This window comes from Vulpes vulpes, chromosome 13 (assembly GCF_048418805.1).
Source record: "Vulpes vulpes isolate BD-2025 chromosome 13, VulVul3, whole genome shotgun sequence".
NCBI classification, from domain to species: domain Eukaryota; kingdom Metazoa; phylum Chordata; class Mammalia; order Carnivora; family Canidae; genus Vulpes; species Vulpes vulpes.
The window spans coordinates 130,138,570-130,193,636 of NC_132792.1; the positions used below are offsets into that span (position 1 = coordinate 130,138,570).

A 55,067-nucleotide genomic window follows, 5' to 3' on the forward strand; every position below is an offset into this window, starting at 1 on the left:
AAAAAGGGAGACAGAGTTTAATGCAATGAGAAACAGGGGAAGTTAAGCATAAATTGATTTGACTTACATCTTATATTCACTTTAGCTGCAGCATGAGGATGGATGGCAGGTGTTAGGAGGAGAAGCAGAGCATCAATCGAGGAGGCGAACAGCCAGCCAGGTGATGCCTTTTTGAACCAGGGTTGCAGCAGTGCCTACAAAGAGAACTGGACTCAGAATATATTTTGAAGGCTGGATTTAATGGATTTCCTGATAAATTCAACATGAGGAATGAAAAAAATGGAGGGATTAGGGGGATGTTTAGATTTTTGTTTCCCCAAGTGGGGAGATGTCAGTGGAAACAGGCAGGAAAGACAAGTTGGGGGGATGAAGGTTCTGTGTGAACATGTTGGGTCTGAAGTGGCTATGGGCCATCCACATGGCAATGTGTATGTGGCTCACATGTGCTTTCATGGGTAGTGAAGTGTGCAGTTCAGGAGATGTCTGAGCTGAAGAAAGAAGCTGGGAGTTATTCACCAACACGGGTCACGTTGAAAGTCACAGCAGTAGGGCAGCCCGGGTGGCTCAGCGGTTTAGCGCCGCCTTGGGCCCAGGGCGTGATCCTGGGGACCCGGAATCAAGTCCCACATCAGGCTCCCTGTATGGAGCCTGCTTCTCCCTCTGCCTGTGTCTCTGACTCGTGTCTCTGACTCTCTCTCTGTCTCTCATGAATAAATAAATAAAATCTTAAAAAAAAAAAAAGTCATAGCAGTGAGTTGGAACACTGAGAATTTTTTTTTTTTTTTTTTTTTTTGAGGAAATGAAGATGGCATTGGCAAGACCCCTGAGCAGAGAGGAAAGAAAGATCTGCCAGTGGGAAGGTAGAAACCAGAGGAGTGTGGTGTCATGGAAGCCAAGCAAAAAGCACAATGTTTTTAGAAAGGAGTTGGTAGAGTGTCTGACTCTTGGTTTCAGCTCAGGTCATGATCTCAGGGTTGTGGGTTTGAGCCCTGTGATAGGCTCCACAGGGAGTCTGCTTGAGACTTTCTCTCCCTCTCCCTCCCCATCGCTTGCTCACTCTCTCTCTCTCAAATAAGTAAATAAATCTTAAAAAATTTTAAAAAGGAGTTGTCACCTGTGTTGAATGCTCTAAGGTAATATGACAGAGTTTCTATCAGCAGCATGGAGGTATCACCGACTTTGACACAGTTTTGAGGGAGTGTGGGGAGCAGAAGCCAGACTGGGCCATGAAAACCAAACATGGAGATAACTATTTCAACAAATCTGCTCTCACAGAATTGGGCTGGTGGCTGGGGAGCTGTGGGGACAGTCATGTCTGTGGTGGTAACAGTCTAGGGATTAGTTGGGTGGTTCAAAAAGGGATAACCAGCAGAGCAAACAGTGCCACTGCAACGAGGGTGATTTAAAACCTCATGATTGTTTCTTAGCCATTTCTCACAGTAACTTTGTGAAGAATTGTTAATAAGTCTATCAAAACAAGGTTCCAGAAACCAGAAACAATCTAGTTTCTTTCCTTCCAGGCTTAACTACCTCGCTTCCCTCAGTGATTCACAAAATAATAAATTCTTTATTATTATTTTTTCAGATTTTATTTAATCATGAGAGACACACAAAGAGAGAGGCAGAAACATAGGCAGAGGGAGAAGCTGACTCCCTGCAAGGAGCCTGATGTAGGACTGGATCCCAGGATCCCAGGATCCTAGGATCACACCCTGAGCCAAAGGCAGATGTTCAACCGCTAAGTCACCCAGGCATCCCAAAATACCAAATTCTTTCTTCAATCTTTCCCTTGAGTGCACACTTAGCTGTCACTGGGATGTGATACTCATGTAAATGTGAGGCCTGTTCTTGTTTTAGAGCTTTAGTGAGTTGCATTATAACTGCAGTGTCAGGCGGTGCTTGTGGAAAATCTGCCTGTCCTGGTATCATCTCCAGTAAACATCTTTAGGTGTGTGGGTTTCCCTATTTATGATGTATTTAGGGCACTAGCAGAGGAAACACCTAATTGGATTTGAAGGCTGGACCCAGTGTTGCGGTGACAGGCCTTGCAAGGTATGGGTGTGAGACCTGAATCTGTCACAAGTAGAAATAAAAGCCCATTATGGCAAATATTACCCTGTCTCGATGTGGATGTCCTCCAAAGCATAGCTTGTCCTGAGACAAGCACCAGGGGCAGGTAGTTTGGAAGGTAATCTCAGGAGGAACAAGTTAGAAAGTAGGGAAAGAGATAAAGGAGAAAAGGCAAAAAGGTAGAGTGCCAGATGCAGAGGTCCTGCTGTGATCACCTGGGCTTAATATTGCTGGAGACTTCTGAGATACTGTGTGGACCATGTCTCAGATTCGCCCACAAGAGGAGGGGTGGCTGGGCCATTTATATCTCCATCCTGTTAACTCCCCCATCCCAGCTCCAGGGTGGTAACACCCCACCCCCAAAATACACACGTGCACACATGCACACATGAGAAGGCACTTGAGGATGTCTACCCCAGGTATAGGTGGATTTAGGTAGGTAAGGGAATATGTGGTGGGGCGTTATGACACAGCCCATGTTACAACCTCCAAATTTATGTATTGCAAAAGATGTCCCCTGCAGTAGTGACCAGAAGAGTCTTGTTGGTATTAACCCCAATTCTGGGTACTCCTGAACACTTCATGGATTCCTTGGTTTCTGTCCACATAACTCTTCCTTTATCAGTAAGCTGGATTGCAATTGATAAAGGGCCTACAAGGTGGGGAGAAGCCCTGAAGACTAATAATGAGACATCAAGCCATTGCTCTTCAGTAGCCTTTCCCACCTTTCAGTGATCATGCCTCTCCCGGGAGGGCTTTTGGAAAAATTATCCAACCTCTCACCACCACCAAAATCAAGTGAACACAAGGCAATCTAGTGCTTAGAGAAAAAGACAGCTGGTAGGTGTCTGTTTTCTCTTATGCCTGGAGTTCTCAATCAGGGATCCACAGCCAATGGCTGAGCTTCTGGTTTTCGTAACCGCCCTAGAACTTTTGGTAACTTTTCTGCATATGGGCATATGAAGAGAGGCTCTGTGGCAATCATATTCTTGAGAAGGTCTGTGACACCAAAGTATAATAAGAACCACTATCCTGGTTGGTTAAGTAAGGGTCTTTTTTCTATTGTACTTATTAACTTCATGTGGAAGGTTCGAGAAAAGGCAAGAATGCTCACTGGAAATAGAGGGGAAGCCTGGCTGCCAAAACAAATCCCCACAGGGTAGCCACCCCCCCCCCCTGCCCCCAGAGTCCTCCATACTTGCCACAGGTCCAAGGTCTAACTTGAGATCATGTAGAGGACATCTTCCTAGATGTAGGCTATAATGAGGGAGGCTTCCAGGGAAGCAAGAGATCAGAACAAAGGAATAAAGCTCTGGATTTGCACCGTCCACAACGCCAGGCTCTCACAGTTGTGATGGGGATGTTCCTGCCTCAGGTGGAACCCGGGCCTCAGAACCACGTCTTACCTGCTCTGTGTGTAACTGGGGTTTGCCAACCGTGCCTTTGAGTCTCCTGTTTCTCACCTCTAGGATTAGCCAGTCTGAGGATTTGCCTTTCTTTCCCTCTTTCCCTCTTAGGACATTCAATCTTGATATCTTTAGGTCTTTTTCTTGAAAAATCACCAAGAATGCATATCTCAGCTCCAGTTATTTCTATGTTAATTTCATACATTAATGCTCACAGTGCCGCCCTTTTTCCTGCTCCCTGAGTACAGACTCCTTAGAGACTCTGAGAACCCTTTTTTGTTCTTGTTGAGGGGAGGATGCAATTTGACAAGGCACGGGTAAAATTTCATCAAAAGCCACCTGCTTGTCCACCCTGGCAAGGCAGATGTACAGAAGAGCTGTGCAGGGGCGCGCCCTCGGCCAGGAGGACTTGTTGGCTTCTGTGCCGCTCACAGCACAGTGAGGAGCCGGGACGATGGCTAACCCACGCCATCTGGGCAGGGACCGCGGTAGGTTATTTAGCACCTGCTATGTGTCCCAGGCACCGTGCTTGGTGCTGGCAACGCAAAGACAAATAAGACAGGGTCTGTGACCTGCTGGGACCTCTGTGTGAATGAGAGAAACGGCAGATGAACAAACCAGAGTATACTGTCCTGTTAGGATAGAGGTAAGAGTAAGGTGACTGGGGAGCACTGTGTGGGGGGGGGAAGTGCGGGGGCCCAGGATGGGAAGAGAATAGGTATTTTCCAGGACAAGGGGGGGAATGGCGTCAGGAACACAGGCAGAGGGAGAAGCAGGCCCCATGCAGGGAGCCCGATGTGGGCCTTGATCCCGGGACTCCAGGACCATGCACCCAGCTGAAGGCAGGCGCTAAACTGCTAAGCCACCCAGGGATCCCCATCTTTTTCTTTTTTAAGAAGAAAAAAATTTATTTATTTATTCATGAGAGACACACAGAGAGAGAGAGGCAGAGACACAGGTAGGGGGAGAAGTAGGCTCCATGCAGGGAGCCCAATGTGGGACTTGATCTCAGGACCCTGGGATCAGGCCCTGAGCCCAAGGCAGACACTCAACCACTGAGCCACCCAGGCATCCCAGGAATTCTGTTTTCTTATGCTTGGAGGCTAGGGTGCGTGAGCAAAAGGAGAGAGGAGTCCCAAAAAGAAGGTACGAGTCATTGAGAAGTCGCTCACAATTCAACTGTAGGTGGTGTGGACCCACATCCATTAGCTTCCTGGGGCCGTTGTAAGAAATTATGACAAACTTGGTGTCTTGAAACCCCAGAAACTCATTCTCTCATGATTCTGGAGAAAGCCTGAAATTGAGGAGGTATTGGCGGGGCTGCGCTCCTGAAGGGGCTTGAGGGGATTCTTTCTCTGCTTCTTCCGGCATCTAGCAGCTCCCAGACTCAAATTCCTTTGCTTGTGGCCCTTTGGTGTCTTCCCCAGGGTCATCACCTCACCTTCCCTCCCGCTGTGTGAGTATCCCTCCACCTCCTGCTTACAGGATACACATGGATTGTGTGGGGGCCGCCTGGATACACCAGGATGATCTACCCAACTCTTGATTTTTTTAAAAAAAAATTATTTATTTATTCATGAGAGAGAGAGAGACAGAGACATTGGCAGAGGGATAAGCAGGCTCCCCGAGGGGAGCCCGATGCGGGACTAGATCCCAGGACCTCAGGATCATGACCTGAGTCAAAGGCAGATGCTCAACCACTGAGCCACCACAGCAGCCGGCCAACTTGAGATTCTTAATCACATGGGCTGAGGCCCTTTTCTTTCCCTGCCATATAAGATAACATTTTTGGATTCCAGACGTTAGACACAGATATCTAGGGGGGTTAGTTTTCAGTTTTCTGCATTGTGGGAGATTTTAGCAAGGCAACAGCTCAACTGACTTCAGTTCACAAAGATCCCTCAGGCGATGGTGTGGCGCATCCGAAAGGACATCATTTACTAAGAGCTGCGGAACAGCGTGGCGAGTGGAGGGGAGCCACGGCAAGGTCAGTGTGTCTAGCCAGGGTGGCAGCCTTGGGGTTGCTCAGGGAGGGGCTCAGGAATCCCAGTGCACGATGCCAAGCCTCAGGGTCCTCATCTGTGAAAGCTGGATTATCACAACTGTACCCACCTCTAGGGCCTGCTGGAGGGAGAGAGCTAAATGTGACACATGCCAGGTGACGGGCACATGAGCAGGACTCCCCAAAGCACACTGATTCTGACTTGCATTCTGGAATCAGGCTCCTGAGCACAGATGGCTCGAAAGCGGTGAGATGGGGCACATTCCATCCCCTGGCCTCTGACCGACTGGTCGGCAGAATTCTGGTACTTGGTGGGATGCTTTTGCTGCATTCACAGGCAGAAATCACCTACAAGTCATGCTTTCTTAGACCTCCAGAGCCTGCCAATTACTTTGAACTCTAAATTTCATACACATTTAGCAGGAATAATGCATTTTTCATTTTAAAGTGTATTGTTGGGCAGCCCTGGTGGCTCAGTGGTTTAGCACCACCTTCAGCCCAGGGGTGTGATCCTGGAGACCCGGGATCGAGTCCCACATCAGACTCCCTGCATGGAGCCTGCTTCTCCCTCTGCCTGTGTCTCGGCCTCTCTCTCCCTGTCTCTCTCTCATGAATAAATAAATAAAATCTTTAAAAAAACAAAACTAAAGTGTAGTGTTTACAGGAGCACCTGGGTGGCTCACTCGGTGAAGTGTCTGCCTTTGGCTCAGGTTGTGATTCCGGGGTCCTGGGATTGAGACCCAGTCCAGCCCCATGCTCAGTGGGGAGTCTGCTTCTCTGTCTGCCCCTCCCCTCTGCTCCTGCACTCTCTCTCTTTCAAATAAATAAAATCTTTTTTTTTTTTTTTAAAAGTATAGTGTTTACAGTCAATCAGTATGTATTAGTTAAGGAGTATGTGCAGTTGACTATGCTTGAGTGATTGTGTCAGGAGGCCCGGCTGGAAAGTCCTTTGGCCCCATTTAAAGGGTCCTTGAGTGTCAGTTGAGGCCTTCAGACTTGACGATGAGGCAGTGAGAGGCCAGTGGGCACCCCTGAGTAGAGGGTGTGACCCAATGGACAGGGCGCAGGAAGGTGATCACAGCTGTGGTAGTGGCTGGTTGGGTTTGAGGGAGAAGTAAGGCCGAGGCAGGGAGGTCCTTCTGGAAGCTGGTGCAACTCTTGTATGTGAGGTGACTGGGATGGAAGTACAGGAATGGAGGGGAGAGAAAGACTTGCCGGCAATCGGCTTTCAGAGGACTAGTGTGTGACAGGGCAGGTTCACATGGCAGGCAACAGAATTGTAACAACACAACTTGGGAGGGATTGGCAGGCAGAGTTGCTGCAGGTTTTTCTTGCCCTGGTGGTAGGAGTGTCTTAGAAGGAGTGAGTTACCAGATGTTTGTGGGGACTGGAAGTTCTGGGGGTCCCTGAAGAAGACCAGGCTCTACCCCTACTGTCCTGGGAGAATAATCAGCCTTCTGTGCTGACTGTTAAAAGAAGAGGCTGCCTGGCCATGAGGGGGCTACAGAGCCTTGTAGGCAACTGGATGGGAGTGGCTGCAGATGCAGGAGGGGCTGGGGGCGGGTGAGTGTTCAAGTCCTTGAAGGGGGGGCTCTGAGGAGGGGTGGGTGGGGGAAGGATCCTTCCATGGCCATGGCATGGGGATGGCGGTGGTGGGTGAAGGAGCCCCTAGTTGAAATACAGGCCCTGGACATCAGAGGGGAGCACCCACCTATCTGCTCTGGTGCCCATCCCAGTGCCTGGTCTTCTCACTCCTAATCTCCATCACTATGACAACTGTCTCTTCCCTCAGTTCCTTACTCAGCACGGGCCTCTGCATAGAACCTGTTTGTTCAACCACCCCCAGGCTAGCTGCTGCTCTGGGATAGAACTTCTACACCCTCTCTGCCACTCCCTCCCTCCCTTTCCTGTCTTTTTCTCCCTCTTTTCCTTTTCCTCACCCTCTTTTAAAAATAATCTTTTGAGGCGAAATGTACATAACACAAAATTAACCTTTTCAAAGTGAACAATTCAGTTGCACTTAGTGCATTCACAATACTGTGCAATAACCACCTCTATCTTGTTCCAAAATATTTTCATCTCCTTGACCAGTGACTCCCCAGTCCTCCTCTCCCTATAGCCCCTAGCAACCACCAATCTGCTTTCTGTTTCCATAGATTCATCTGTTATGGATATTTCATATAAATAGCATCACGTAATATGTAACTTTTTGTGTCTATATTTATTTTGAATAGCAGGTAGATTCACAAGGTACATAATTGAAAAGTCAGTAGATACACAGTGAAAAGTTCTCTGCTCCATGGTCACCTTATCTTTCTCCTGGAGGTAAAGAATGACCTCAGTAGTTTTTGTTTGTTTATTCTTTTTGTTTTTCTATCCTTCCAGATACAGTTTATGCAAATATAAGTAAATGTAGATATGTCTACACACATTCTCTTTGTCGTCTACTTATCTCTTTAGGTCTGATTTTTTTTCTCCTAACAATATATCTTGGACATAACTCCACATCAACATATAAAGAGCTTCCTCCTTCTTCTTTAATGAAGTTTTATATTCTTGTGAATGGATATACCATAATTTATGTAGCCATTTCTCCCTGATGGACTTTTAGGTTGTTTCCAATCTTTGGGTTTTATAAACAATGTCACAATGAGTCACTTGCACATGGGCCAATATATAGATAAATCAGGAGTCTGATATTCTGGTTTCAAACTTTGATACATTTAGGGCAAAATAAGAGTGGAGTCCTGTTATATTATATAATAAAGAACATTCATGGATTGGGAAATATGCATTAGACACTGTGCAAAGCATTTTTAAGCAGCTTTTATTGTGTGATACAATTTATATACCATAAAATTCACTCATTTAAAGCGTACAATTTAATGTTTTTTAGTATTTTTCAGAGTTGTGCAACCCTCATCATAATCAATTTTAGAACATTTTACCACCCCAAAAGAAACCCTTTACCCACTAGCTATCACTTCCCATGCTCCTCTGCCCCCAAACGGTGGAAACCACATTTACTTCTTGTCTCTGGATTTGCCCATTATGGGCATCTCATACAGATGAAATCATACGATATGTGGTCTTTTATGTGTGGCTTCTTTCCTTTAGCACAATGTTTTCAAGGTTCATTCATGTTGTAACAATTGTCATTATTCCATTCCTTTTTATTTTTATTTTTATTTTTTTAATTTTATTTTATTTATGATAGTCATACAGAGAGAAAGAGAGAGAGGCAGAGACACAGGCAGAGGGAGAAGCAGGCTCCATGCACCGGGAGCCCGACGTGGGATTCGATCCCGGGTCTCCAGGATCGCGCCCTGGGCCAAAGGCCGGCGCCAAACCGCTGCGCCACCCAGGGATCCCCTCCATTCCTTTTTATTGAAGAATAATATTTTATTGTATGGAATTACCACACTTTGTTTATCCATTCATCATGTATATTTGCTTATGGTGTAGGAAAGCGGTTCAGTGTCATTCTGTCTTACATGAATCTCCAGCTATCCCAGCATCATTTGTTGAAAAGATATGCTATGCATTTTATACTCATTATCTCATTCACTTCCGATAAGACTCTATGAGCAGGTATTACTAATTTTCTCCTTTTACAAATGAAAAAAACAAGTGTTAGAAAGATTAAATAACTTTTCCATGGTCACTAATAAATGGAGAAGTCTAGAATTTAAACCCATGTCCTCTGATGCCTGAGGATAAAGGTCTAAAGGATTTTGTAAGTTGTAAAGGCCTGGAGAAATGTGTTGTTGTTGAAACCCTGGAAGGAATAAGCTTTCCAAAGGTGAGTGTGTAAAGAGAGAAAATAGAGGGTAGACAACTCAGCCTTGAGAAATACCCATTCTAGGTTTGGGAAAAAGAAAGGAAGCTAAAGAACTGGTTGTTGAGACGGGCTCAGGGGACCACTGCTTCTCAGACTTATGGACTTCACAGATGTAGTTTTCACAACGTAACAACTAATATTTTTACATTTTACCATACTATGTATGCAGCTCACAGAAGTATCAGGGCAAGGCACATGAACAGAGTTATGGAAGACCAAAATATTTATTATGCTAAGAATATGAAAAGAAAACCCTACATTTTCCTATCATTATAATTCCAGAAAATCAACAGATTTTACAGAAAAAAGAACAATTCTTCCCACATGTGCATATTATATCAACACGCATGCATTACAGCTTGCCATATACCTCATATTAAATATTTCCTAAGCATTCATCTATCTGTGCCATGTAGGTACTGTGGCATTATTTTAGTCTTTTTTCATTTCCCTGATAAAATGGTAAACCTCACCACAGACTGGCATTTGTGACTTTATCCACCTTGACAGCAGAAACTGAATATTTCTTCATTGGCACATAACATTCAATAAATGTTTTCCAAGCGAATTACAGACAGACTAAAAGAATGAATTTGCAACCTTGAGAACAAGAGAAAGAGAAAGTTTTAAATGGTCACGTGTAATGTTCCTCAGACATTATATAACTACTAGCATAGCTGCAGAACTAGTAAAATTGGCTCCAGTGCAAATCCTAATATTTTGTTTCCTTTCCTCTTCTAGTCCCGAGAACAACTCAAAGTGCTTCCCTCCTCTTTCCAGCAGGAAAGGAGGTTGGTCTCTAACGTTCCTTGAAGGCAGGGATAATGTCCGTTTAGTTCTACATCTGCATGTCAAACATCTGGTATTGTGCCAGGTATTCAGTAGGTGCTCAATCAATGTGGAAGGAATGAATGACTATGTGAGGCTAAGTCAATGGGGAGACAGGGAGGCTGCCCTGGAGAGGGGACCTGGAGAGATCTCCCAGGGAAAAGGGACCAGAACCAGGCTTTCCCTGCAGTAAGGTCCACACATGCTCGCATCCTGCCTCATGCAGAGCTGCCTCTCCCTTCCACATCAGGCTGAGAGAGCCTGCATTAAGAGCTCTGCTATAGACACAGCTGCCTGGGCTACAGGGTCTGTAAATCTCCTGCTCTGGTAATTTCATCACTACTAAACAGAAAATCTGTTCACTGATGCTTTGGTGGCAGGCTTGATTTTCTCCTATTTGGAAACAGAAAATCTCTGTCTTTTTACATCTAGAACTAAACTAACATTTTCACCTAGGGAACCCAATTCTTTGACCAGGCCTGGGAAACAGAAAAAATGGGAGCCCCTATGTCAGATGCCTAAATCCTTAAAAGCTGTAACTCAAGCTAAACAGTTGTTCAATAAATTATGTTTGATCCTCCTACATTGACAAATAGGCGTAAAGTTATGGCTTTTATATGACTAAAAATTGGAAAAATATCAAAGATGACAAATATCAATTGTTATTACCAAATTAGACTTTATTATAGTAATATAAATTCAATTTCAAAATAAAAGCTATGATTTATTTTTATTTTTTAAAAATATTTTATATTTATTTTTAAAAAGATTTATTTATTTATTTATTTATTCATTCAGAGAGACAGGCAGAGAGAGAAGCAGGCTCCATGCTGGAAGCCCGACGTGGGACTCTATCCCGGGACTCCAGGATCACACCCCAGGCTGCAGGCGGTGCTAAACCGCTGTGCCACCAGGGCTCCCCTATTTATTTTTTAATGAGAGACACACAGAGAGAGGCAGAGATATTGGCAGAGGGTGAAGCAGGGTTCCTGCAGAGAGCCTGATGCTGGTCCTGATGCTGGACCTCTGGATCATGCCCTGAGCAGAAGGCAGACGCTCAACTACTGAGCCACCCAGGTGCCCCAAAAGCTATTTTTTAAAAAAGATTTTATTTATTTGAGAGAGAGAGAATGAGCAGGGGAGAGAGAGAAGCAGGCTGCCCATTGAGCAGGGAGTCTGACTCAGGGCTGCATCCCAGGACCCAGGATCATGACCTGAGCTGAAGGCAGAGGCTTAACCGACTGAGCCACTCAGGTGCCCCCAAAGCTATTTTTTAAGTTTTCAAGAGCTGTTTTTCTAAAATATTAAAAATCATCCACAAAAGTTAAAGGAAAGAAATATAATTTATAATTAACATGTTAAAAATCAAATTTCAAGTATTTACAGTTAAAATTTTTGACTTTGAAAATGTAATGAAATCTTTTTAAATGTTATTATGAAAAAGCTATTTGTTTCCATGTCTTTGAATTAGTACCATATTCCATGTATGTTATACCTCCTAGACGTACATATATACACATTAGAGAGTAATATGAAGTGTTTAATAGTGAAAAATATTTCTTAGCCTCTGTGAACCGTTGCAATTTCTGCACTAAATTTTGGGAGTACCTCTGGAATTTTATATTAGAGAAACAGAAAAATGGAGACTTGGTCCTGCCAGGAAACGGCATGTTGTTATATAAGCATCTATTGCATTCAAGGTGCCTCAGTGGAAGGATATGACAGGTGGATTTGTTTTCTAAGTGTTGCCCTTCCTGCCAATCTGTTACAATTCACACAACTGCAAAAGCATTCAGGAAGTTTCTCCTTCCCTCCTTCCTTCTTTCACTTAATGGTATTTACTGAGCACTATTTTCTAGGTGCTTTTCTGGGTTGTCAGGATAAAGAATGCATGGAACTGTGAGGACCTCACAAGGAGACACTTGAACATGAATAATGGTAATAGTGTGAGATTTAAAATGTGGTGGGAGGGGATCCCTGGGTGGCGCAGCGGTTTGGCGTCTGCCTTTGGCCCAGGGCGCGATCCGGAAGACCCGGGATCGAATCCCACATCGGGTTCCCAGTGCATGGAGCCTGCTTCTCCCTCTGCATCTGTCTCTGCCTCTCTCTCTCTCTCTCTCTGTGTGACTATCATAAATAAATAAAAATTGAAAAAAAATTTAAAAATAAAATAAAATGTGGTGGGAGCACAGAGGATGGAGCAACTGCCGTGTCAGTGTGGGCTGAGCTGGAGAAGGCTTCAGAGGAGATAGTAGAGGAGTACTGGCTTCCATTAGACGCCACAGAATGTCTACCGTGTTCCAGGCTCTCCTTGCATGCTGCCACGTGTACTTCGCACAAAAACTTTCAGAGGAAAAAAAAAAACAACAAAACAAAAAACCCAAAAACTTTCAGAGGTACTCATTCATGTCCATTTTACAGAGGAGAATATTGAGGACCAGAAAGGTTAAGGAACTTGTTCAATGCCACATTGCTGGTAAGTGATGGTTATATCGTTCCAGCTCCCAGATCTTCCTAACTTCACGATGGATGAACTTCCCACTCTGCCTGGGTATTTGAGGAGTCTCGAAGGATGTGTCGGAATTTACCTGAGTGGAACAAGGGGGGAAGGATCAACAGGGAAAACACAAAAGCATTTGTTATTGGAGATCTGAGATGTAAACTAGAATTATGCCTAAGCAGGTTTGAGTCTCCATACAGATGAAATCAGTAAGGGGTGTAACTACAGCCATCTGAATGGGTCCCGAGCAAATCCCTTTGCCTGATTTATAATTCCTAACAGGACCAAGTGCTTGGTAACATCTCAATTCTCTCCACCCAGACACACATTCCTACTCTTTCACAAGTGTGTGTGTGTGTGTTGGGGGGGGGGGTTGTTGGGGGCCAGCAGCGGGGGAGATTCTCCAGCGTGTGCTCCAGGCGACCTCACTGTGGATTTGCTTTTCTGAGCCGAGCTAATCTTGAAGTTAGCTTCCCAGGCATTCCCGGGCAGCGGCCCGAGATGCGAGCCTGCGTGCTGCCTCCGGCCTGTCCTGGGGGCTACGCGGGCCACCCGGATTCTCCAGCGGGGGACCATCGGCGCAGGAGCCGGTTCCAGCGCAGCTCCGCAGGCTACTAGGCCTTTCCCCACGCCCTCACCCAAGTTCTTCCAAGTTTTTGCCCAGATCACACCTCTAGCAGCTTTTTCAGTTGGGATCACAGTAGCTCGGTCTAGACTGTCACAAGTGATTTAAAAAAAAAATCGTTTCACTGGAAGCCACCTGGAGTAAGTTCAATCTAGAACAGGCTGTGCGGCAACGTTAGGAGAAAAACACCCCGACGCCTGGAAGGGACGCAGCGTGGGTTGACCGAGCCCCGAAGGGCCGGGAAGGGGGCGTGTCCGGCTTGGACCTCCGCGCGGGAGCAGCTCCAGGCGGGGCCGCCCCCGCCCCCCCCGCAGTCCGCCCGGGAGCCGCGGGGCGCCTGCGCGGGCGGCCGCCAGGTGGGCAGGTACCTGGGCGGGGCGCGCCGTGGTTGGCGGCGGCGGCGGCGGGGGCGGTCCGGGCACCCGGAAGAGCCGCCGACTCCGCGGGCGCAACAGGCGCAACAGGCGGCCGAGCGGGGCTGCGCCGTGCGGACCGGCCCGGGATGGACAAGCTGAAGAAGGTGCTGAGCGGCCAGGACACCGAGGACCGGGGCGGCCTGGCCGAGGTGAGCGCGCTGGCTGCGGGCCCGCGGGGACCGGGCGGGGCTTCCAGGCTTTTCCTGGAAAGCGGCGCGGTCCCCGTGCGCCACCCCCCACCCCGTGCGCCCCCCCGCGGGTCCTCCCCGTGCGCCCCCCCCGCGGGTCCTCCCCGTGCGCCCTCCCCGTGCCCCCCCCCCGCGGGTCCTCCCCGTGCGCCCCCCCCGTGCGCCCCCCCTGTGCGCCCTCCCCGTGCCCCCCCCCGTGGGTCCTCCCCGTGCGCCCCCCCCCCCCGCGGGTCCTCCCCGTGCGCCCCCCCCGCGGGTCCTCCCCGTGCCCCCGCGCCTCTCGCAGGTGCCGCGCTCCCGGCCCCGCGCCCCTCTGCCGTCCCCGCCCGAGCGGCCCACTCGGGAGGGCGGTGCCGCCCCCGGGGTTGTGCTCCGGCGCCGCCCCGGGAACGGGAGCCTGGCGGAGGGGGCCCGCGGTAGGTAGGTAGCCTGGGCCGGGCGGGGGGCCGCAGCTTCCCCTGCCCGCTGCCCGCTCCGGCGGCGCTTAGCTGTGGCCGTGACACTCCCGCCCGACCTTGGGCACCTGTTGTCGTGTGACGCGTCTCCGCCGCCGAACCGGGAACTCCTGGAGGGCAGGGCCCGCTCTGGCTCTGGCTCCCCTGAGCCCGCCGTCTGCCCGGGACCTGGAGAGACTGCGCGCGCGTTCGTGGGCCTGCTGTGAGAGGGCCGGGGCCCACCTGGAACCTGGGCACTCGGGCCCTGTGTTCTAGAGCCACGCAGAGTGTTCACTTCCTATTTCCAGTGCTTTTTTTCGCCTTTGTGTTTGTCTTCCTTTCTGGATGACAAAATGACATTTTACTTTGGGGTGTGCGTTCCATGGGCCTCAGGTTCCCCAGATATAAACTGGAGGTGTTGAACGTTTGAAACGTTAAGGCTTCTTTCAGCTCGAAGCCCATGTTTTCCTTCCAACCTGATTCGGTGTCTCTCGTGGTTTGTTCTCAGCAAGCTGCTTTCACCCGCTTTTGCGGTTGCTGATTTCTTCTGCATTTTGTGTGACGCTGATGCCTTCACCTCCTCGGCGAAATCTCAGAACTCTGAAGCTTACTCTCTGAATCTTCACCTTGAAGAAGTAACGCTATAGGAACTGAATTGAGTATTACAGGAATTGGAGTTTATCTTTTTTTTTTTTTTTTTTTAACATTTCAAAACAGCTCTGTGGGTTCTTTGTGATTGGTTGCCTTTATTAATTGGTCAAGGCTCAGGAGTAATTTCATGAATTGTTTTGGTTTTGGTTTCTGGCTTCTGTTATGAACTGTGAAGTCAAACCCCAGGCCCAGCCTAAGAGAACTCCGGTAGTTGACAGTCATTTGTATCTGAAAGCATTATGCCCTGTAGACTGTCATTCATCACGCTTTTATGAGCAGCTAGGGTTCAAGGAGGGGACACTTTATCATCCTGAAGACGCTTGGGGGAGGAGTGTTGACAGATGATGCAGATATTATATATTTAGAAAATAATCATGAAGCAGACCCTTAAGAATGAGTGATTAGTACAGACTGAAAATATAAATGCTGAGTTTTTTTTTTTTTTAACCTAAAATGGTGCATGCCTGTGTTGGACATAGTGAAGGGCTTTAAAGTGTTGTAAGCTCAGCCACCTCTTAAATCTATTTAAAAAAAGACTGGGTGCTGCTCTCTTGTTCTGAGTAGTATTGTCTATTTCCTCTTTCTGGGTGTGATTTCCAGTTTACATACATCATTGTAGCCATTTCCTGAGTCCCAGACTCCTGGGAAACATTTTGTAGCTGGCTGAATTCATTTTCAGGATTGTTTTTGGCTTGATTTTTACTAATTTGGGCTTCCTTTAAATTGTTGGTATTGATTCGATTGTCTCCCATTTCCCATGGCTTGAAGTTGGCAAAGCTGGAGAACTGTGTGCTGAAATTTCTGTTCTGTTAGCTGGGCTACGTGGCCATACAGGCTCTTCAAATAAAATTATTGAAGTTGTCAGAAGGCACCATAAATGAGTGCTTTTCAAATTTTTATTCTTTTAATGTGAACAATAAAAGCATGACTAGTTCGGTTTCTCCTACACTGGAAACTAGGTATAAAAACTGCTTGGCAGTGCTTCATCACGAAGAGCCTTATGACGAGGTTTTTAATTGATACCTCACCATCATAAATACGCCTTCAACCTTTAGTTTTAGTGGGCTTATTTTTAAAAGTATAGGTTTTATTTTTGCCATAAAGAATTCCAGAGATGAGGAAGGAATGAGTGGGACCTGGTTTGAAAGCCCGGGAATGAAGCAGATTCCTTTCTCACCTTTTTCTGGTTATCAGCCCTCTTTCCTCAAACAGTTCTTAGCTTTCCTTCATTTTGGCAAGAACCTTTCTTCTCTCTACATCCCAGAGTCAAAGGGACCTTTGTTCCTAACCTCCAATCAGACAGCTTGTGTGCAGATTGCCTGTAAATCCTATCCAGGTACTATTTTAGCCTCTCTAATTTCCAGAAAGTGCCCCAGCATAGTTTCCAGCAGCCATGAATTTAGAGAGGCATTTTCTATCAACTGAGTTCATTTTTGTAAATCGGCGAAAAGGAGTGCTTAGCTCTCACTGAGACCAGTTGGAAGAAGTGGAACAGCACTTTCCTCTTGCTGTGACCAAGCGTGTAAAAGACTTGCAGTGACGCTGGGTGGGAAAGCACACGGATGAATAGTTATCTGTCCCTCTCCCCCCATTTTGCCAAGTAGGATGACGTGTGGATGGAAATTCAGCTTGAGGGACTTGTAGAATCAACATGTCACTTTCCTTTCTGAAGGAAGAAACCAGAACTGCTTTTTCCTTGTGTCAGCTTGATCTTTACGAGGACTGGAATCTCACTGTCCTGTTGAGACCTTTTAGTACTCTAAATGCCAAGGCCACCTCAAACTTGACACTTAACCTTATGGTTTATCCTCTTAAAATATCCCTCCTGATGCCAAATAGTGCTCGAGCCATGAATCTAATCCAGTTCTGTTGCCACACTTGTCTCCCTGTGCGCAGGTCAGTTCTTACTTTCTACCTTGGCAAAGTAAACTCTTTGTTTCTTGCATGAGTAGGAAGAGTGGTGTCTTCTGATTTTATTTTCTTCTTGGTGGCAGCTTGAATATGTTAGAAGTCTGACCTGATTGTCCAGGTGCCTGTCCAGCCTGGTGACAGGGCATCATGTACCTCATTTTGGAGGAGAGGTTTTCCTCAGCGTGGAAGCAGGTGGCCCATCTGTGAGGTCCCGATATCCTGTTCCTACTGGGTGTTACCATCCCCAGTGGTGCCTTTCTGTGCAGTGTCCATTGGTGCCACATGCTTCTGCAAGTGCTGTGTGTGTGATGGGGAATTGCAGTGTCATGAACCCCCTTTAAGTATGTGTCAATAGGGATCCCTGGGTGGCGCAGCGGTTTGGCGCCTGTCTTTGGCCCGGGGCGCGATCCTGGAGACCCGGGATCGAATCCCACGTCGGGCTCCCGGTGCATGGAGCCTGCTTCTCCCTCTGCCTGTGTCTCTGCTTCTCTCTCTCTCACTGTGTGCCTATCGTAAATAAATAAAAATTAAAAAAAAAAAAAAAAAGTATGTGTCAATAGAGGCGCGCCTGGGTAGCTTAGTCGGTGAGACATCCGACTTGTGATTTTGGCTCATATTATGATCTCAGGGTGGTGAGAGCGAGCCCTGTGTCAGGCTCTTTGCTAGGCGTGGAGCCTGCTGAAGGTCCTCTATTGCTCCTTCTGTCTGTCCCCCTCTCCCTTTCTTAAAACGAAACAAAAATATATGACTATATATAGTTGGAGGAAAAGCTGTTTTGATAACCTGCCCTGAATACTACCTTTCTCCCGAAGAAATGAAGCCATTCTGTAGCAATGCTGGCCACCCCTGGGAGAGCCACTGGTCCTTCTCTTCAAGCTTCTAGTCTGGTAGGAAGTTTGGAGACACGATTGAGAACAGTCCCTGAGCTGGGAACAGTCAAGGCTGAAGGAGTTGCCGGTCCAGCGGCCCTTGCAGCTTCTGCTACCACTTTCCTTCTTGAGCCGGTGGGAGTGTTTCTGGCAGCTTTCTCTCATTGTGGAATGGAGACTGGGGGGCCAGACAAGGTGAGCCTTGTGTGAATACACTGGCTGGCTAGGCAGGACCTGCAGTCTCAGTGGCAGCTGCCTGTCCCCAGCTTGAAGCAGCCATGGCCCCTTTCATGAGGTGGACAGACTAGGAAGGTCTCTTGCCTAAGTTCTCTACACATGGGGGAAAAACTCGTGGGGGCTACTTGCAGGCTGCCCTGTTTTTTTTTTTTTTATTATTATTTATTTATGATAGTTACAGAGAGAGAGAGAGAGAGAGAGAGAGAGGCAGATACACAGGCAGAGGGAGAAGCAGGCTCCATGCACCGGGAGCCCGATGTGGGATTCGATCCCGGGTCTCCAGGATCGCGCCCTGGGCCAAAGGCAGGCGCCGAACCGCTGCACCACCCAGGGATCCCAGGCTGCCCTGTTTTAGCGGAGCTGTTTTGGGAAATCTTGGCATCCTCTGAACTTTGCTCTGGGGAGGGATTAATTACAGTCAGATGAGTGGGGCAGTAGTGAATTAACTAGGATTTGTCTCCCACTTGGGTGACTTGGGTGGTGCCAGAAGTGAATAGATTCAGCTGAAAGCCCTGGCACAGATGACAGCTGTTAATCCTTTGAGCTCTCAGAGATGCTGCTGTCTGCTGTCTTGCCCCCGCTTGCTGGGCCCCTGCCTGGTGGGGGTCGTGCCTGTGCAGTTGTCCTTGTCCTGCCTCGGCTGTGGCAAGGGTTCTGGCTTCTCTAGGGCCTACTGTCTTGCCTTACTGTGTGTGAAGTGGTTGTGCTTCAGGTGGAGAGTTTCCACCTCTGGGGATGTTCATCTAGAGGCTCAGTAACCTCTTAGCCGCTGCTGGAGAAGATTCATGGATGGATAAGGAGCTGGATTCCATGACTCAAGGGCTCCTGTAGCTCTGAGTGAGTGAGTCGGATTCTTTGCTCCTGCCTCCCTCAGCACAGACTCACACACTACATCTCATTACTAAATCTCATTGTTTTTGGTGCTCAAATATGCATTTACATGTATGTAATCAGTTTTTTAAAAATTTCAGGTTGTTGAGGCATCTTCATTAAGCTGGAGTACCAGAATAAAAGGCTTCATTGCGTGTTTTGCCACAGGAATTGTCTGCTCACTACTGGTAAGATGTACCTCCTCCGCCACCCCCCCCCCCCCAGCTTTTCCCCACCCTGTCCCTCCTTCTCTCCATCTCTGTTGTCCACTTCCTTCTCTCTTTTGCTCTTTGTGAGAAGCATGGCTGGGAGAGAGAGATAAGGGAGGTGCTGAGGGGGGAGTGGGTGTCTCTGTCCACCCTTGATTGTATGGCTGTGGCAGGAGGGCTTTCTCCCCGTGCAAACGCCCTGTGCTTTACCTTCCAGGGAACTCTTCTGCTCTGGGTGCCCAGGAAGGGACTGTACCTCTTCGCAGTGTTTTATACCTTTGGTAACATCGCATCAATTGGGAGGTAACTGTTTATTTATTTTTAATCTAACCATAGCCAATCACTAGATGGGACAATGGGTGTGGATTGTGCTCAAGGAAGATGAAGGAGGATGCTTTATTTTTTTTAATTTTTATTTTTTAAAGATTTATTTATTTATGATAGACTTAACAGAGAGAGGCAGAGACATAGGTAGAGGGAGAAGCAGGCTCCTCACAGGGAGCCCGATACAGGACTCGATCCCAAATCCTGGGATCATGTCCTGAGCCACCCAGGTATCCCAGGAGGATGCTTTAATAGTTCGAAGGATGAGGTGAGAAAAGAAGTAGTTAAAATACATCACATCTTATATCCTATCACTTCAAAATATTTTAGCATATATATGTATTTTTTACAGATTTTATTTTGAGATGGTTGGGTGGCTCAGTTGTTTAAGCATCTGACTTTGGCTTGGGTCATGATTTTGGGGTCCTGAGATCTAACACTGCATTGGGACTTCCCACTGAGCCTGCTTCTCCTGTCTCTCCCCCTGCTTGTGCTCTCTCTCTTTCAAATAAATACATAAATAAAATCTTGTTTTTGAGAGGGAGAGAGAGGGATTGTGCATGAGCGCATGAGGGGCTATAGGGGAGGAGCAGAAGAGAGGGACAAGCAGACTCTGGGGTTAGTGTGGATCCTGACACAGGGCTCGATCCCACAACCCTGAGATCATGACCAAAATCAAGTTTTCCGACATTTAACTGACTGAGCCACCCAGGTGCCCCACCCCGATATTTTTGTATCTTAGTTTATTTTTGAAATCCCCTGGGATAAATTTATTGTGACTTTTATATATGAGGGAACCGTGGCACACAGTGGTTGAATGATTTCTGCCGGCTTGACAGCATGATCCTCTCTGCACTCTGGCCTGCAGCTGCCAGAGATTGAGTGGTGGTTTTAAAAGGCTCACCGCACCAGAGGCTGCAGGTGTGATGTATTATTATTCTGTCCAGATAAGACCATCTCAGACCTGGCTCTTGGCTCATGAGGGCAGGGCAGCTAACAGAGTACCCCCTGGAGGTGGACAGCCTATTTTGCATGCTGCAGGTGCACAGATATCCCAGGTCAAGTGTAATTCACGCTTCAGCCACACTTGTATGCTGACGGCACCAGTCCTGTTCCCAGCCGGAAGTGCTGGCCTGACTTCTACCTGCTTGGCCCCCTGGAACCTGAACTCTGTGACCCTTCCTTTCCTTCCCCTTTCCTTTGTATGTCAGTGAATGGCCTCCGAGTCCTGGGCGTCAAAGCCCTGGACCCTGTTATTACTCACGATGGCTTGGTGCTGACCTCTTAATGGCTCCTTCCTCTTTGTCTCCGTGGCTGTTGTCCCTGACTGTTGGGCTCACGTGCTCAGTGAGTAAGCCTTGATCACCCTGGGCTGGGCTCTGAGCACTCACAGACAAGTGTGGTTTGGTTCCTGCCGCAGTGGAGATCACTGGGGAGCCAGGCAGGTGTACAGATAGATGAACTGATAACCTAATAGGGCGTGGAGAAAGACTGCTCAGGGAGGGTGGCTGTCATGCTCTGACCTGGGGAGTGGGAGGCACCTGAGCTGCCTAGAGATGGTTGGCACTTGAGCTGCTCTTCACTCTGACTTGTATTGCTTCCCACCTGAACTACTACAGGGTTCCTCTGCCAGCTTCTCTGCCTCCTTCATTCTTGTCCAGGCCATTTCCTACACAGCTGTAGAGAGCCGTTTGGTTGTAGCCCTGTCTCCCTTTCTTTAGTGGTACCCATTCCCCCTGCAGGTGCATGCATGCAGGAGAGGCCCTTTGAGATGTGACTTTACCCAGTCCCACTCCCCAGCCAGGCTCACCTTCTTGCATCCCCCCAAACGTCCTTGTGTCAGTTGTGGGGCTAATTTCTCTGCCTCACGTGCTGCCCCGTTACATCTCCCTCTTTGTATCCTGCCCCCCCTCCGTTAAGCGAATCCTTGCTTTGTCAAGATTTGGCTCAGAAGTCACCATTTCTATTCAATGTCTCCTCTTACCTCTCCCCACCCCCACCCAGAATCAATGACCTCTTTTTTCCTATGGGACTCTGCATATCCCAATATATTTATGTGACAGCACAGATAGCATTTTATTACACTGATTTTGTTACAAGTCTCTGAGCCACTTGACAAGGGCTGTACCTCTGCTTTACCTATTTGTAATTGTTCCCAAACCTAGCTCTGTTTTGGGCTACAAATACTAACCACATGTTTGAGTACACAACTCTAGTTACCTTCTAGAAGCTTACTTTATGAATGCTTGTGATAGTAAATTGCTGGCTGTCAGAGATGTCTAATTTTGCCTCTAAAGCCATCTCAAATACTAACTTTTGGAGGGCTTTGCTTTGGGCAGACAGTGTTGGTTGAATGTAGAGTCTGTAAATAGAGCATAAATACAGGAGTGTGTTGGTTAGTGCAGAGAACTATTTAGCAAACCCTAATAGGATCGCCTCTTGGTAGCAATGCCTACAGAAGTAATAAAGGGAGCAAACAATTATTTCCAGGATGCTGTCTAGGAATTTATGGCTTTACTTATAGTCTGTTGTATTTTTGTATATATGCTACATTTAATTTTTATGGGCAGCCTTGGCTCTTGCTTCTTGTTCACTGTTGGGTAAAGAGTGTACTCAGCTCAAATACTGAGCTAAGAGTGTGGCCATGAATTCAGGTTGAAACTTAATGGCGCTTTAAAGAGAGGTGGACTTAGTTTTTAAATTTCTGTTTTTACCAAATACCTGGTAGCTCATGTTAAACGCTGGCTGTTACAGGCAACTGCCGGGGTGATGCCACATGGGGCACTTTTGCCAGGAATCTAGAGACGTGAGAGACCCAACGCTTGAGTTCAGCCTGGGGGTCTGCTTTTATTTTATTTTTATTTTATTATTCCATTCACGTGGAGATCACTAGGGATGTCTTTTGGCGCTTTGGATCGAGTAGATGTGGGTTTGAATGCTGGCTCTCCTAGCTTTGTGACTGTGGATAAGTAAATTAACCTTTCTGAGCTTCATTTTTCTCATCTTTCAAGTAAATAAGTGTAATAACACCTAACTCACAGAGTTACTGGGCTATGAAATGAGGTCAAGTGTGTCCTATCTAGCATTTAGCAAACACTGAACAAATAATAGGTGATACCATCAGTAGAATTATTCTCTGGAGACTATGAAATAAAGTGAAATGCTCTACTTTTTAGTATCAGCAACCTAAACCTGTCAGGTGTGGTTTTTCTTTTTTAAAATTACCTGAGTCTTGAGGCACCTGGGTGGCTCAGTGGTTGCCATTGGCTCAGGTCATGATCCTGGGGTCCCAGGATCGAGTCCCGCATTGGGCTCCCCATGGGGAGCCTGCTTCTCCCTTTGCCTATGTCTCTGCCTCTATCTTTGTGTCTCTGATGAATGAATAAATAAAATCTTAAAATTACCCAAGTTTTTGGTTTGGTTTGTGGGTTGTGAAGGAGGCAAGGTGGCAGGCACCTCTTAGAGAGAGGGGTCCTGTAACGTGGTTCTGGGTGTGGTTCTGGAATCAGACGGCATGTACTTCCAGCGTGAGGAGTTGGGGGTTCCTGGGTAGGTAACAGATCGTTTGGGGCTTCAATTTCTTCTTCTGCACAGTAAGTATGATGATTCGTGTCATCACCGCCACAGGTTATTAAAGGATTAGATGAGAATAAAGAGCAAAAGGCCTGTAACAGTAGCAGTTGGCATGTAGTAAGGACTTCTCAGGTGTCGACTGCTCTTGGTGCTGTGATCACCGTGGGTGATCCTGGGGGGTGATGGAGAGGCAGCGGGGTGTGCCTGGTGCAGGTCTGGTCTGAACGGCTTGTGTATGTTTGCCTTTTAGCACTGTCTTCCTCATGGGGCCGATGAAGCAGCTGAAGCGAATGTTTGAGCCGACGCGTTTGATTGCAACCATCATGGTGCTGGTAAGGCCTGCCTTTCAGCTGCACTTGTGAGATAGGACTTTTTATTTTTGCTCTATGGAATCTTTTTTCATCTTCAACCTAAAAACCTCTTTTCTTTATCCTTTCATCTTAACGTACTGCCCAATGCCTGTAACCACTGTGGCAGAGGGAGAATTCTGTGTCTGATGATTATTCCCTTGGTGTTTTGGATGGTGTATCCTGGCAGCTCTGCACCGCCAGAGGGCTGGTCAGAGTAGCCAAACAGATGTGGTGGCAAGAGAGCTGGGACGTCTTCCTGGTGACAGGTGAAGCCACACCTGGGCAAAGCTTGGAGGGAGTACTTCAGAGTGGCTTCACTCTGGAATGGGCGTCTGGTCTCCTGGAGCTCATTCTTGTCTCAGCATCATCTGACTGTGCCACTGTGTGTGTTTTTGTCCATTTTTCTGATGCGGGTCTTTTATCCTCATGGCCTGTCACACCTGTTCCCTGCTCGGGCAACAGTGCCTTCAGCGTGTCGTCCCATTTTTCTTTGGGCTGCTGTCTTCTTTGTGACTGTCAAAATCATTCCAGACCACATTCACTGGCCTTCTGTTACAGTTACCTTTATTGCAACATCTGGGACTTGATCAGTGCACTTTTATTTTTAGTTTCATTCCTGTCCATGTCATTTGCCCAAATAGTAAGTTCTCTAGGGCTGTGTCCATGGTTGCTGTTGATTACATGTCCTTTTGGAGCTTTGGACACAATACTGGACACAGAGGAAATCTTTAGGACATATTTATTGAGTAGCTACGTTATAGAAGAGGTGAGGACAGGTGTGACCGTCAGCTCAAGTGCCGTTGTTCTCAGCCAGTCCTGGATATGGATGGTCCAGACAAGTCTCTTGTAGAAAGAACTTTCTAAGAAAGAACTCAGAGAAGGTGTTAGGTGACATGTAAACAAATAACCGACTGTCTGATGTCTCATGTTACCCTTTGTCCTTGCGTGCCTTTTCTGCTCCAGACACAAGTTTTTTGATGGGGGTTAAAATACAGAGGTGTATGTTCTACCTATTTTAGTACATTTGAAGGAAGAGATGGATCGATGAGGGTGACCGACCAGTGATGTGATTTTATTTTCTGGGCAGAGAATTTGGGAAAACTTGAAAGTCAAAGAAGATTCATTTCTTTTTATTCTGCATCAGTTCTTATTTGGCTGATTTCATTTCATTGGGACTTTTAACTCTTCTGCCAAACATGGGTGCTTACCTGGGTCCAGTGCTTTGAAAGGAAGGATACCTTTGGTTGTGGGGATCATTACAGAATCTGGTTACTGCAGTGGGGTGAGGATTTTAAGTTTGCCAAGAATGGTGAAGTCTTAAGAGTATTTTCCTCCATGTTGTCACTGTATTCATTATTGTTCTTCCCCTCTCTCCAGTTGTGTTTTGCACTCACCCTGTGTTCCGCCTTTTGGGTAAGTGTGTATTTTAATTTTCCTGAGTCTTTGTGGCGCGTGCCTCCCATCACAGCCTGTGCTCTAACCACCTGTTGTTCTTTCAGTGGCATATCAAGGGGCTCGCGCTCATCTTCTGTGTCTTGCAGTCCTTGGCCCTGACATGGTAAGTGATGTTTTAAATACCCTCTGCCCACATCGCTGTCTAACGCAGCCAAAGGAGATGAAATCCCACGTGGTGTGGGTAGGGTAGGAGGCTAGAAAAGCATAGAAACTTTTCAATTTAAGAATTCTCAATGATGCCGGTGAAGTCAGACTCCAGAGTGAAATCCTGTTGACTCAGCCTAGTGCCGATAGATGGCATTAGTGGTCTTAGGTGGGCAGGGGAGGCTGTTTGCCTGCTGCAGTAGTTTTTAGCAAAGCTCATGGTTGATTTTGAGGTATTATAGCTGTTATTCAATCACTTCTGTCTGGTAGGAACAAAGATGATGAAGTATTACAGGGGCTAGTAGAACAAGGCTTGTGAGTCAGATAGGAGGAAGGCGAGTGGTAAGGAGCGATGAGTTACATTTGTGATGGAACGGATCATTTAGCAGATGCACAAAGAGGGAATTGTCAGCAGGAGATGAGGGATGGTGAATGACGAAAGGCAAAACCACATGGCTGTGGGTGGTAGGGTCGTGTGTGCGCTGGAGGCCGTTGGCAAGACCAGGGAGGGAGTTGTAGCTCAGGAGCCATGTGTAGTGAAAGGGGTGCTGGAGACCTTGTTCCTGGGGCTCAGGGGTGGGGTTGTAGGTTCCTGTTCCTTCTAAAGCGGTCCAACATCAGAGTGAGAGCAGTGCTGGCAGACCCAGAATTGATGGCTTCTGAGACATTGCTATAATCCTTCCAGAGTTTATCAGAGGATGAGACCTGAACAGTTTCCATAGAGGTGTGCTGCTTCAGAAAAAAAATGTTTTCTCTAGTGGAAAGGAGGGAGGACTGGAAGTTTTAAAGCTTCCAAAGATCAACTGTATCCCTGTTTGGTGGTACAGAAAAGACCCAGAAATGGGTCTTTGGACTACAAGCTGAGCACCCACCCTCCCTTTTAGTAATTTTGGACTTTTGGATAAAGATACTTCTCAAATGCTTTTTGGAATGTACTGTGCTCACAGTAAATGAGGTTCTGTGTGTGGGGAGTATAAGAAGAAAGACTGGCCTGCTTTTAATGACACACATGTTTTGGGAGTAGGTACCAAAAGGCCTAGTTTTATGGCTTATATTTATATTTTGTTTTTTTCAGGGAGATGCAATTGGTACCCACATGTACATGCCTTTTCATGCTTATAGACTGAATTTGAACCTAGTTTTCAGAGGTTTAGCGTTTATATGGGCTTGAGCAAATGGCAAGCCCTCCAACACAGTTTTGTGTTTTTCTCAGGGCCAACCAACTTAGTACCTGCCTGGCACATCATGCCTGGTCCTTTAGGGTTGTGGTGTCCTCCCTCGTGGGCCTTCTTTCGGTGAGGGCGTTGAGCTACCAGGGATCACTAAGATATCTTTGGGTTTCGGTTCTTGAAGGATCATAGCTAATATTTTTATCCATAGTGTAGTTGGTAGTAGGGTTTTTCCTTTCTGTTCTCTTGTCTTTTAAAATTTATAGGAGAGAACAGAAAATTATCCCAGTCAGAGAGACGTTATATTCTGTTGAGGATTTGTGAAATATTAGAATATTAACTGATCAGGGTTTTAAATTTTTTTAAATTTTTTTTTTTTTTAATTTTTTATTTATTTATGATAGTCACAGAGAGAGAGAGAGAGAGGCAGAGACACAGGCGGAGGGAGAAGCAGGCTCCATGCGCCGGGAGCCCGACGTGGGATTCGATCCCGGGTCTCCAGGATCGCGCCCTGGGCCAAAGGCAGGCGCCAAACCGCTGCGCCACCCAGGGATCCCTGATCAGGGTTTTATTTGGTAGTTTCAGAGTAGGGCTCTGTGCCTTCCAGATGTGTGGGATCTGCTGGCTCATTTGGTTAAAGTTGGTGGGGTGGCCCTGTGAAGCTGAGTTCACAGGGTTGCCTCCACATGGGCCTTTTGCTCTTATCTGGCCACCGATGACACCCCCCCCTTGCATGCATGGCAGGGCATGTGTGTTCACATGTGTGTGCGAGTGTGCGTATGTGTGCATGCATCCTGCACGCTGAGGAGAGGGACAGGGTCTGGGCCAATCAGGGCAGGTACCCTCACAGCTCAGGGGTCATTCCTCTGGTGACTCCCTCCATTTGATTTCGTCTCTTCTGTGTTTTCATTGCAGGTACAGCCTTTCCTTCATACCCTATGCAAGGTAAGACTAACTGTATTTAGGACTGTGACTTCTGTCACTGGGGGATGACAGTATATTTGCAAAGGGCCTTTTGTTTCGAGTGTTTTCAGAGAACACATACTATTTTATCATTACTAAAATTCTTTCAGACAAATAGGTAAATGTTGTATTCCTGTTTACAGCTTAGTAAGCTGAGGGTCCCCTCCATCCTTCCTCTGTGGTACAGGGATGATGGGCATTGGCGCAGGACCACCAGTTCTGGTTGCGTGTATGTTCTCCTGTGATAGGTAGTGCGTATGTACACATAATCACTCTTTGAACTTGTAGCTTTGTGGAGATCGTCTCAAAGGTGAATGTCACTTTGGTATCACTGAGGAAGGAGGGATCTGAGCTCATTTTCTTGCAGTACCCCCATTGATGAGAATATTTCAGCAGAGTTCATGAAGGGAAAGTCAGAGCCAGGGTTCGGAGGACCAGAGTTTCCTAATTAGCAGTGTGACCTTGAGCAGCTCCCTGGACCCTTGTGGCCTGGGAGGACTCAGGGATAAGCAGAGTGGGCTGGGCCAGGTCATTGCCAGAGGCCCCTTCCAGGCTCCACACCTCCTTTCATTGTCACTTTCAGTGATGGGCTGGCCTCTCAGAACTGGCCGTGTGATCTTTGCCTGACTCTGCTCTCATGCAGCAGTTTAATTTCCATACATCTCTGTCATTACCTGGTAGCTAAAAAGCAGCTTTTCTTTATCTGGGTTGAAAAGGTGAGAAATTGCATGGGAGCAAGGGAGGAGAAAGAGCAGGCTTGCTTCTAATACATTCCGACTCTGCTTCTGACAGTGATTTGAAGATGCTGGGGAGTATCGGATGAGAAGTTCACAAGCCCATCAACATAAAGGCAGCCATCTGGCTTGGGAATGGATTCTAGGGGGGTAGCAGTTAGGAACTACTCTGCTGACCCAGCCAGTTTGGGAGGATGGTGGCTTGTCTGAGAAGAGTACAGTGGTGCTGTCTTGGGAAATAAGCCAGAACCTATCATCCCTGAGCATCCAGTGATCTATTTATCTGTTTGCTAACAATTTGAATCACGGACCAGTTCCATAATTTTCAGGGCGCAGTGCAAAACGTAAATGTGGGCTCCTTATTAAAAAATGATTGAGAATTTCAAGATGGCAACCACAGAGCATTAAACCAGGTGTGGAACCTTTGAAGTACAGGACCCAGTGAAACCGCACGTGGCTCTGGACCCATGAAGCTGGGCCTGCTTGGCGCTATCCTTCAGGACTGCAGACTTGACCTGGGTTGGCATTTACAGAGCTTACGTACAAGTGATGGACCAAGAGATAGAAGGTTGCTGTAGCAGTGAGTTTTATGTGCTGAAGTAGTGGGGCAGGAATCCCAGAGGTAGGCCCTGCAGTTCTGTTTGTACTTTCCCCTGGAGTAGCCTTTCCACAGTGTTCCAAGGAATAGTGGTTACACAGTAGAGCAGGGTTCCATGGTCAAATAAGCTTGGGAAAGGGTTAAGCAAAATTACATGGGTTCCTTGTTACGCAAATTTCCAGGTCCTTTAATATGTGTGTTGTTAGCTGCCACGAGGGATCTTATTTGGCTGTAAAACCCTTTCTTGTGCAGAGTATCTCCTGGGACTACAGTATAGAGCATATCCTAAGAAATGGTGCTCTAGAATTATCTTACTATTAAAGCACTGTGTCTGCCCATGTAAATGCATTCACTCACCTCTCCCTCCCTCCGTGACTTCCATAAACTTCCTGTAAGCACAGCTGAGAGCAGAGGGACAGAGCAGGGGTGGGAAGCCCTAGCACGTAGCCATGTGTGGTGTGGAGATGGGCATGCTTGCCTGAATAGGACAGTAAGTCACTGAGCACACACTTTTTCCTTGCATCTTGAGGAGTATGCTCCTGGGATAGGCCTGACGCAGCAAGGTAACAAGTGCTCAGTCATTGTAGAAAGAACCTCTTGTGCTCAGGAACTCCGGAAAGCCGTCGCTTAGTAAGTCTCTGCTGTTTGCTGAAAGAAAGGCCCAAGTAACTGTTGGATCTAATGTGTCCAGTGCATCTGGTGGTTCTGGTTGACCTCAGGGTGCATAGTCCTACATTCTTGGTTTCTGATAATCTTTACATTCTCTGGTCTTTCCTTTTGGTTATCATGAGTAGCTATCAGTTATTTAATACTTACTCTATTCACTGTATTAGTTCCTGCGACTGGTCTTTAGGGTAAGTGGGATATCCCCTTATACAGATGTGGAATTTGGAACTCAGTAAGACAAATGACTTGCCCACAATACTACTACTGATGTTGAAGTTGGTGTTTGATGCCAGGTAGGTCGACCCCATAGTCTAGGTGCTTTCTGCTCTGCTAGGTGCTACTCTGGGCACTCAGGAAATCTGCAGGGGCGTCTTTACCACTTATAGGGGCCTTTGGGGTGATGGTCTCCCATTGATCTTTATATTTTTTTTCTTCTAGGGATGCTGTGAAGAAGTGTTTTGCTGTATGTCTTGCATAACACACGGGCAGTTGTGCAAAACTTTGGAAGGCGCTGTGGAAGGAAGCTGGTGGACAGTTTTGTAAATAACTTCTAAACCTCTGTCTTACAGACATGTGCCTTTTCTCTTGCAGCAATGTGTTGCTTGTGATCTGAACATTTGAGGATTGCTTTCAGAGGCAGTGTTGTGTTCCCAAACCCAGATGTCTGTAGCACGGTATGAGAGGGGTTCTGTATCTTATGGAGTAGAATATTTGTTACGCACCTGTTTCCTCTTTAGATGGTATTCCACTGAAATCTCCTAAATAAAACCCTCAGTAAGCAGCCACAGATCAGCCTTGGGAGCCAGTGCTTCCCAGGTGATGACAGGCAGCCCCGTCAGAGGTGGCAGGGGTACAGCAACAAGGGACAGAGTTTTGGGATCATCAGGGGCTTTGTGGACTTGTCCTCAGGATGGAGAGCGCTACCCCGCCTCACCCAGCATGGACGGACGTGCTTCTACTCTGGAGTCTGGGAGTGCGTGATTCTGCTCCCCTCACAGCTGCACGCAAGCCCGTGGACAGCCTGGTCATGGAGTGACATAGCACAGGATAATGTGTTGTTTTAAAATCTGAACTGGTGTTGGCTTCATTCTTTGGATTCCACACCTGATGGTGGAATGTGTCCTCTTCAGGACACGTGTTCTGTGCACACTCTTTTTCTCTTGAGGTTTTCTTTCTGTCGCCCCCTTCACATATCTTTTCTCATGACCTCCTGGAACTGGATTGGGGACAATGCATGGACAGAACAGACACTGTTTGCTCTTGCACAAGAGCTCACGGGAGCTGAAAATCTTGCTGCTTTCCACTGTATCTTGTTTTCATTATTTATAAATGTTGCTTTTAACTGATTCTATTTTCCGATCTCCGGAATGGGGCCAGGGAAGAGTGGGTGGGAAGACAGGGCCCACAGCTAGGAGGCATGCCTATCCAGTGGCCTGGAAACAGTGCCCGAGCCACAAACACTGGGGCAGGGGGCAATGGACGGTAGCGTGGTTCCCTTGCAGCCCCTGTCTAACCACACCTGCTGCTTGGTGCCCAGGACCCCATCTAGTCCTTACAAGAACCTTGGGATGAAGCGCTGATGGTCATCTCACTGGGCAGTCATGGAAATCAGGCCCAGAGGGGTTAGAAGGCTCCCCCAAAGCGACAGTGGTGGCAGAGCTGGGCTGAGAGCCTGGGCTCCCTGGCTTCAGTCTCCTCTCTGGCCCCGTGTTTCCAGGGGCAGCTCTGGAGGCCTGTCCTCTATTTCACCTGTTCTCATTAGCTCAGCCTGTGCCTTCCTTGGTCCCAGCCTCTTTATGTCATTGTGCTGTCTTCTGCCCATTTGCCCTTTGGGGAGGCTTCCTGCTGCATCTGTGGGATCTCCATTGTTCATTTGTGTGCCCTTTTAGCTCTTCCTTGCTGCCTGTCGTAAGTGCCCCATCTAGATTGCTAAAGTTCTTGGTATTGCAGAGCCTCTAAAGCAAGCCCGCCAATGAAGTCTCTTTGGGGTTGCTTTTCTGTTCTTTACCCAGGTCTAGCTCGTCTACTTGGGTGCTTGCTTTGGAACTTCCAAACCAAAGGCTGTGTGGCCCACTTGTCTCCTTGCTTGTGGCCAGTTGCTAAATTCTTTATCCTGTTGCAGGTGAGACCTCAGATGGGCTAGCCTTTTCCTCTGAGCTGAGGAGGTGTGAGCAGGTCCAATAGGGTAGAGTGAGCAGCCAGGCTTACCAGGTCCTCTCTAGGCTCTGGAGGGCATCTGGTCTTATCCCGAGGTTCCTAACCTGCCTTCAGCCAGGAAGGGAAATTATGTGCTACCGTCTGGTTTTGTGGAGTTTTTTCACATCTGACGCACCTCTAGGAGATAACTCAGATCTTGGAAGCACTCTAGGAAGGGACCCAAAGGAGTTCAGGAGTGTCCATTGTTCTCTTTCTTTTAAGAACTGATGTGAGGCTGGCCTGTCTCTATGAACTCCAGCCAGCCTGAGTAACTAGAAGGCTGATGGCTCTTTTCAGTGTCTGGACTTGACTTTGTGGGCCATGAGGTCAAAATGCCTTTTGAGATGTCACCAGGGTTGTGGTAGTTAGTGGATGTGGGCTTTGACCACACACAAGTCTCGGTGTGAGCTGTGGCTCAGTCACATAAGCTCTGGCTTCTCTGTTTAAAAATAACAGAGATAACAGTTCCTGCTGGATCATTGTCCGTCAGTGGGTGTATGTCAGGTGCTTAGCCTGGAGCCCAGTGTACCTGGATGATATCTCAGTGAAAGGAGGGTATTAATACTTAGTCCCAGAGTAATCGATGACCTTTGAAGGTAACAGGTGAATGTATCTGATCATTAATTTATCTAAGAAATACGTATCTAGCATTATGTGTCCAGCACGGTAGAGTTGCCAGGCATGGTTTCATTTAATATCCACAGTGACTTTGCAGGCTGGTGGTCTTGTTTCCCTTACAGAAGACAGGGAAGAGGCAGAGGGTAGGGGTCTCTCCAGATCTCACCAGTAGAGGGCGGTGGTTCTCATGTTAAAGTGCCTGCTTTGCCCTAATGTGAGGCCTGTGGCCAGTTTGCACAGGCGGCTCCAGTCAGAACACTGGGCAGCTTTGGATGGTCCTGCCATTCATTCAGGGTCTTCTGGACTCCTGCATCTCCCTCCTGCCACCTCACCCTTTGGTTTTCCCTACACTTGTTTTTGTCTGGTGCAAAGTGGGAGGGAGAAATCCATGTGAAATCTGTAGAAAGCTGTTCCCAGGCAACAGAGCTGTTGCAAGAACCCTCCTGGGTGAGAGTGGGGAATTAGGGTTCAGATCCTCTGGCTTGCAGGCCGCCAGTGGTTTCTGTTTCCTGCCTCCCTCCCTCCTTCCCCCTGCCTGCCATCCTACCCGTTTACTGCTGAGGGAAGGAGAGGTCATTGCATTTTTGGCATGAAAGGAATCATTGAGATGACCCTTGCATGGCAAAATGTGCTCCCTAGAGGTGAGGTGGTCCTTCCAACTGTATGTGAGCAGTGCCCTGAGCACTCTTCCCTCTGTGGGCACTGTTTTGGGGCCATGCTAATCCCCACACCCAGACAGCCTTCTCTGGGCCCTCAGAGCCTGCTGTGTGGCTCTCTCCCACCCATTTCATTACCTAGCAGTTTCCTCTTCTGCCAGTCATGCTTGTGGGCAACTCTGGCTTCCAGATTCTGTGTGTGGCTGTGCCCCTGGCTGCCTCTGCCCAGGGCAGAGGTTCCCTGGGAAGGTGGGATACCATTCCCCATGGAGCATTTCCGCTGGGTTGGTGATCTCAGTGCTCAGAACTTCTCTCCATCATTCTTATTAGGGACTTTGGGGATTATCCCCTGACTGCATCTCCCTCCCACCCTAATCAAAGGTTGCTCGTTCATGAACAAATACATTCATGAAATGAATCTAAATAAATGACTTTTGGATACTTGCATTAAAAAAGATGATTAAGAAGTGGGGCATACCTTGAAAAAAAGGGTGTGGGAGATACTGGTTTGGCTGCTTCTGCTTTTGACAGTTCTTGAGAGTGACAGGTATGGCGGTGTGACACATGGGTGAGTGAATTGGGAAACTGAACTCAGCCCATGGCTGTGCATTCCCTTCTCTGTGGGGTGGCCTGCCCGCACCAGCCAGCCCTGCCTTCTCTTCCCTCAGACATCTGACTCAAGTCAGCTGCAGGATTGCAAACTGGTTAAAAATTTGACCCTCATTTTCAGGAAATAAATGAAAAAATTCTGTGTTTACTCAGTTTTTGGCGTAGTTTATTTTAAAACTTAAGATTTTGGGGGGATGTTTTAAGAGGTACTGTAGTTTTTTTGCAGATAGCAGTTTTTAAGAAGCTCATAGACCTATGACTGAAGTTAACTACAGATTTCTATTGAAAGTCTTGATAGGATATTAAAAGAATTTAGAATTTTTTGATTTTTTGGAAATTCTTATTTATAAAGTCAGATGGGAGGTTAAATCATGTGACTTTATAGTACCTCATAGTTTACAAATTATATGAAATTCTGAGATCTTGGGCATTTGTAGTGTAAGTGTGGTGCAGTTCATTTGATCCCAGTTCCCTCAAGATAGGCCATTTAGTTCTACTTTGGTCTGTTTCCAACTCTTCCCTCTTGAGTGTCTGGGACACTTAAGCTATGTTGTGGGTTGCTCGGGTTTCTGTGGCGCAGAAAGGCCTCACGAAACCTGGGCAGAGATCTCACACTAGAGCTTGTGAGTGGAGCTCAGTGAGGCACATGGGAGCCCCAGAGCCTTTGTTAGTGCACGTTGACCCCAAATTCCATTCTTCCTAGCAGGAGCTGATGGGCTGATAATGGGCTTAGAAATGCACAAAACCTTTTCTGTGGGATGGGATGAGCTGAAAGCAGAGAAGAGTGAGTTCACCAGACAGGTGCAGTATCGTCCTCCTGTGGACCAGACATGGCTATTTGAAATGAAAAGTCAATCCACAGCTTTGTAATAAACACCTAATGCTGGTGTGTGTGTTTACAACAAGGTAATGTTACTATAGTTAGTATGAAAAAACTCAATAATACGTCACGGACAAACATTCCCTGATAAAAATGGGCTGCCTGGGCTTAACAACCTTGTGAGGTATCCTTCAAGACCAAATTAAGACTGGTATGTGGGCAGAATGCTCTCTCTGTGTTGAACTTTCCATACTGCAGGTAATGAGCCTTATTCTAAGTACAAGCTATTCATGTGTTTGTAAAATATCCTAAAGAAGAAACTTAGTTTACATTCAATCTTGTGGTCTTTCTGCTATGAGAAGTGTTTATTTTGCCTTTTTCACTATATTTGCTTGACTTAGCCACCTTGAACAAGGAAAGGAAAAATTAAAAATCCTCTCAACCCTCTGCTTTGCTGCTTTTGTAAATTCTGATTGTGAAGTTGGGGATAAAGATGTTCAAAAGCCCATGGAGAATTTACATGCCTTCGGAACATTGTGCCTGTTCTCCTAAGATGAGCTTTTAAAACACTGTTAAAACATGAATCAATTTTTGTAATTGTATAAAGATACTCAACTAATTTTGAATGCTGGTGATTGCATAACTGAGTTTTTTATATCTAAAAATATATTCTTATGTGCTACTTTTGCTACCTGGAGATTCTCTTTCATACAACAAATGTTTTCTTTTTACTGATGCATTTTGAAAAGAAAGAATTTTGCTGGTAATTAAGCTGTTTTTTTCCACCAGACATCATAAAACTTCTTAATTTTACTTGTTTTGCTTTTTGTTTCCTTCTCCAATAAATGATAGCATTTTGATCTTTAATAAATCTAGTATTGTCTCTTTTTCGTGTTTGTTTCCCCAGGAGTCACTAAACCAAATGAAGATTGTATGACTACAAGAAGAGGCGATGTTCTTATTTTGCATTTATAGTGTGTAGCATGTGTTATAAGCACTTACAGTTATTTTTGAGCTAAATTGATATGTAGTCCTCTCTTCCCATTGATGTGGGGATAACGGTCTAAGTTTTGAAGATTTTTGAAAGTAAGAAATGTCAGATGTTTTTATTTTTTTTTAAGATTTTATTTATTTATGAGAGACACAGAGAGAAAGAGACAGAGAGAGACAGAGACACAGGCAGAGGGAGAAGCAGGCTCCATGCAGGGAGCCCGATGTGGGACTTGATCCCAGGTCTCCAGGATCACACCGTGGGCTGAAGGCGGTGCTAAACTGCTGAGCCACCCGGGCTGACCAGATGTTTTTATTTTGGAGTATTCTTGCACACCTCCCTGATCTAGTCACTACTAAGACTAGGTTGTCAAATTAGGTTGTTCTGTGACTAGGTTGTTCATAATATTTCTGTATTCTTTCACTGTTCCAAAATTTATAGTTATGATCATTCTTTTTGTGCTGATACTGGTAATTTGTGTCTCTTTGCTTTATCTTGGTCAGTTTGGCTTGGAGTTAATGATTTTATTGATCATTTCAAAGACAAACTAGTTAAAAAGATTTGAGCAGAGAAAAGTATATGAACAGCCAACAAATACATCTAATATATACTGTATTATCATATAAGTCAAAAAAAATAGGTAAAACCCAATTCTAGACTAAAGATGCATTTTTAGGTGATAAAATTATACTGAAAAGTAGGACGTTTGCACAAAGGTAGTGAAGACTTTGGGGTATGGAGAGGTTAGTAATTGGGAAGGGACACTGTGAAAGGGGACTCTGTGTGCTGGTTGTCCTATTTCTTGTTTGTTTGTTTGTTTGTTTCTTTTCTTTCTTTTTTGAGAGAGAGTGAGCACTCAAGTGGGTGGGGAGGGTCAGAGGGAGAGAGTGAGCAAGAATCAAGTAGGTTTCACACTCAGGGCAGAGCCTGACACCGGGCTTGATCTCATGGCTCTGAGATCATGACCTGAGCCAAAATCAAGTTGGACACTGGACTGACTGAGCCACCCAGGTGCCCTGGTCCTCTTTTCTTTTCTTTTTTCTTTTCTTTTCTTTTCTTTTCTTTTCTTTTCTTTTCTTTTCTTTTCTTTTCTTTTCTTCTCTTTTCTTTTCTTTCTTTTTCTTTTCTCTTTTCTTTCCTTTCTTTTTTAAGATTTATTTATTTATTCATGAGAGACACACAGAGAGAGGCAGAGACACAGGCAGAGGGAGAAGCAGGCTCCCTATGGGGATCCCGATGCAGGACTTGATCCCAGGACCCCGGGATCACAACCTGAACCGAAGGCAGGCACTCAACCACTGAGCCACTCAGGTGTCCCCTATTTCTTGATCAAGTGGTACTTTCTAGGTATTCATTCTGGTAAATCATTATGCTGTGCTTTTGTGTATGTGCACTAATATGATGTGTTATATTTTATAATAAACCTTTGATTTCATTGGTTTTCACTATTGATTGTCTTTTTTAAAAAATTTAATTGATTTCTTACCTTTATTATGTTTTTCCTTATACTAACTTTGGGTTTAACTTAAATCCTCTAGCTTTTTAAGGTGGGAGCTTAAATAACTGATTTTAGATCTTTTCTGATATAATTCTATAAATTTCCTTCCAGGTATAGCTTTAATTGCATCTCACAAATTTTGATATGTTGTGTTTTTGTTCTAATAAAGTTCAAAATACCATCCACCTCTGGACTGCCTCCTTAATCCCAGCCCACCACCCCATCTTCCCTAGTCTCCCCCTTTCCCCCACCCACCTGCACTGCCACTGCCTTCACCACCTTCTCCCTTACCACCTCCTCACCTCTCCTGCCTCTCCTCCCTGCTTTTCCCCACTTCCTACTTCTACCTCCCACCCCATCTCCACCCCCTCCTGCCCCTCCCAAACATGGCCTGGCCCAGTTCAAAATACTTTATTTTCTTGCGATTTCTTCTTTGACCCATTGATTACTTAGATGTATGTTTAATTTTCAAATGTTTGAGGATTTTCCAGGTATGTTACTGGTTTATAATTTAATTTGGTTGTAGTTAGAGAACATATTCTTTTTTTATTTTAAAGAATTTATTTGGGACTTGTCTTAGACCCAGTATATAGTCTGTTTTAGTGGATGCTCCGTGTGTATTTTTTTTAAAGATAGATTTATTTATTTATTTATTTATTTATTTATTTATTTATTTATTCATTCATTCATTCATTCATTCATTCATGAGAGACACACAGAGAGAGGCAGAGACACAGGTAGAGGGAGAAGCAGGCTCCCTGCAGGGAACCCAACGTGGGACTCATGGGACTCAGACTCATGGGACTCAATCCGGGGTCTCCAGGATCATTTCCTGGGCTGAAGGCGGTGCTAAACCGCTGGCCCACTGGGGCTGTCCCCTCCGTGTGTATTTGAAAAGAATGTGTATTCAGCAGTTGAGTGGAGTGTTCTAGAAATACCAAATTGGTTGACAGTGATGTTCAGGTTCTAACCATACTGATTTTGTCTACTTCTATCCCTTATTGAGAGAGACATGTAAATTATAATGTGGATTTAACTGGCTTTTCCATTCTATTAGTCTAAAAAATTTTAAACATAAAAAAAATAAGATGAAGCAAAATAAAATACAAAGCACAAAAATGTACAGCTCAATGAATGCTCTCAAAGTGATGGTGTAACTGGCACCCAAGTCAAGGAATAGAGCATGGCCAGCATCCCAGTGTTCCCTTAGACTTCCTGTGTCCCTCCTTCATAAGGATTCCACTGTCCTGCCTTTATAGTGCCACTGCCTTGGTTTTCTTTGGAGTTGTTATTTCCTTTCAGTTTTATTGAGAGTTAATTGACCTACAGAACTGTAAGTTTAAGGTGTACAGCATCATGATTTCACTTACATGTATTATAAATGATTACCCCATCAGCTATAGATACACCAAAAAAGGTACATATGTTTTTTTTCTTGTGATGAGAACTTTTAGAATCTACTCTTAGTGTGTTAACTATAATCATCATGTTGGATGTTACATCTCCCGTTTGTATTTAGAACTGAAAGGTGGTGCCTTCTGACTGCCTTCCTACTCCCGCCTCTCACGCCCACTTCTGGCAACCACAAATCTGATCTTTTTCTATGAATTTGTTTTTTTGTAAATATTTTTTATTTGTCTATTTATGAGAGAGAGAGAGGTAGAGACACAGCGGGGAGAAGCCCGCTCCCTACAGGGATCCTGATGTGGGACTTGATCCTGGACCTGGGATCACACCTTGAGCAAAGGCAGATGCTCAACCACTGAGCCACCTGGGTGTCCCTAAATTTGTTTTTAGATTCCACGTATATGTGTGACATACAGGCTTTCTCTGATTTTACTAGCACAATGTCCTCAAGGCTCACTCATGTCACAAATGGCAGGGTTTTCTTTCTTATGGGTGAATAGTATTCTGTTGTGTCTTTCTGCCATGCTTTTTTTTTTTAATCTGTTCATCCATTGATGGGTGCTTGGGTTATTTCCATATCTTGGCTATTGTAAATAATGCTCTAATGAACTTGGGGGTGCAGATATTTCTTTGACAAAGCTTTTGTTTCCTGGGATTTTAATTCTCAGAAGTGGAATTACTGGATCATATGATAATTCCATGTTTAGTTTTTTTTTTCCATGTTTAGTTTTTTAAGGAAACTCCATACTGTTTTCCACAGTGGCTGCACCAACTTATATTCCCATCAACAGTGCATAACATTCCCTATTTTCCACAACCATGCTGACACCTGTTTTTATCTTTGTGATCAGAGCCATTTTAATAGATGTGAAGTGTGGTATCTCATTGTGGTTTTGATTTGCATTTCCCTAATGATTAGTGATGTTAACCATCTTTTCATGTACCTGCTGGCTGCTTGAATAATTTTGGAAATTGGCCTTTTGTTGGATTTTTTGACTTTTAATTGGATTTTTAATTAGAGTACTTTTTAATTGGAGTTTTAATTGGATTTCTTGTGGTCTTGTTATTGAATTCTTTGAGTTCTTTATAGATTTTGGATATTAACCATGTGTCAGATATATGATTTGCAATTATTTTTTACAATGAAAACCACAAAACATTGCTGAAATTAAAGACATAAATGAATGGAAATATATCCCATGTACACTGATTAGAAGTCTTGATAAGTTGAAGACAGACACATAGAAAGTAAAACTCTTTAGAATTTCATCACCCACATATGTAATTTTTGCTATTTAGAAAAATTGTAAAATATGGATAACAAAATTTACCATCTTAATCATTTTTTTTACATGTATAGTTCAGTGGTATTAAATATGTTCATATCATTATCTAATGTGAAATTTTGCCTCATATTTTCTTCTAGGAATTTTATAGTTTTAGGTCTTGTAATTAGGTCTTTGATCTATTTTTGGTTAATTATTATATTGTGTTAAGTAAAGATTCAACTTCATTCTTTTGCATATGATTATCTGGTTTTCTTAGCACCATTTGTTGAAAAGACTGTCCTTTCACTATTGAATGATCTTGGCATCCTTGTTAAAGATCATTTGACCACATATGTGAGGTTTTATCTCTAGGCTCTTTATGCCATTCCATTGGGCTATGTGTCTGTCTTCATCTTATCAAGACTTCTAATCAGTGTACATAAGATATATTTCCATTCATTTATATCTTTAATTTCTTTCAGCAATGTTTTGTGGTTTTCATTGTACAAGTCTCTCACCTCCTTGGTTAGGTTAATTTCTAAATATTTTGTTCTTTTTGATACTATTATAAATGGAGTTGGTTTTATAATTTCCTGTTCAGAATGTTCATTGTTACTGTATAGAAATGCAACTGATTTTTGTGTGTTGACTTTGTACCCTGTTACTTGGATTCATTTATTAGCTGTAACAGGTCTTGTGTGTGTCACATCTTTAGGTTCTACATGTAAGATCATATCTGCAAACAAGGACAATTTTACTTCCTCCTTTTCAGTTTGGATGCTATTTATTTCTCTTTCTTGTCCAATTGTTCTGGATAGAAGTGGACATGCTTCCTTTTTGTTCATGATCTTAGAGGAAATGCTTTCAGTTTTGTCCCATTGAGTATGTTAGCTGTGAATTTTTCATATGCAACTTTTATACTGAGATTGTTTCCTTCTATTTCTAGTTACTGAGCGTTTTTATTATGAAAAGGTGTTGAATTTTGTCAGATGCCTTTTCTGCATCAATTGTGATGATCATGTGTTTTGTTTTGTTTTGTTTTGTTTTTTTGCCTTCATTCTGTTAATGTGGTGTATTATATTGATTGATTTTCCTGTGATGAGCCATCTTGAATCAAGGAATAATCCCATTTGGTTATGGTGTGTCATCCTTTTAATATGCTGCTAAATTCATCCTTTTAATATGCTGCTAAATTCAGTTTATTAGTATTTTGTGGAGGTTTTTTTGCAATGATGTTCATAAGGGATAATGGTCTGTAGTTTCCTCTTTTAGTGTCTTTGGCTTTACAGAATGAATTAGGAAGTCTTCCTTCTCTTCAAGTTTTTTTTTTTTAAGATTTTATTTATTCATGACACACACACACACACACACACACACACACACAGAGAGAGAGAGAGAGAGAGAGAGGCAGAGACACAGGCAGAGGGAGAAGCAGGCTCCATGCAGGGAGCCTGACATGGGACTCAATCCCGGGACTCCAGAATCACACCCTAGGCCGAAGGCAGGAGCTAAACCACTGAGCCACCCAGGGATCCCCCTCTTCAAGTTTTTGGAAAAATTTTTGAGGGATTAATTCTTTAAATGATTCATAGAACTCACCAGTGAAGTCATTAGGTCCAGGACTTCTTTGGAAGGAGATATTTTCTTTTAAAGATTTATTTATTTTAGAGAGCAAGTGAGTGAGAGAAGGGGCAGAGGGAGAAGTTGAGGAAGAAAATCAGACTCCTCGCTGAGTGGGGAGCCTGATGCAGGGCTCAATATGACCCCAAGATCATGACCTGAGCCTAATTCAGGAGTCAGATGCTCAACTGACTGAGCCACCCAGATACCCATGGCAGATTTTTGAATACTGATTCTATCTTCTTATTAGTTAATAGTCTATTCAGATTTTTTTATTTCTTCATGGTTTAGTTCTGGTAGGTTTTGTGTTTTTAGGAATTTGTCCAATTAGATTGTCCTATTTTTTGCATATAATTGTGCATAGCATAATATGTTCATAATTCTTTTTATTTCTGTGGGATTGGTAGTAATGTCCTCATTTTGATTTCTGCTCTTAGTAATTTAAGTCTTTTTCTTATTTCATCTGGTAGTTTGTGAGTTTTGTTGATCTTTTCAAAGAACCAACTTTTTTCATTGATTTTCTCCTTTCTTTTTCTTTTCTCTATTTCATTTATTTCTGTTCCAATCTTTATTTCCTTCCTTTTCCTAGCTTTGGGTTTAGGTTGATATTTTTTCTAGTTCCTTAAGCTGTAAAGTTGTTGATTTGAGATCTTTCATGGTTTTTTAATATAAACATTTATAGCTATACATTTCCCCCTAGCACTTTTGCTGCATACCATGAATTTTGGTATATTGTGTTTTTGTTTTCATTCATCTCTAAGTATTTTCTAATTTCCTTTGTGATTTATTCTTTGATCCATTAGTTGTTTAAAAGTGTGTTTAATTTTGACAGTTTTGTGAGTTTTCTCATTTTCTTTATGTTACTGATTTCTAATTTCGTTCCACTGTGGTGAGAAGATACTTCGTATTTTATCTTAATAAATTTAAAAAAATATATTTTTATTTTTATTTTTATTATTTTATTTTTTTAAAGATTTTATTTATTTATTCATGAGAGACACACACACACACACACACACACACACACACACACACACAGAAAGGCAGAGACACAGGCAAAGGGAGAAGCAGGCTCCACGCAGGGAGCCCGACGTGGGACTCGATCCCGGGTCTCCTGGATCAGGCCCTGGGCTGAAGGCAGCGCTAAACCGCTAAGCCACCTGGGCTGCCCCAGATTTTTATTTTTAAAATTTATTTTAAAATCTATTGAGAATTCATGGCCTAACATATGTTCTATTGTAGAAGACGTCCCATGTGTACTTGGGAAGAATGCTGTTGTTTTTGGGTATTCTATATTTGTCTATTAGATTGAGTTATGTTCTTTATGTCCTTGTTATCCTAACTTCTGTCTGGTTTTTCTGTCCATTATTCCAAGTAGGGTATTGATATCTCCAACGATTTTTATAGGATTGTCTATTTCTCTCATCAATTCTGTCAGTTTTTTTTTTTTCGTGTATTTTGATGGTCTGTCTTTGGGTGTGTAAGAGTTTATAATTATTATATATTCTTGCCATATTGAACTTTTGATTAATATATAGTGTTCTTCACCTCTTGTAAACTTTTTAAAATATTTTATTTATTTATTTGAGAATGAATGAGTGAATGAGAGAGAGAGCGCACAAGCAAGGGCAGAGGCAGAGGGAGAGAGAGAAAGAGGGTTCCCTACTCCCTGCTGAGTAGGGAGCCCAACATGGAGCATGATCCCAGGCCTTGGGATCATGACCTGAGCCAAAGGCAGATGCTTAACTGAATGAGTCACCCAGGTGCCCCTCTTGTAAACTTTTTTGATTTAAAGTCTATTTTTCTATTATGAGAATAGTTACATCTAGTTATTTTTGGTTACTACTTGCATGGAGTATCTTTTTCCATCCTTCATTTTCAACTTGTTTTTGTGTTTGGATCTCAAATGAGTGTCTTACAGACAGCATATACTTGGAATATGCATTTTTTATTCATTCTGACAATCTCTGTCTTTTGATTAGAGAGTTTAATATCCTTACATTAAGAGTAATTACTGGCTACCTGGGTGGCTCAGTTGGTTAGTTCTGTTCTTTTCTGTGCTATTGTTTTTTATAGGCCCCATAGCTTTTTTTTTTCCCCCTGATTTCTTGCATTCCTGTCTTTTTTATGCTTGGTTGATTTTTTTAAATTTTAGTATATGTGCTGCCGAAGCGAGCACAGGTTGATTTTTTTGTAGTGAAATATTTAAATGCCTTTTTGATTTCCTTTTGTGTATATTCTATAGTGATTTCTTTGTGGTTTCTGTGGGGGATTACATTTACATCCGAAAGTTGTAACATTCTAAGTTGAATGCATAGCCCCTTAATTTCAACAGCACACTAAAATTACTTCTTTATAGCTGTGTACCCAGCTATTCTGGTTGTTGATGTTGCAAAATTATACCTCTGTATACATTGTGTGCTCCCAAACATAATAATAATTCTTTTAAATGCATTAATATCCTGAATTATCTAGAAAACCGGATTTGGAATTACAAGCCAAAGTTACAATAATACTAGCTTTTCCAGTAATCTTCTTCTTTTTTTTTTTTTACTTTAAATGTATTTAAGTATCTTAGTCTCTAAAATCATGAAGGAAACAAAAATATAATTACAAACCATTCTTTTTTTTTTAAGATTTTATTTATTTATTCATGAGAGACACACAGAGAGAGGCAGAGACATAGGCAGAGGGAGAAGCAGGCTCCCTGCAGGGAGCCCGATGTGGGACTTGATCCCAGGACCTGGGATCCTGAACTGAGCCAAAGGCAGATGCTCAACTGCTGACCCCACAAACCATTCTTATAACAAAATTAGCTTTCATAATTGCTTGTGCATTTTCATTTATTGAGATCTTATTTCATTTATTGAGATCTTATTTCTCCATATGGTTTTGAGGTATTGTCTAGTGTGTTTTCATTTGTGGGCATTCTTGCAGGCAGGTCTAGTAGCCATGAACTCCCTCAGTTTTTGTTTCTCTGTGAATGTCCTGATTTCTCTACACTTTTGAAGGGCAATTTTGTTGGATATAGAATTCTTAGTTGACAGGTTTTTGTTTTTGTTTTTTTTTCTTAGCACTTTGAATAAATTGGCTGTCTTCTAACTTCCAAAGTTTCTGATGAGAAATTTGCAGATAATTTTACTGAGGTTCCTGTGTATGTGATGATTCATTTTTCTCTTGCTGTAGTCAAGATTCACTTCATGTCTTTGTCTTTTGAAAGTTTGATTATAATGTGTCTTGGTGTGGGTCTCAGAGTTAATTTTACTTGGAGTTTGTTGAGCTTCTTGGATGTTTATATTCATATCTTCTCATCAAATTTGGAAAGTTTTCAGTTATTATTTCTTCAGATACTTTCTCTGTTCCTTTCTCTCTTTGGGGACACTCATAGTGCATATGTTGGTCCAGTTGATGGTATCCCAGTGGTTCCTTAGGCTCTGTTCACTTCAATTTTTTCTGTTTTTCAGTCTTGATAATTTTTATTCTATCTTCAGGTTTACTAATTCTTCCTTCTACCTGATCAAATCTGCCTTTGAATCTCTCTAGTGAATTTTTCATTTCAATTATTGTACTTTTCAGTGCCAGAATTTCTTCCTTTTTAAAGGCTTTCTATCTCTTTATTGATATTTCATTTTGTTTGTTCATCATCTTTTTGACTGTCTTCACATCTTCTTTGGTTCTTTAAGTCTGTTTAGGACAGTTGTTTTAAAGTCTTTGTCTAATCTATCTGTCATTAAGTGTTTTTCAGTGATAGATGCTGTTGAATTATTTCTTGCCTTTGAATGGGCCATACTTTCCTGTCCTTGTATGCCTTGTGATTTTTTTTTTTGTTGTTGTTGTTGTTGAACACTGGACATTCGAGTGTAGTAATGTGGTCATCCAGAATCAGATTTTCTCTCTCCTCCAGGGTTTGCTGTTTTGTTTTGTTTTTAAGTAGGCTCCAGAATAGATCCCAAAGGGGCTCAAACCCACAGCCCTGAGATTAAGACCTGAGCTGAGATTAACAGCTGGGATGCTCAACTGACAACCAGGCGCCCCTTGTTTTTATTTATTTTCTGATTTTTATAGAGGGTCTCTGTGCCAAGGATATGCCTGAGCTGTAGTCATTTCTGAGACTTTCCTTGGATTTGCACTTTCTGCTTTCCCAGTATATGTCTTGTTTTTGAATGTCTTAGTCCTGAATGTATGGCTCCTAGAGGGGAAAAGAAAAGAATGAAGGTGGGTGGGGAGAGGGTGCTGGCCCTTTAAATATTCTGGAAGTGACTTCACCTGGAGAGGGTGGGGCTTGCAGTAAGTAGGGGGAGATGCAGAATAATGGCTGCTTGCCTCTTTGTGTGCACCTCTGTGATAAAGAGCAGCAATCAGCCATCAGAGCACACAGCTCCAATATTTAGAGGTCAGGGTCCTTCTTATCTGCCTTAGCTTTCATGATCTTTGTGTTGCTGCCCTAGGAACCTGTGCATGGGGGCCTGCCAGGTGCCCAGGGGTCGGGGACAGGAGGCTATTCCTGTGCTAAGAGCTGAAATTCACTGACATAAACTGCCTTTACTGTCCAAGCCTTCCCCTGGAAGTTGTAAGCCTTCAACAGATTCCAGGGGTTCAAAATAGTTCTATCAGATTCTGCCAGTAGAGTTGTTGTCTAGGTGGGAAGTCAGAGTTCTGGTTCTTCCTAGTGTGCCATCTTCCCAGAATCCTCCTCAGCAGACTGTTGCCCTTTTACTTTCATTGTTTCTGTGAAAAAGTCTGTTTTATGATAACTGGTACGTCTTTGAAGGCAGTCTCTTTTTCAACATCTTTGTACTTTTCAGTATGTTACTGTGATGTATTTGGATATCAGTGTCTTTTTAGGATCTTTGTAGGAGTTCTTAGGGCTTTGTGAACCTTTAGCTCATTGTCTTTCATTATTTTTGGAAAGGTCTTCGCCTTTATCTCTTCACCTATTGCTTCATTATTTTTCTCCGCCTTCTGGGGCTCTTACTGTGATATCTCTCACCCTCTTCTCTGTGTGCTATAGTTCTTTTGTTTCTTTATACTTCATTCTAGATATCCTGACCTCTTCCAGTGTACGTGGTTTTCAGCTGTGTCAATGTGTGATCATTGAACCTATCCACACTGAGTTCTTATTTTCAGTTATATTTTTAGTTCTAGAATTTCCATTTAGTCCTTTTAAGAATAGTTTTCAGTTTCCTTTGGAAGAATCACTACACTGTCTTTTATCTCCCTGATAATGGTCGGCATGTGTCTGTCAAATCCATTGTCAAAGCCCATAGAGTTCTGTTTGTAGTGTCCTTTGGTTTTTCTGCTGTTCTTCATATTGTCTTTTTCCTTGTTTGCCTATTTTTATTATAGGCATTGGTGTCGCATTTGCAGAATGTTCAGTTGAAATAATTTGAAGCCTGGGATCTTCCAGAGACAATTTATATTTGCTCTGGTACTGGCTGGGGGTACCAGCACTCACGGTAAATTCAAGGTGATTAGTAGCTAAGTCACTCTTTTTTTTTTTTTAAGATTTTTATTTATTTATTCATGAGACATACACATACACACCCAGAGAGAGAGAGAGAGAGGCAGAGGCAGAGACACAGGCAGAGGGAGAAGCAGGCTCCATGCAGGGAGCCCAACACGGACTCGGACTCGATCCCTGGTCTCCAGGATCACACCCCAGGCCAAAGGCAGCGCTAAACCGCTAAACCGCTGAGCCACTGGGGCTGACCTAAGTCACTCCTTTTTTACTCATCTGGGACACAGCTTTTCAAGGCCAAATCCAGAGATAAGGAGGATATATCAGTTGTTTGACCTCTTTCCACCCTCGTCTCCCTGCCCCCCAGACTCAGTAGGCCTTCAAAGTGCTTGTCAGATTGTTAGCCTTCTCTTTGGAAATCAGCAAAATCTTCCCAGGAAAAGCACTGCAAACCACTCGATCACTTCTCTACCTTCTGTCTTCCTTTGTATCCTGACCTTGTAATTCTTTGCCACCTTGTTGGCTCTCTAATGACTTTAAGTAGATGATTTTATTTTTATATTTTGTACAGATTATCTATTTGTCCTCAGCATGAAGACTTGTTCTGGATTATTTAGTTTGCCATTAATGGAAAAAAAAATACCCTCCTATTAACTTCTGAGAGTCTATCATAGCCTCAAATGGCCTTTTTATGTTTTTTATAATTCTTAAGCTTTTGACTAATTGACTAATAAGGGTAATGACCATTTTAGTTTCCTTCCTGGCTTTTTTTTTTTCCTCAGCTCTCCCATTTTCTTCCTTTATTTGCCATTTTCTTTCAAGTCTATCGAAGCTAATGCAAAACAAAATAAAACAGTTAAATATTGTGAATATGTCTGTGTAGGCAGTGTGAAATTTGATTTCATTCTACTTTCCTCGTAACCAGAGTAGTTTGCTGGGCCGCCTTTTTCTGCTTCAGAGTTTAGTTTTAGAAGATAACATTACATTTAATTTAGGTAAAATGCTTCAGTTGTATGTTAAAAAAAAAAAACCTTTTCATTTGGTTCCTCATACATATGTATATATGTTTTTTATTATAAAAGACAATTCTCATTAGACTTACACATTTATATACATAGTGGGTATTTAACAGTCTTTTTTGGGGGGCACCTGGGTGGTGCAGTCAGTTAAACATTGGACGCTTGGTTTTGGTTCAGGTCATATCTCGGTTGTGAAATCAAGCCCCACGTTGGGCTCGACACTCAGTTTGAAGTTCGCATAGTTTCTCTCTCTCTCCCTTTATACTTTCCCCTCCTTTATTTATTACATAAATATTCATTTATTTGGGAGAGCACGAGCAGGAGGAGGAGCAAAGGGGGAGATAGAGAGAGAGAGAGAAAAGCAAACTTCTCACTCATTGTGATCTCATGACCCTGAGATCACCACCTGAGCCAGGATCAAGAGTCAGAAGCTTAAGTAAGCCAACAGGTGCCCCCTCCCAAAGTCTCTTTTATAAATTTATTTTTATTTATTCATTCATTTTGATTGAAGTATAGCTGATACAATATTAGTTTCAGGTATACAACAGAGTGATTTGACAATTATATACATTAGGAAATGCTCACATGGTAAATATCGTTCCCATCTGCCACTATTCAAAGTTATTATTTATTGACTATACTTCCTATGCTGTACTTTTCATCCCTGTGGCTGGTTTTATAACTAGAAGTTTGCACTTCTTGATCTTCTTCATCTATTTGCCCATCTTATTTTCTTCTGAACAGTTGGATAGAACTCATAATTCTGTTTTCTGGAGTCAAGTTTATATTTAACTCATGAAGAAGGAAGAAATGTTCACTTCTAGTTACAATGTCAAAAAGCTTGATTAAAGGTAGATAAGACAATCAACCAATGGACAGCATCTAAAAAAAAATTAACAAGTTTCTATATAGAAATGTTTTCTAAACAAATAAGTAAAACTATTAAGTTACAATGGGATTGAGGGGATTAAATAAAGAAGGGAATGTGTCAAATAGTGAGGTCCACTGAGAAGGATCAAAATTGAAATTACTTCTATTTTAATGTTTTCATAAGCATTCCTCAAGAGGAAGTATAAGGTGAAATTGAGAAATTTATAGATAATGCAAAGTTCACCTGAACATGAAAATTCTGCAGCTGATGCAAAAGTGCAGAAAAATCCACAAGCAATTCTTATGAGTGGGCAGGAAAGTGATTGACAAAACACAGTGAAAAGCAGTGCAAACTCTGTGTGTATGGGCTCTAATTTGCCATGAATGCCTTTGGATGTTCTTGTGGACACTGGAGGGCAAGTATTGTCGACAGAGCAGAAAATCCTTGCATGGTGTCTTTGTACCAAAACCCTGGGAACAAATGATGGCTCACCTTGAGAAATCTGTGATAGAGCTGGAAATTGTTCACAAATTTCCAGGGTTTGTGAATAGGGTCAGAAGAGAAAGGTTCTGGTCTTTTTTTTTTTTTAAATAATTTTTTTTAATTTTTATTTATTTATGATAGTCACACAGAGAGAGAGAGAGAGAGAGAGGCAGAGACACAGGCAGAGGGAGAAGCAGGCTCCATGCACCGGGAGCCTGATGTGGGATTCGATCCCGGGTCTCCAGGATCGCGCCCTGGGCCAAAGGCAGGCGCCAAACCGCTTCGCCACCCAGGGATCCCGGTTCTGGTCTTTATAAAGAAAGACCTGTTCTGGCTAACAGGCTATGTGTGGATGCTATGGGTATGGAGAGGATGGGAGTCCTAGAAGAAAGCACACACAGGCCAGCGCCCTAGATTCTTGAGACCAAGAGCTGGAGCTATTCCTTGAGAACCAAAGGAGGTGATTTTAGATTTGAGTTATGGCCGTACAGCTGGGGAGTGACATGACCTTGTGATCCTGAGCGGTAGTGCAGCAGGGCCAGTCACCAACGTCACTTGTTGGAGGTAAGGAAACGCCCCTAATTTAGTCACCCCTCCAATACATTCCCTTCATGGTAAACAGCATGGTCTTTTCAAAATGCATTACTTTTAGGATGATGCACTGTTTTATACTCTGACCCACCAGACTATGGTGTTGTGTGGTAGTACCCCTACCTCCCTGCCCACCTTCCTTTGGCCGTCATTAGTCTCTTACCGTGTGGGCCTTGCGTAGGTGGTTCCATCTGCCTCTGTTTTTCCTCTTTGCCCAGTGACTTCCTACTTGCCCTTCAGATTTCAGAGGTAGCCTTGATTCCTCTGGGAGCCCTAGCATCACCTCCCGGCCTTGTGCTCCTGTCCTTAGCAGACTCACTTCCATGAGGTATGGGCTGCATCTGTTTTTGCCAACTGCTGTATCCCAGTCCTAAGCACAACACGCAAGGGAGAATGGGCCCTGGAGACATATTTGCTGAATGAGTGAGAGTATAAATAGGTAAAGGAGGCCACAGATGGGCAGGCAGACTGAGTCTGTAGACACATTTCGTTTATCCACCACACAACATTTACAATTTCTTTTGACACCTTTGGATAGGCATGTGTCTCTCCACTTCCCTGGCCCCTACGTGCTCAGCCTTCACTTGCATTGTCAGTGTGTTTGTATCCTCAGTTTAGCTGTAGTGGTGGTGGTGGTGGTGGTGGTGGTGGTAGATATATGGTGGGTAGGGAAGGCATAGATCTTTAAACTTCCCTTCTATAGGGAAGGCATAGATTTTTAAACTTTGTCCACATGGAGGACAGTCATGTTCCTATCCCCGTGCTGTTCCTTCTTAACATTGTCAGAGATTTAATTGGGGATTTAGAATGACATTCTCATAGACACCTAGAAACTCAGAGCAGAATTCATTTTGGGGTGATCTTTCTGATGAAAAATTGCAGCTATTTGGAGAGTCTGACTATAGATAGTAGGTTGCCAATGGCTTTGTAAAATCTAACCTTTCAGACCTGAAAAGGGATGGGCTGTTGGTGTAGGAGGGTATCTTAAGAGTCTCTGATGACATTGTATTGGAACTGACCCCAGACACTAATGAAAGAGTAATCCTCTCTAAATCACCCAAAAGCTAGTAATCCCCAGGGCTGCATGTTGGTGATTAAAAATGAAAGGTAGGAGCAGCTGTCTTTTTGTTCAGTTTAATTATGACCAATACCTAGGTGAGTGTTAATTTCCTGGTACCACTGGAGGTGGGTGGAGAAAGGTGTTAGGTTTCCGCAGGCTGCAGGGACTGAATGTGCAGACACGGGTTCTGCGGGTGTGCTTGGGAGCCGGCCTGGTTCAGGGGAGCTCAAGCCCATGAGCTCAGGTTGCGTGGCTTTCAATTTCTGCTCTTTAAGTCTAAGACATGGGCCGCTGTGTGCCAGAGGACACGGCAGTGCTATCAGGTGTCAGCTAGACTGCACACCTTAATTAATAACCCCCAGCCCCTTGCCTGGCAGCGGGGCAGCTGCCGGGCCTGTGAGATGGAACTTCATTGAGTCCTCAGGCAGAAGAGGAACATTTCGTCCTCTTAACCCCTCACCAGCGTTGAGGCCGGAGGTCACAGAACCGGGCATCTACTTTGCCCAGCTCCCAGTTCCAAATATTCAGTGTCCCAAGGGTGTGTTCGCAGCCAGCCTGTGCTGAGTCTTTGTGGAAGTGAATGCCCCTGCCTGTGGGGAACATGCAAGCCATTCCTCTGGCTCTCGTCTGTGTTCTGTCCTGGAGAAGGGCCTGGCCACCTGCCTGGCCGTCCAGCCAGATGCTTGAGCGTGACCGCAGGTGCCTCCTCCTTTGACTGCCGGACCAGGGGCAGCAGCTTCTGTGGCTCCCAGCTTCTCAGGAGTGCTCACCCCTGCAGAGTCCTCCCTCCTCGTTACCCCTCCTTGTTCTCCTGTACCCTCTCCAGGGCTGCAGCTGCTCTCCCTAGCTCTCTCAGCTAGCTCCTACCTTGCCTAAAGTGCTTGCCCTAAAATGTTGTTCTCATCAGCTTGTGTGCTTGCTTGAAATCAGCCCGAAACTCCTCATCGTGCATGGCAGCCTTGGCTAAATGCTGGTCATCTCACTGCCTTTGTGAGGTTCAATTTTTACCTTCAATATTGCTTTATTATTTTTTAATTTATTAAGATTTTAAGATTTTCTTTATTCATGAGAGACACACACAGAGAGAGGGGCAGAGACACAGGCAGAGACACAGGCAGAGGGAGAAGCAGGCTCCCTGCAGGGAGCCTGATGTGGGACTCGATCCCAGGACCCCAGGATCATGACCTGAGCCGAAGGCAGAAGCTCAACCACTGAGCCACCCAGGTGCCCCACTTCATTAATATTTTAATTTAAACTACATCTCTTTCCTAACTTTACTTTTTACTTGTCCTAAGAAATACTATCCTAAAAGGCATGGGTTTCACATCCAGTGCATATTTCCCTATGAGAAAAACCAGTGTTTTAGAATAACGTGCCACCTAAGATTGTTTTCTCATGGGAAATGCTGACCCATCCAAAGCCCGCTGTCATTTCCCACGTGGTCTAATGTTCCGTGGTTGGACTTGATGTTATTTAAATACTCAGTGTTTTTATTCCTCTGACCTTTTTATCAGATATTCTCTCTTCCTGGAATATAGTTCCTTATGCGCCTGAGGCAAACTGCTGGTCTTTTAAGACTCAGCTTGAGTGTCCCCTGCTCTGTGAAGTGTCCCCTGGCTCTCCCATTCCCATCCCTGCCTGCACTGCAAAACTTGTACTGCACACTTGCACTGCAGGTGGCTTGTCAGTCTCCACCCACCATGAGCTCCTTGAGGTCACACGTGGTGCCTCACAGAGAGTGAGCAGTAAGCCGTCTTCAAAGCAGGCCTAGAAGTGAAAATCCAGATCTACACGAGATTCTTGGTGGGGGGGGTAGATTTTTACAGAAGGAGGTCTTTGCTTTTTTATAGAGTTCACAATAGAATTGCTTACACAACAAGTTTCCTCGTTGCACTTCAGATGCCCTGTAAAGAGGATTTGGGCACATGGGTTGTGTAGTCATGTATCTGTTTCTTCGTGAGGAACGTGGGGCAGCCCCTGTACACCACTCGTGCCTGTTGGGAAGCGTTGGTGAAAAGCCGGAGCAGCAATCACACTGGTGGATTGTGGACGTGACATGATGTGTGGCTGAGCACACTGGAGTGTTGGTTGTCTCTGCACAGCTAGCGAGGGGCCAGGATTTTAGGTGCTTAGGGTTGTATGTGACATCTCCATTCTTTTTTTTTTTTTTAATTTTTATTTATTTATGATAGTCACAGAGAGAGAGAGAGAGAGAGAGAGGCAGAGACACAGGCGGAGGAAGAAGCAGGCTCCATGCACCGGGAGCCTGACGTGGGATTCGATCCCCGGTCTCCAGGATCGCGCCCTGGGCCAAAGGCAGGCGCCAAACCGCTGCGCCACCCAGGGATCCCTAGTTGTATGTGACATCTCCATTCTAATGTCAAATCACCAGGACCTAGCTTCTTCACAGATTAGGAATAGTACATATATTTTGAATTGTGTTGAGTTTTTTTGGTTGTGTGTTTTTGTTTAGTTATTTTTGACACTTTGTTGAAAGTGCAGCATTTCCCAGTCTAGGAAGAACCATGTAATATTTGACTTAAAACCTACTAGTTTCTTTTTAAGATTTTATTTATTTATCCATGAGAGACATAGATAGGCAGAGACACAGGCAGAGGGAGAAGCAGGCTCCCTGCAGAAAGCCTGATGCAGGACTCCATCCCAAGACCCCAGGATCACTATCTGAGCCGAAGGCAGATGCTCAACCACTCAGCTACTCAGGTGCTCTAAAACCTATAGTTTTATTATTCATTATTTTCCTTTAAAATATTTTTAGCCTTATTAATCAAATATTATCTCTCAGCGTTTTTCATCAAAATACCTTTAGGTTATCTCAAAGATAGCAATATGTTTTAAAAACAAAAATATTCTTGAAAAAAATGCTTATGAAGTAATAGTTTTCTCTTAAAAGTATCTCAATAAATAAAATGCCTTTGAAAGCATATAATTTAACAAAAGGAACGATTTTTTTCTTAAATTTCAGTTTCTACCTCATTGCATCTTGATATATTAAACAATAATTATAGAGGGCCTTCTGGCTGGCTGCTAGGTTTTAGGTGAAAATATGGCATATGATCCTGGAGGCAAAACAGTTTAGTGATTTAGCCCTAGGATGCAGGTATGAGGTTCTGTTTTTAAATGTTGAAGATATGACATTAAATCATGTATTATCTAAGATTGAACTCTGCATTTCAGGAAAGTGTTGTGCTGAAAAGACATCTGAAGAGAGTATGGATGAGTGATTTGTTTTCTAAAAAACTTGACCAGAACCCCTACTTATAAAATGTGCCAGGGATGCAAAAGAGAGGCTCTTAGAGAATGATTCAGAAAGTGGCAACCCACTGTAATGGAAAGCCAGAGGAGCAAATTATCTCTGAGCAAGACAAGCGTTCCATAAGAGGTTCTGAGCCTTTTTTTTTTTCAGTATATATGGTGATTGATCCCTTGCTAGTAGATAAAATAACAGTAGCCTTTGGAATGAGAATAATGTAATGAAATGACTGATATGTGACATGAGCAGGGTATGTAATTCCTTAGAGCCTGAGTGCCCTGTTTTGTTTTGTTTTTTTAAAGGATGGTGTGATAGCAATGATTCTTCACAAGGTTATGAATATTATATGAGATCATGTAGATAAATATATAATACAGGGCCAAGTAGTTAGAGAATATAACATAATGCTTAAGAGAATAAACTACTGCTTGGGCTCAAATACTGGCCTCCTAGTCACTGGCTAGACACCTGTGGACAAATTACTTAAAACCACTCTGAACTTCAATTTTCTCACCTAAAAGTGGATATAAGCATAGCATTGACCTTATAAGAGTGTTATAAGGATTAAATGAGGTAATGCATATGAAGTGCTTAGCATATTTTGTTCTCAACAACTAGCATTATTTCTGAAAATACAGTGTAAGAAAATAATCATGGATGTTCCCAAATATTGTCTAGAATTTTTGTCAAATTGTTTAAAATTATTTATTTTTTTTAAATTGTTTAAAATTATTAAAACAACCCAGAGAACTAGTAAATATTTAAGAATAGAAGATAGGTTAAATAAAGCATGACTCACTCTTAAGATGAAATTATTTATAAACATTAAAATAATGTAGAATATTATTTGATAATGTTGGAAAATATTGCTTACAAACTGTTAAATTAAAAAATTGGATTATAAAATAAATTTTATTAGTGTTTTATTTACTCATATGGTTAAAAAGTTATAAGAAAAAAAACAGCATTCATCTGTTTCTCTCTTTCCAGAGGTGATCACTTTCCTCTCTTTTTGTTGTTACTTCTGTCAGTTTTTTCCAGATTTCTAAACATTACATTTATACTGCTGTTTCCTGATTTTTCAGTTTTAGGTATTATTTACTATCTTCCTACTATAGGAGATGAGAATTTAGTACCCTTTTTTGTTTAAATATATATTTAATATTTATGTTTTTACAATTGTGTTTCCAGTTAAGCCACAGTATTGTGATTACATTTTTTTCTTGGACAGCTTGTTTTTTCCCTTGTAGTTTGTACTTGCTTCAGGTTTTCCACTTGTTTTCTTGCTTGTTATTTTTAGTGTACTCTGGTAGGCAGAATTTGAAGATGGCTGCCAAGATTTCTGTGTTTGGTGGAAATGCCCCATATAATCCCCTCCTTTTGAGTGTTGGTAGGACCTCTGAATATGATGAGATATCTCTCCCGTGATTATGTTACCTTATATGGCAAAAAGAACTTTGCAGATGTAATCAAGATTCCTAATCAGTTGACTTTGGCTTAATATAATGGAGATCATCTTGGGTGGGTCTGACCTAATCATGTCAATTCTTAAAAGCAAAAAGAAGCAGCAGCAGATGTTCTTTTGCTGGCCTGGAGGA

The 55,067-nt window shown here is 43.9% G+C and overlaps 1 protein-coding gene across 1 annotated transcript; it reads left to right on the forward strand.

The window, feature by feature from the left end:
* Positions 1-13,652: 13,652 nt before the first annotated feature.
* SFT2D2 (SFT2 domain containing 2) lies at positions 13,653-34,803 on the forward strand. The gene is made up of 8 exons (XM_072732947.1): positions 13,653-13,837; positions 18,950-19,036; positions 19,275-19,360; positions 23,205-23,286; positions 24,682-24,717; positions 24,804-24,862; positions 26,988-27,017; positions 29,472-34,803. The coding sequence occupies exons 1-8, from the start codon at positions 13,775-13,777 to the stop codon at positions 29,509-29,511; spliced, it is 483 nt and encodes a 160-aa protein (XP_072589048.1). The 5' UTR covers positions 13,653-13,774; the 3' UTR covers positions 29,512-34,803.
* The last annotated feature ends 20,264 nt before the right edge of the window (positions 34,804-55,067 follow it).

Coding starts and splice junctions, on each gene's coding strand:
- SFT2D2 (XM_072732947.1), top strand. CDS start 13,775: ATGGACAAGCTGAAGAAGGTGCTGAGCGGCCAGGACACCGAGGACCGG. Junction 19,037..19,274: donor GAATTGTCTGCTCACTACTG/GTAAGATGTACC, acceptor TTTACCTTCCAG/GGAACTCTTCTGCTCTGGGT. Junction 19,361..23,204: donor AACATCGCATCAATTGGGAG/GTAACTGTTTAT, acceptor TTTGCCTTTTAG/CACTGTCTTCCTCATGGGGC.